The 70636-nt window shown below is 41.9% G+C and overlaps 5 protein-coding genes across 11 annotated transcripts; 3 read left to right on the plus strand and 2 right to left on the minus strand.

Annotated features, from left to right (window-relative positions):
- The first annotated feature begins 19196 nt into the window (after window positions 1-19196).
- On the plus strand, window positions 19197-21254 carry LOC110506373 (pleckstrin homology domain-containing family F member 2-like). The gene has a single exon (XM_021585944.3). The coding sequence runs from the start codon at window positions 19465-19467 to the stop codon at window positions 20344-20346; it is 882 nt and encodes a 293-aa protein (XP_021441619.3). The 5' UTR covers window positions 19197-19464; the 3' UTR covers window positions 20347-21254.
- Window positions 21255-21859: 605 nt separating this feature from the next.
- Window positions 21860-26012, minus strand: LOC110506374 (protein C19orf12 homolog). Of its 3 annotated transcripts, none has more exons than XM_021585947.3 (3): window positions 25935-26012; window positions 25079-25252; window positions 21860-23265 (listed from the first exon to the last, which is right to left on the minus strand). In XM_021585947.3, the coding sequence occupies exons 2-3, from the start codon at window positions 25236-25238 to the stop codon at window positions 23000-23002; spliced, it is 426 nt and encodes a 141-aa protein (XP_021441622.1). In that variant the 5' UTR covers window positions 25239-25252; window positions 25935-26012; the 3' UTR covers window positions 21860-22999. The 3 variants fall into 3 exon arrangements, with proteins under 3 accessions (XP_021441622.1, XP_021441621.3, XP_021441625.1); XM_021585946.3 differs by having other exon boundaries at window positions 25836-26005; XM_021585950.3 differs by having other exon boundaries at window positions 25079-25243; window positions 25935-25992.
- Window positions 26013-26014: 2 nt separating this feature from the next.
- On the plus strand, window positions 26015-29549 carry LOC110506375 (tumor protein p53-inducible nuclear protein 2). Of its 2 annotated transcripts, none has more exons than XM_036963524.2 (4): window positions 26015-26257; window positions 27915-28081; window positions 28284-28404; window positions 28524-29549. In XM_036963524.2, the coding sequence occupies exons 2-4, from the start codon at window positions 27955-27957 to the stop codon at window positions 28750-28752; spliced, it is 477 nt and encodes a 158-aa protein (XP_036819419.2). In that variant the 5' UTR covers window positions 26015-26257; window positions 27915-27954; the 3' UTR covers window positions 28753-29549. The 2 variants fall into 2 exon arrangements, with proteins under 2 accessions (XP_036819419.2, XP_036819418.2); XM_036963523.2 differs by having other exon boundaries at window positions 26031-26720.
- zgc:162297 (uncharacterized protein F13E9.13, mitochondrial) lies at window positions 29435-32748 on the minus strand. Of its 3 annotated transcripts, none has more exons than XM_021585943.3 (6): window positions 32571-32748; window positions 31839-31921; window positions 31519-31699; window positions 31207-31357; window positions 30871-30998; window positions 29435-29750 (listed from the first exon to the last, which is right to left on the minus strand). In XM_021585943.3, the coding sequence occupies exons 2-6, from the start codon at window positions 31902-31904 to the stop codon at window positions 29560-29562; spliced, it is 717 nt and encodes a 238-aa protein (XP_021441618.1). In that variant the 5' UTR covers window positions 31905-31921; window positions 32571-32748; the 3' UTR covers window positions 29435-29559. The 3 variants fall into 3 exon arrangements, with proteins under 3 accessions (XP_021441618.1, XP_036819417.2, XP_090078250.1); XM_036963522.2 differs by having other exon boundaries at window positions 31995-32691; XM_090222124.1 differs by lacking the exon at window positions 31519-31699 and having other exon boundaries at window positions 32571-32747.
- Window positions 32749-32773: 25 nt separating this feature from the next.
- Window positions 32774-37742, plus strand: LOC110506376 (cyclin E1). 2 transcript variants are annotated; one of them, XM_021585952.3, is made up of 12 exons: window positions 32774-33195; window positions 33695-33742; window positions 33925-34012; window positions 34115-34174; window positions 34408-34574; window positions 34975-35110; window positions 35569-35715; window positions 35820-35915; window positions 36190-36324; window positions 36539-36650; window positions 36790-36947; window positions 37060-37742. In XM_021585952.3, the coding sequence occupies exons 2-12, from the start codon at window positions 33729-33731 to the stop codon at window positions 37174-37176; spliced, it is 1230 nt and encodes a 409-aa protein (XP_021441627.3). In that variant the 5' UTR covers window positions 32774-33195; window positions 33695-33728; the 3' UTR covers window positions 37177-37742. The 2 variants fall into 2 exon arrangements, with proteins under 2 accessions (XP_021441627.3, XP_021441628.3); XM_021585953.3 differs by having other exon boundaries at window positions 33925-34009.
- The last annotated feature ends 32894 nt before the right edge of the window (window positions 37743-70636 follow it).

Raw genomic sequence — 70636 nt, forward strand, 5'->3', positions numbered from 1 at the left:
AGGCCAGAGAGGGCCCATCTACAGGTGGTTCATCGCCCCTTGATTCATCATCTCCCCAACACCCAACCCAGCGTCCAGGCGCACCCTTGCTCATTGCCCTACAACTCCGTCAACCTCCACCCCATCTTCTCGACCCAGCTCCAATGGCCGGAAGAGGAAGACAGCTGAGGATCCTTTGGACACTGACATTATGGATGACTTAAAGAAATGGGAGGCACAGGAACAGAATCAGTGGCAAGCAAAGGCTGTCTACGACATCATGGTACCATGGATGGTGTCTATTCCTGCTGATCAAAGTCTCCCGTTTGTCTCACACCAAAAACTGTTGTATGAATAAGAAAACAAAGCACACAACATTAGGGTGGTGGGTAATTTAGTCATATTTTTTGGCATGTTTTTTATATTTATTTCCTCATTCACGTTACCGATGTTTTACTTAGATTTTTCTCTTATTTCCACTTTTAACACACTTCACCTGTGATTAGTAAATATCTAAAAGGTCTGCAAGTCTATTTGTTTGGTTATTTGTACTTGTGGCAGAAAATATTACTGTTTTGAATCAGTCACTCAGTAAAGTTGTACTGCTGTGTGCATGAGCTATGTAGATGAGGTTAATGTCTTGGGGGGGGGGGGGGGTCTGTCCGTCCGTCCGTCCGTCCTTATTGTCTACAGCTGGACACTCGCCCATGTACCAAAGCAGGAAGGTTTCCAATGAAATACCATTACACATTACCATGTACAACCTTGTGTTAAGTAGATGAGGTTAATGTCTCGAGGGTCTAGCCTTATTGTGTACAGCTGGAAGAGCCGTTCTCACCCATTTACCATAGGAGGAAATGTTTTATTGAAAGGACACTACACATACCACAATGTTCTTTAAATGTTGAGGGTCTAGCCTCCAGAAAAGAAAAAGAAAACAAGGATGAAATTGTCAGAGACTCCAGTCAGCCAAGTCATAGACCGTTTTCTCTGCTACCACATGGCAAGTGGTACCGGAGCGTCAAGTCTAGGACCAAAAGGCTCCTTAACAGCTTCTACCCCCAAGTCATAAAACTGCTGAACAATTTATCAAATGGCCACCGGACTATTTACCTAATTTAGTGTTTTGTACACTGCTGCTACTCGCTGTTTATCATCTATGCATAGTCACTTCACCCCTACCTACATGTAAAAATTACCTCTAACCTGTAACCCTGCACACTGACTCAGTACCGATGGTCTCCGCTTTCTCTGGGGCAACCCAAAGGGCTCAACCCATGATCCTCCATCTTGCAGCAACGATACCAAAGCAGTTCTCTGAAACTCTTCTGGCTCTTGAGTGGAAGCAGTTGTAGATCTTCTTGGCTTCTTCAAGGCCAGACAAACCATTGACTAAAATAAGTGTTTCAATTACTATTGAACAGGAACATATAGGCTATCAAATATGAGAAAATCTGCAAGGAAGAATGTGAGAAAATCCCCAAATCCAGATATGCAAAGCTGGATTTGGGGATTTTCTCACATTCTTGACCCAAGATGACTCAAATCTGTCATCACCGCCAAAGAAGACTTGAGATGTTTCTGAATTTAATTTTCAATGAATTTGCACAAATTGTGAGTTAAAACATTTTTTTAATCCATTTTGAATTCAGACTGTAACAACAAAAATACGTTTTTTTTGCCCCCTTTTTCTCCCCAATTTCATGGTATCCAATTGTTGTCTCATCGCTACACGTACGGGCTTGGGAGAGGCGAAGGTTGAAAGTCATGCGTCCTCCGATACACAACCCAACCAACCACTGCTTCTTAACACTGCACACTTTTTGAAGGCACTGTATGTTGCATCACTTCTTCATTGGTATTGCTGTCACAGAAATGCAGTGCTCTGAAATGAACCGATGGGAATTTTTATGTGAGCAGATAGTTAACAGAACACCCTCTACTTGGTGCTACATTTGAATAATTGCTCAAAGACAAAACCACTGACTTTTATAGCCAGACACATGGTTATAAGCTTTTATTTTGCTTGTCAGGGAGATTTATTTTGGTCATTCATTGTGACAGACATTTTGAGTCCTCCTAAATCATTGAGGACCTTAGATATCAAGCTTTAAATGATTTATACATTTTTATATGTGATTAATGGTGTCAATTACGGCACTATTCAGTATACAGAGATTCGATTTTTTTTTTAGCATCCAATTACATTCTGCTCTTAGTTCTAGTTCTAGTTCTATGGCTATGGCTAGGGTTCCAAAATTGTTATTCGGCTGTCCCAAAAGGAGAACCCTTTTTGGTTCCAGGTAGAAAGAACCCATTTAGGTTCGAGATGCACACACGTTCCTTTTTAATTTAATAGACAATTATTCCTACAGATTTGCAGTCCCTACAGTTGTGTATTGCTCATTCAATGATCAAACCCCAACTGTGGTATTATTAGCTGTCTGTTCTAACCAACTGAGCTAACTCGCCCCCAAGCAAGTGTAAAAACCTGGAGGACAGAACAACTAAGTCTAAAGAAGAGCAAAGGTCAGTGAAGCCCAGCAGAGCTGCAGAGGCCGAGGGCCAGTACATATCAAGTGAATTAAAACTGATGTGTGACCTTCACAAAAACACATCAGAGCACAACAGTAAAGGAGAGCTCTAATCCCCCAGGTATCCCCTGGGTAGCCTAGCTACTGTGGCAGCAGGCAAAAAGGGCCAATGTGAATTTTAAGAACAGTCAAATCAATAGTCAAATCATGACTTAATTCTCACTTCCGAGGGCATAAACCAGAGTACAATAATGTAGTATTTAAGGTAAAAAAAAGAAACAGGCACAAGAACACAAGTCAGTCAGCTAGATAAGCAAAACGGGTTGAGTGAAGACGCTGAACATCTTTTGAGGGCCTCCTTAATAATATTTGCTAGAGTACATTGAGACTTCCTAAACTAGAAGTAACACACACGTGCATTTAACAAAGGAGAACAGGTATCAGGGGAGCAGAAAGCAGGTGGGCATAACATAGGCTTAGTGTACTTTATTGCCCAACAACAACCTTTCGAAAATTCACTGAAAACAAGTTTTTAAAATAAAAAAGTTATGTAAAGTTATGTAAAATGACATTTATGTGCATTTCCTATTAGGTGTAGTAACGTAACACTGCCGTAATACATTACTGCTTAGTAACAGCATAGTAACTAATATAAACAGATGTAGATCCCAGATACTACACTCCTCCCCCATAGTGTTTAACTTCCAGAGAACAAGGTAAATATGTTGGGAACTGCTAATGCAATATCTGAACAATGCATTTTTTTTTACAATTTTCAACTACTGGGTTGAAGCAGACTTTTCAGAGTCCAGCACAAATCCAGGGGATTTTTCTGCCCCGAAGATGGAGTTTGTGTCCTAATAACTAACCCAGGTAATGTCCTTTTTCTTTCCTTTTAGCTAGGACATATTAAAGTGTTTGTTTGTTTTACTCTTTTTTACCTCCTTAACCAGCTCAACTCACAGGTCAAGCTTTTGAGGGGCCAGGTTCGGGTGGAAGGTCAGGCTCTGTCTCTCCCGTACGTCCACAATCAGGAGAATAGTCCTGGGGGTCGTTATTGTTCTTCTTCTCTCGGCATGTCTCTGCTGGGGCGTTAGACTTTAGCAGATGATCCACATGAACGTTGACCTGTCGATGACCAATTTGGACTTGGTAAGTCAAAGGTCCTCTGCGTTGCAAGATCACACCTGAGTTACACAGGCGCTTGGGGTGTCTGAAATCACGTACCATCACCCTCACTTCCTCTTTAAATTCTCTGACAGTCTTTGAGTGTCTGTCATGAGCCCTCTTCTGCTGTAGCTGGTGCTTTGCCACAGTGCTCGACAAGTCTGGTTTCAACAACGAGGTTGGCGTTTCAGAAACAGTTAAGCTGGTGTACATTCCGTTACTGTGTGTGGTGTGTTACGGTAAGTAAACAGGAACCGGGGAAGTCTTTGGTGGTGGATGGGCACAGACTGAACCTCGTGTCTAGTCTAGTCCTTCTTAAAGGTTTGCACGGCTCTCTCCGCTGCTCCGTTTGATGCCGGATGGTAAGGTGGTGACAGGATGTGCCTTACTCCGTTGTTCTTGAGAAATATTTAAAAATCATTTGTCGTGAAAGGAGGGCCATTGTCCGATACGAGCTCCTTGACTAGTCCAAAGGATGCAAACAGGTGTCTGAGAAGATTGATGGTCTTCTCAGCTGTGATCAGTTGAGTAGGGAACACTTCCATCCACTTGGAATGGACATCGACAACAACAAGGAAATGTTGCTTGTCAATCTCGATGTAATCCACATGGATGCATTCCCAAGGTGTAGCAGCCCAGGACCATGGATGAAGAGGTGCAGCAGCAGGCTTGTTGCGAACAGCTTCACAAGGTGAGCAGTGGCCTACATGCTGTTGAATGTCCTGATCCAGTCCAGGCCACCACAGATAACTGCGAGCGAGTGCTTTCATTCGAGTGATCCCTGGATGTCCCTCATGCAGGTCAGATAGCAGTCTCCTCTGGAATTTGTGAGGTACCACCACCCTTGAGCCCCACAGAACACATCCTTGATCAGTGGACAACTGGTCTTTCTTGTCGATGAATGGACGAAGGTTATTGTCATTTACGAAGGTTGGCCAACCGCCTAATGTTAAGTCCAAGACTTAGCACTGGGTCTTTCCTTATTTCCTCTGCTATGTCTGAAGCAGATATGGGCAGTTCGTCAATGAGAGAGATCTGGAAGAATGCTCGATCATCTTCACTGTCTGAGTCACTATTGCATGGTAGTCTTGATAGTGCATTGGCATTTGGGTGATCACTGGACCGTCTGTACTCAATCTCGTAGTCGTAGGCTAACAAAATCAGAGCCCAACGTTGCATTCAAAGTGCAGCAAGGGTTGGTATAGCTGATCCAAGGATGGCCAACAGAGGCTTGTGATCTGTCAGCAGTTGGAACTTCCTTCCGTAGAGGTATTTGTGAAACTTCTTTACTCCGAATATTATGCTCAGGGCTTCCTTCTCAATTTGAGCATAATTTTTCTCACTTGGTGACAGAGTCTGTGATGCAAATGCAATAGGGTGTTCTTCACCTGACGGTAGAACATGTGAGATGACGGCTCCCACTCCGTATGGAGATGCATCACACGCGAGTATCAGCTTCATCTCTGTGTTGTAGTGGGCAAGCCACTTGCTCTTTAGCAGACGCTGTTTGCAAGTCTTGAATGCTTCTTCGCATTGTGGGGACCAATTCCACTTTGTATCGGCCTGCATCAGTTTGAGTTTGAGTTTTATTTTTTACAGGGACAGTGCACATTAATCAACGTTTCAGTAAAAGTGCCGGTTTTAGCCAGCCGGCTAATTTTCAACCGCAGTCCCTGGGCAGGTTATTAAAAACAATTACAATATAGACAATAGCAACATAGAACAAGCAAGACATAGCAACATAGGACAAGCAAGACATAGCATACAGACAGAGCAACATAGGACAAGCAAGACGTAGCATACAGACAGAGCAACATAAAACAAAAAGCAGCAAGACAAAATTCATAAAAGTAACAAGTGTTTCCACACCTCACAAGCTACAGACAACAGACAACATGGAAAGCGGCAACACACAGCTAGGGACCATGTTCACAAATCTGATTGACCTTTAGCCATGTCTTCAAGCATTTTGTGAAAGTGTGATATGTGGTGCAGTTATGTGTGTCTGATGGCTGTGTATTCCAGACATGGGAAGCTCTCACAGAGAATGCAGATTTACTAAAGGTGCTTTTCCTTAGGGGAACTATACAGTCACCTCTCATGGCAGACCTTGTGGATCTGCTGCCATATGTCTGGGTTTTCTGTTTAACAAAAATATTGAGTGGAGGGGGAGCCAGGCCATTAAGGATCTTGAATACAAGACATGCGTCGGTGTATTGCACAAGATTTTCCCAACTCAAGAGCTCATGCTTTCTAAGGATGTGACAATGATGATGGCTATTGGGCTTCCTATCAAGCACTTTGAGAGCCTGTTTGTAGACAGACTGAATAGGTTTTAATGTTGTACAGCAAGCTTGGGTCCAACTAGTCAAGCAGTATGTTAAGTGGGGGAGTATCATAGATTTGATGTACAGTTTTGCTACCTCTGTAGTCAAACAATTTCGTATAAATCGGAAATTAGCTAGGTTGAATTTGGTTATTTGATTTACCTTTTTCACATGCTTTTTAAAAGAGAGGTTGGAATCAAGTATGATGCCAAGGTACTTAAAATCGGATACCACCTGGAGCTTCTCCCCTGACACATAGACATCTGGCTCAGTAGCATCTGTTGCCCTCTTTGTGAAGAACATGCAAACAGTTTTTTTCACATTGAGATGCAAACACGAGTCACTGAGCCACTTTGTAACCTGGACCATTACAGTAGTGAGTTCTTGTGCAGCTTGTTGTTTGCTCTTTGCATGCACATATATCACTGTATCATCTGCATACATTTGAACTTCAGACCCAGAACAGACAGAAGGCAGATCATTAATGTACAGGCTGAACAGGAGGGGCCCCAGTATTGACCCTTGGGGCACGCCCACATCATAGCTACGAGTGGGCGACAGCTCATTGCTCACTCTGACACACTGAGTTCTGCCTTCAAGGTATGATTTCATCCATCTCAAGGCATCAGGGGAAAAGTTGAACTTGGACAATTTTGTGATGAGAATCTCATGGTTAACAGTATCAAAAGCCTTCCTTAGGTCCAGAAACACAGCCCCAACAGCACCCCCTTTGTCCATCTTGGACTTCACATTTTCCAGAAAAAAGCAGTTGGCCGTTTCTGTGGAGTGTTTCGCTCTGAAGCCAAACTGCATGGAGTGTAATGTGAAGGGGCTGTTGTTGAGGTGGGCAATCAGTTGTTCTGCTACACACTTTTCAACAACCTTTGACACCACAGGTGGTATACTAATGGGCCTGTAGTTACTCATGTCAGCAGGGTCGCCTGATTTAAAGATGGCCGTTATTATGGCCGACTTCCATACCCTTGGAAACACACCGAGACCAATAGATGTGTTGGTGACCTTAGTTGGTGAAGCGGATGCAACAATGTGGACAAGTTTGCCACAAACTTTCCGTTCAGGAGCCCCAAAAATTACCTCAGCTCTGAGATATTTGTGGGTGCTGGTGCCTTTACGATTGCTTCCGCCTTGCTGTTGATTGGGTGCAGGCCTTGTGCATCAATCTTGTATCCGAGATACTCCACTGAGTCCTGGAGGAACTCACACTTGCTACGTTTCATTCTCACTCCGTATTTCCCCAGTCTTGACATCACTTTGTCCAGCACTACAAGGTGCTCTCCAATGGTTGGTGCTGACACGAGGATGTCGTCCATGAAGCACACAACATTGTCTATACCGTCCAAGATCTAATCCATTGTTTGTTGGAAAATCGCTGGAGCTGTCGAGATTCCATAGGCCAAGCGATTGAATCTGAATAGCCCCTTGTGTGTATTGATGGTTAGATACTGTTCTGACTCCAGATCCAGCTTCAGTTGCTGATAAGCGAATGCCAGGTCCAGCCTACTGAAAACCTTCCCACCAGCTAGAGTGGCAAACAGATCTTCAGCGTTTGGCAATGGATATTCCTCTGGTAGTATGCAGCGATTTACTGTGACCTTGTAGTCACCGCACATTCTGACGGTCTTGTCTTTCTTTGGGACTACAACAATTGGAGCGGCCCAGTCGCTCCTTGCTACTTTCGTGATTATGTTATTCTTCTGTAGGCGGTCCAGTTCCTTCTCTACTGCTTCCTTAAGAGCATAGGGAACTGGACGTGGTTTGTGAAAGATAGGCTTGGTTCCTTCTTGCACTCTGACTTTTGCTGTGAAGTCTTGTATTTCACTGTAGCCATCTTTGAAAAGTTCTTTGTGCGTCTCCAGCATGTTAGTGAGTGTAGCCTGACTCACTGGTTTGTCATTTCTCAGACTGAAGATTTCTCCCCAGTTCAACTTGTTCTTTTGTAGCCAGTTTCTGCCTAGCAAGGCTGATTTTTCTCCTTTAACAATGACAAGCGGTAGCGTCCACTCCTTCCCCTCATACCGGACTGGTACCTGGATCTGCCCTAACACAGGAATAGTGTCACCAGTGTATGAAGAAAGGCGGATGGACGCTGGCTGAAGAGGGCACTCTTTCAGTTTTTCTTTGTAGAGTCTCTCTGAAACCAGAGATACAGACGCTCCGGTGTCCAGCTGCATTTTTACTGGTTTTCCCGCTAACTCCATGTTGAGATAGATTCCATCTTTTTGTTGTTGAGCTGTGTACATTGTGAACAGTTCCACTACTGTTTGTTGTACCTTCCTCTTCTTGTGCTGCGTCTGACACTTTGTGCGCTCTTGCTGTGCGTTTCGAGGCTTTACACACTCTCTGTAAATGTCCAACCTTTCCACAATTGTGGCACTTTTCATTTTGGAATCGACATTCACTGTGCTGATGATTATCTCCCCCACATCTGTAGCAACTTGGCTTAGACCTTTGAGATGTGGGCTGCTTTGTTCTTGTGTAACCTTGAGGACGGGACTGAGAAAAGTGTGACTTTTGTGAGCCTTTTTCACCACGTGCATCACTGACCTTGTGAACACCTTTCTGACGTTCTTTCTGACTATTGCATGCAATAGTATCCCTGTGGGCAAGCTCGAGTCCAAGTGCTATATCACAGGCTTTCTTAAAGGTCAGGTCCTTCTCTGACAGAAGCCATCTGTAATATGCTTCACCTGTGAGACCACATACAAACTTGTCTCGGAGAGCATTATCAAGAAATCGTGCAAACTCACATGTACTTGCGAGCCTTTTCAAAGCAAGGATGTAGTCAGCCACGGTTTCACCTTGACTCTGGTGACGTTGGTAAAATCTGAAACGTTCTTCAATGAGAATTGGCTTAGGCTTGAAATACCTTGAAAGAGTTTCAGTCAGTTCTGCATAGTTCAACTTCTGCATAGTTCAACCCAAAACACTGAGAAACACGTCTGCTTTCTTTTCATCTTTGATTTCATTTGCAGCCAGTCAACGATCAAAACGCTCCAAATAGGAATCAAAATCCTCTTTTGTAGCCTCAAACTCTGGTACTCGACCAATGGTTTCCATTTTCACAGTTAATTGTTCAGTTTCCTTATTCCTTGTATTCCTTAATTTTCTGAATTTTCATCTAATTCTTCACTTCAGACGTTTCTGCAATTACTTCATTCACTGCACTCATTTGTAATAATGTTCACACCATGTTACGTTCCTGCTTCCTTTTTTTTCTTGACAATATTTCTCCACTGAGATCGCCTAGTTTCAATGGGTTCAATGACAGTTTTTTTTATTATTTAACCAGAGGGCAGTGTCGCTATTCTGGACTCCAATAGTCTTGCTACTTGGCAGCTCCTGTATACTGTACCGACTAGCAGTGCTTAGCCTTCTCTACTGGCGAAAGAAAATAAAAAATAACTGAGGAATTACATAATTATTTTGAGTTTCATTACTCACGCAACATTCTTCCCTTCAAGCAATGTCCGTTTATGTAGTTTAATCCCATCCTCGTCGCCACTGTAATATTTGTGTTGTGGAGAAATGACCAGGCAGGAGACGGAAGTACAGTTAGTTTTTGTTTAGTCAAAACCCCTCGTACTCTACAGTTCGCGGCACCCCAGTGCGCATGTGCATTTCCTATTAGGTGTAGTAATGTAACACTGACGTAATACATTACTGCTTAGTAACAGTATAGTAACTAATATAAACAGATGTAGATCCCAGATACTACAAGGATCAGCGTGGCAGATGTGTTGTTACCGACCCTTACCACCTGGGGGCGGCCCATCAGGAAGTCCATGATCCAGTTGCAGAGGGAGGTGTACAGTCCCAGGGTCCTTAGCTTATTGATGAGCTTTGAGGGTACTATGGTGTTGAACGCTGAGCTGTAGTCAATGAATAGCATTCTCACATAGGTGTTCCTTTTGTCCAGGTGGGAAAGGGCAGTGTGGAGTGCAAGAGAGATTGCATCATCTGTGGATCTGTTAGGGCGGTAGAAGGCCAGCATCCCGGAGTTGCCTCTTCACTGTTGACGTTGAGACTGGTGTTTTGCAGGTACTATTTAATGAAGCTGCCAGTTAGGTACTTGAGAGGCGTCTGTTTCTCAAACTAGACACTCTAGTTTACTTGTCCTCTTGCTCAGTTGTGCACTGGGGCCTCCCACACCTCTTTCTATTCTGGTTAGAGACTGTTTGTGCTGTTCTGAGAGGGAGTAGTACACAATGTTTTACGAGATCTTCAGTTTCTTGCCAATTTCTCGCATGGAATAGCCTTAATTTCTCAGAACAAGAATAGACTGCTGAGTTTCAGAAGAAAGTTTTGTTTCTAACCATTTTGAGCCTGTAATCAAACCTACAAATGCTGATGCTCCAGATACTCAACTAGTCTAAAGAAGGCCAGTCGTATTGCTTCTTTAATCAGCACAACAGTTTTCAGCTGTGCTAACATAATTGCAAAAGTGTTTTCTAATGATCAATTAGCCTTTTAAAATGATAAACTTGGATTAGCTAACAACACAATCCCCATTCATGCTAATCTATTTTTCTACAAACAGCAGTGCAACAACACTAAATCAATGATGAAATCATTTTTGCTTGTCTTTTTTGTGCATTTGTGAACATCTGCATTCAAAGGACCGGAGCATACATAAACACATACCTCTCCTCATCACGCTCTGAGCAAACTGAGGAGTAGAAGCATGGCTCCCGTTGATGACATCACAACATTAACACAATTTCGAAAATAAATACACTAAAATAGTGGACTCTTGAAAGTAGTGTAATACATCTCAAAATAACCTTAAAATAATACATAAAAATAAACATGAGGGCTTTTCGCTGAAATACATAAAGTATATTTTACACCTGTTACACATGTTTTATTCTGATTTTTCAGTCACCGATCCCATAAAACGCCCCCATACAGAAGACGCCTTCCTCCAATGACTCTTATATGTAATGTAATAAATAGTAATGATCAAGGGCTAGGTTTAGGGTAGAGATGTCTCAAGGATCCCAGATAGCACGAACCATAGCCTCTCTCTGGGCTACGTCAGTGTTGCAGCCCTTAGCCGTGGTATACTGATCATATACCACACCCCCTTGGGCCTTATTGATTAAGGTATAGGGGACAGCATTTTCCCTTTTGGATAAATAGCGTGCCCAATTTCAACTTCCTGCTATTCATGCCAAGAATATAAGATATGCATATTAAAATACTTATTTTCCTCCATAATTTGCTATTAAATTAATTAAAAATCCTACAATGTGATTTTCTGTATTTTTTTCCCTCGTTTTGTCTGTCATAGTTGAAGTGTACCTATGATGAAAATTACAGGCCTGTCATCTTTTAAAGTGGGAGAACTTGCACAATTGGTGGCTGACTAAATACTTTTTTGCCCCACTGTATATGGACGGAATTAATCGAACAAAAGGACCAATTGTGATGTTTATGGGACATATTGGAGTGCCAATAAAAGAAGCTTGTCAAAGGTAATGCATGTTTTATATTTTATTTCTGCGTTTTGTGTAGCACCTGCAGGGTTGAAATATGCTACCCTCTGTTTACTGTTGTGCTATCATCAGATAATAGCGTCTTATGCTTTCGCCGAAAAGCCTTTTAAAAATCTGACATGTTGGCTGGATTCACAATGAGTGTAGCTTTAATTGAGTATCTTACATGTGTGATTTAATGAAAGTTAGATTTTGATATCATTTTTAAGAAATTTGCCGTGCTGCATTTTCCCTGGCTTTTGCCCAAGTGGGACGCAACCGTCCCCTATACCATAAGAAGTTAATGCAACCGCTGTGTCAGATTTCATTTTTTATTTACGGTAACAGCACACCATTCAATTATGTTAAGTCAGCGCCTAGCCACAGAAAAACAAACAGCCATTTTCCAACCAAGGAGAGGTGTCACAAAACTCAGAAATAGCGTTATGAATATTCACTTACCTTTGATGATCTTCATCGGAAAGCACTCCCAGGAATCCCAGGTCCCGAATAAATGTTTGTTTTGTTCGATAAAGTCCATAATTTATGTCCATATACCTTTTTTTGTTCTTGTGTTTAGTTCACAAATCCAAATTCACAAGGCGCAGGCACTTAGTTCAGATGGGTCCATTACAGTTTGTAGAAACATGTCAAACAATGTATATAATCAAACTTTAGGATGTTTTTATCATAAATCTTCAATAATATTCCAACCGGACAATTCCTTTTTCTTTAGAAATGAAAAGGAATGGAGCTCGCTCTCATGGACGTGCGCGTGACTTAGCTCATGGCATTCTGCCAGGTCCCTGAGTCAAACAGCTCTTAATCGCTCCCCCTTCATAGTAGAAGCCCGAAACAAGGTTCTAAAGACTGTTGACATCTAGTGGAAGCCTTAGGAAGTGCAATATGACCCCATAGACACTGTATATTGGACTGCCAGAGGTCCGGACAACAGGCCCTCCGATTTGACACACTGAACTCTATCTGATAAGTAGTTGATGAAACAGGCAAGGCAGTCATTTGAGAAACCAATGCTGTGGAGTATGCCGATGAGAATATGGTGATTGACAGAGTCCAAAGCCTTGGCCAGGTCGATGAAGACGGCTGCACAGTACTGTCTTTTATCAATGGCGGTTATGATATCGTTTAGTACCTTAGGCATGGCTGAGGTGCACCCGTGACCAGCTCGGAAACCGGATTACACAGCGGAGAAGGTACGGTGGGATTCTAAATGGTCAGTGATCTGTTTATTGACTTGGCTTTCGAAGACTTTAGAAAGGCAGGGCAGGATGGATATAGGTCTGTGACAGTTTGGGTCTAGAGTGTCGCCCCCTTTGAAGAGGGGGATGACCGTGGCAGATTTCCAATCTTTAGGGATCTCGGACGATACGAAAGAGAGGTTGAACAGACTAGTAATAGGGGTTGCAACAACGGCGGCAGATAATTTTAGAAAGAGAGGGTCCAGATTGTCTAGCCCAGCTGATTTGTATGGGTCCAGGTTTTGCAGCTCTTTCAGAACATCTGCTATCTGGATTTGGGTGAACGGGGTAAGTTGCTGCAGGGGGATGCGTAGCCAGGAGGAAAGCATGGTCAGCTGTAGAAAAATGCTTATTGAAATTCTCGATTATCGGTGGTGACAGTGTTACCTAGCCTCAGTGCAGTTGGCAGCTGGGAGGAGGTGCTCTTATTCTCCATGGACTTTACAGTGTCCCAAAACATTTTGTAGTTAGAGCTACAGGATGCAAATTTCTGTTTGATAAAGCTATCCTTTGCTTTCCTGACTGACTGCGTGTATTGGTTCCTGACTTCCCTGAAAAGTTGCATATCGTGGGGACTATTCGATGCTAGTGCAGTCCGCCACAGGATGTTTTTGTGCTGGTCGAGGGCAGTCAGGTCTGGAGTGAACCAAGGGCTATATCTGTTCTTAGTTCTACATTTTTTGAAAGGGGCGTGCTTATTTAAGATGGTGAGCAAATTACTTTTAAGGAACGACCAGGCATCCTCGACTGACGGGATGAGGTCAATATCCTTCCAGGATACCAGGGCCAGGTCGATTAGAAAGGCCTGCTCGCAGAAGTGTTTTAGGGAGTGTTTGACACTGATGAGGGGTGGTCGTTTGACCGCGGACCCATAGTGGATGCAGGCAATGAGGCAGTGATCGCTGAGATCCTGATTGAAAACAGCAGTGGTGTATTTGGATGGCAAGTTGGTCAGGATAATATCTATGAGGGTGCCCATGTTTACGGATTTAGGGTTGTACCTAGTGGGTGAGAGCTTGTTTATTTGGTCAAAACACTTTTGCTTTTAATGTCACTAATCGATGCCAATCTTCAGGATCTTCATTAGCACATCTATGGCACAATATACATAATCCTGTTGATGTAATCATCACTAATGTTTTTGCGTGTGTGAAACAGTGGCCAGGTCAAAATGCCCCTTGTATGTAGGCACCACAGGAATCCTAGTGCAGGAGATGAAATGTCTTCAAAATCATCACAAAGGAGGACAAACTGAAATGTTTGTACACCACATTTCGGTAACTTTGTTTAGGTACCTGTTCAGTCTGCTATTATTGAACTGTTTTTCAACTGCCAAACTGACATTCAATTTACTGCCTTATCTCTCCTTCTTCTGCAGTCATACCAAGCGAAACAGCGTGTTTGCCGTGAAGATTGATGTCTTTGTCTCCCATATCTACTGCATCAAGTTTAAACTCAGCTCAAGCGAACAATCGGCAAAGGTTTTTAAAGTCAAAGGAATTATAGACCTGTGATGGTGTTGATGGAGTACAGTACCACCTGTGCAAATGACAATGATGAGTGACGACCTGACCTGCAACTGCAGGTGGAGAAATAAGACTGAGCTCAGACACTCAAAGTACAGAGAAGTAAACAGGTCCTGTCAGGATCTATAATAAGGACTCTCACCATCTTCAATTCTTATTTTCAAGTCATATGGGAACCTCAGCATCTATTTTGGATGCAAGACCTGTTCTATAGCATTTCGTACTGTGGCAAAGACAGGAGACCTGACAGACTCAAAGCAATCAAAACATAGTTGTGATTAGAGAGCATTTGTGTTGGTATTCTCCTTTTTTGTAACATATTCATTGATGGGTCAATGATTTTACACAATTGTAAATACATTATGATCGGTTTTCAGTTTTGAGCAACACTACCTATATCCACAAGGTGGCACTAAATCATTTTTGCTTCCTCAATGTATGTACAATAAACATATCTATCTCCTTGCATTTTTGTCAAATTACAGGTTACATTTACTTGATTACATAGTTTGAAGTAACACAATGAGTTACAATATAATGATACTACTATGTGGAAACTGAAGATGCTTAATTTCCTAGTCATTTGGGAAGTTCCTAGTTGGCCAACATTTTCTGAGGTACCTGTTGTATATTGTTGGTTTGTCAATTGAAGTGACATAGGTACTGGTAACATCGCTGGCCTGAATTGTTCAATTGGTAGTTGGGTTGCATTGACAAGTAGGTCTCTTTTATTGTTGGAGTTTGGATAGCTCATATTCATTTCTTTTATTAACCATGAGTGATTTTGTGAATAAGAACTTTTTATGCTATAACAATAATGAAAACTGAGTGATTGGATAAAAAAAAAAAATGTAAAAGACAGCATTTGCTGTCTGTTTTGGAAAATATTGTCACATTTTATTTCCCTATACATTTTCCCAGTAAAAAGCCTATCCCTGTTCTACGTAGTGTGTGGATGCATGAGATTTCATTGAATGGGGGGGTGAGACAGACTGGAAGCGAAAAACTAAACGTCATCACAATATGCTTTCTGTTCTTTCTTTTCACAAGGTGTAAGTTCTTGGTCAAAAGAGCTGGTGTATCAGTCCATACAATGCAACCATGTTTGATGCTGCAAAAAGCATACATATAATTAAACCCCCGTATATTTCATATTCAAGTCCAATGTTTCTTGCATGCAAAAGTGCTGTCGATTTGTACTGCCCTGGTGACTTGGCATTCTATGCTAAAAAATACCCATACTGCGACATTGTTCTCCCTCATAAAAACCACAGGGTGCACAGTAACCAGATTTCACAATAAAAAAAAATCCACATCTGTATTCTTCTAAAGCGCAATGCTTGTTGGAAATCTGTCGTCTTTGTCATGGTATAATGGTCAGTAATAGTATTCCTTGAAACAAACTGTACATTCATCTAGTGTTTTTTTCTACTGAAAAAAAGTCAACCTTATCAGCTGTAATAACTCTTAGCACCTAGTTCAATGATACACATCATGTTTGAGCTAACACCACACAATTACATTGTTTACGCATTCTTTTGGTGAGATGGAGATGGTAGTGTTTTAAATGGCAAATTTGTGCGTTGGCTTTTTTAATCTGCTTGTTCCATCATAATGTGGCCTGAGAAGACACCCCTACTGAAGGAAATCCCTTATGATTGTTTAAATTGTGATTACATTTTTCAGGCATTATTGCTTCCGCATCAGAAGTTGGTCTTCGTGTAGGCCAATATTTAAGTGTAAAGCCCGAGATGTTTCTACATTGGCATGTGCGGTTAGGCCTGAGACAAAGTCGAGGCAAGCCTTGCCAACATATCCTCCAAAGACACCGGCTTTGACGGCTTTATTACCTTCATACAACAGGTTACCAACATATTCAAATAATGATTTACATATTTTCATTAAAAACATTATTTTTATGAATTTATTAATAGTATTTATTTCTTCCACAATAAATAGTCCCAACACACATCTAGGGTTGCTACCCAAGCTGGCTGGTCATTTGTTCTATCGGTTCGGTTGCCAGAGAAGCGACCGTTCAGTCTTTTTGTTCTGTATCTATGGACGCGACCCAGTCCTTCGTTATAAATGTTCCATTGCCATACTGGCTGACAATGTTCTTATCCCTTGCTTGCTGCTAGCCAACTACGGCTAACTTACAGTGACATCACACATTGCAGACATAATAACAGCAAAGTAGCTGCATTTGCATTTGTTAAAGCTGTTTTCTAGTGACATTTATTTGGATACATCCATAACAATGAGCTACAGAGGCGCAATTTCACCTGGCATAGAAAATGTACTCAGGATACTGTTGTTCAGAGGAGCTAGACAACAACACAGCTACAGTAACACAATCACTTCAAACGGAAGCTGGAAAGACTGCAAACTTGCTGCACTTCATTTCGTTTGACATTGTTTTGTATATATCCATAAAAATGATGCCATGATTTCGACTGGCTGAGAAACGCTGCCTGCCTGTCTGTCTCGTCCCGGCTCCCGACATGTTCCTTACTATGGGACAGCAGGATATCGAATTTGAATATTGAAACAATGTTGCGAATGTCAGAGAGACAGACAGAAAGGTTTATACAAAAAAAAAAAAACTAAGTGTTACTCTAAAACAAATGTGAGATAATGTTTAGATGCTTTTTAGAGTGGAGATCAAGTTTATAAATTGACTGGCTGGGAGGACGAGACAGTGGATTGTGCAGTCAGATGGAACAGAGTAATAAACAGGCATAGATTTAGCGGTGGTAAATGGTGAAATAGGCACCGGCTGGAATGTGGTTTTAACCAATCAGCATTCAGGATTAGACCCACCCATTGTATAACCTAGTTTAAACAACATTCCATAAGAGTGATCAATCAAGAGAATACTTTCTCATACTACCCGAAACCTGATACTCTCTAATATTTGTGGTTTTCCCTGGAGCGAAAATCTGATCAACATACCAGCAACTATGATTTCTGTTTTTCCATTCAATGCTTCGTCAATTATAGCAAATAAATTTTTTCGTTTTTCAGTTGCAACCATTATCTAGTATCACTAACCATCACAATTATATTCCTCTAATTTATAGCCATGTGGTTTATTTCCTATCGTTACATTGTTATTAATATTTCTGCCTAAAGATGGAATCCTAACCTGCTACATAAATGTTTGGACCTATAAATTAATGATATACTTTGAACGGGGTATGGTAGTAGGCAGTGGTGTAAAGTATTTAAGGAAAACTACTTTAAAGTACTCTTTAAATATTTTTTGGGGGTATCTGTACTGTACTATTTATATTTTTACCAACTTTTACTCTTACTTCACTACATTTCTAAAGAAAATAATATACTTTTACTCCATACATTTTCCCTGACACCCAAAAGTGCTCGTTACATTTTGACAGGAAAATGGTCCAATTCACACACTTATCTAGAAAACATCACTGGTCATCCCTACAGCTTCTGATCTGTTAAACTCATTATACACAAATGCTTGTTTGTAAATTATGTCTGAGTGTTAGTGTGCTCCTGGCTATCCATCAATAAAAATTTTAATACAATTTTGCCATCTGGTTTGTTTAATATAAGGAATTTAAAATGATTTATACTTGTACTTTTGATACATAAGTTAATTTTTAGCAATTACATTTACTTTTGATACATAAGTATATTTAAAAACAAATACTTTTAGACTTTTCCTCAAGTAGAATTTTACAGGGTGACTTTCACTTTTACTTGAGTAATTTTTTATTATGTTATCTTTACTTTTACTCAAGTATGACAATTGAGTACTTTTTACACCACTGGTAGTAGGTGCCAGGTGCACCGGTTTAAGTGTGTCAAGAACTGCAATGCTGCTGGGTTTTTCACTCAATAGTTTCCCATCTATATAAAAAAAAATGGTCCATTAAAAGGGGGTGCAACTCCATTTCGGATGGTGTTAATGTTTTGTATACTCGGCCTCAATTCGTCAGGGCATGGACTCGACGAGGTGTCAAGCGTTCCACAAGGCCCATGTTGACTCCAATAGTTCCCACAGTTGTGTAACGTTGGCTGGATGTCCTTTGGGTGGTGGAACATTCTTGATAGACACGGAAAACTTTTGAGTCTGAAAAACCCAGCAGCGTTCAAAGGCACTTAAATCTTTTGACTTTCCCATTCACCCTTTGAATCGCACACATACACAATCCATGTCTCAATGCTTAAAACCCTTTCTTTAATCTGTCTCCTCCCCTACATCAACACTGATTGAAGTGGATTTAACAAGTGAGATCAATAAAGGATCATAGCTTTCACCTGGATTCACCCGGTCAGTCTATATAATGGAAAGAGCAGGTGTTAATGTTTTGTACACTCATACCCATTGATTATTGAATAATATAACTTAGAAATTCCACATGAGCTTAGTTCAACTGTTTTGTTTTCCAATGTTTGTAAACAATGTAAATGTAAACAAACACTGTGTAGCCTCAAAACATGGTTAAAACTATAATTTTGATAGCATGGATGGTCAGTCCTTGCATCAATAACTCTGTCTATGAATTTGAGAGTATTTACATTTCTCCAAGGCCCGTCCCTCAGCTTTTTACCAAAACACAGGCGAGATGACAGCTTTGTTATTGTTTCAAATAAGGATGCTAGCTTTAATGCTGTACAACAGTTTTTTTCTGTGATGTATTAATAGTCATAGAATTAGCAATACTGTTGTTCACTGTAATTTAATAGGATCTCTACGCTCCAAGTCACATCCCATCATCTTTGGGAAACTGGTATTGCCTGTTTTCCCTCTTTCTAGTTGCTTTCTCTCTCTCTCTTTCCCCATCAAGTTGTTTTGGAACTCCCCATGCAATGCGGCTCAACAGGAAATGTGATTTGCACATATAAAAGGGACCTCTCGTGGCAACTCACTCTTCAATACAGAAACGACTATTTGACACTGACAAAACATACTGTATGGTGGTCAGACGGGAACTAAGCGACTTACTACCGAGACACAGACTGTTGCAGCGTAAACAAGACAGAAATCACAAAACAGAGTAAAAGGACAAATTAACTATTTTTCACCAGCCATTTATTTGATCATTACTGACATAGGCCTACCATTTTGTCTCATTTGTAAATAGATTTTTTTGTTTGTTTTTATTTTGTTAGTTTCCTGTAGTGTTGTAATCTTGCTCATCATGGTGGACCAGCTGGCTTTCACGCAAGAGAACAGAGAGCGGATACAGGCAGTGGAGAACTCCTTCGGCCCCTCTGGGATGTCCCTGATCAGACCTGACCGGGTCTTGATAGGCGAGGGGCGGCTGATGAAGCTGTGTCGACGCCGCCCCCAGCCTAAAGTATTTTTCTTGTTTAATGACATTTTGGTGTACGGTAGCATCATCCTTCATGGACGCTGGCACAAGAACCAGCATGTTATCTCCCTGGAGGATATCCAGCTAGAGGACCTGGAGGACGGGGTCATCATGGAGAACCAGTGGCTGATCCGCACACCACAGAAGTCCTTCTATGTGGCAGCTGCCTCCGCTGAGGAGAAGCGTGCTTGGATGGAGCACATTGAGGACTGCAGGTGTAAGCAGCTGCAGCATGCCGGCTGCCAGCCCGGGTGCACCTTCGCCACCACCTGGATCCCTGACCGGGCGTCTGCCATCTGCATGCGCTGCTCTAAAACATTTACAGTCAACAAACGTCGCCACCACTGTCGTCGCTGCGGCTTTGTCGTCTGCAACGCCTGCTCCAAGAACCGGGCCGTGATCTGCCACATCTCTACTAAGCCCGTGAGGGTGTGTCGACTGTGTCACCTCAGTCTCCAGGACCATGGGGAGCTGACTCAGGATGAGGTGCATCTACGGGGGGACAGTGATGGGAGGAACTGCTCTGATGAATCTGACCTGGTCATGCCCGAGTACGAGGCGACTAGCGACGATGAGGCGAATGAGCGGGTAGAACACCACGCACCAAGCAATTGGGTTGAGTGTCACAACTCTTGGTCCCCATTTAACTATTTAAAACCGGACCATCAAAGTCTCAATCGCACTGGATTGTCAAGTCACTTGACTTGACTTGGTTGACAATTGGACAATGTGAGAGGACCCTGAAAAGTATTTACTGAATGAGTAATTGGTGAAGAGTGCCAAATCAAGACGATACATGATCACATGTAATCAAAAATATTGCACAAATATGAACACTAATCCTACCCATATAATGTATGCATTACATAGATGTTTTCCTGTTAATAATATAATATTCCTTTGAGTGTTTTGGGGGGCTTATTTTTGTCATCCTTTTGATATAAGGTTAACCTGTAGTATTCATTGTTGACTGGCCATTATGCACACACGGAGCATCTTATTTTACATGAAACACATTTCGCACTGAATACTTTTATATTTGTCCTATACTTATCGTGTTTTTAAAAAAAAGGCACATTGACAACGTGCCTATTTTAAGTGTACCTGTAATTACAACTCTAAATGGCAGCAATAACTATACCTCTTTATATCACATTCACATCAACCATTTATCTTGAAATGAAATATTTTGATAGCAACCTTTGGTCATCCTTGTCCTGAACACCTGGTAAGACTACTTATTGACCCCCCAAAACAGCTGTAATCGTAATTACAGCTTAGGTGTTACAAGCCTCCTGCAGACACATGAACCAGTCCTGAGGCAACAGGTGCAGTAGATGAGCCTTTCGAGAAAGTTCTTGCGTCATTTCATTTTCCCAACTCTAGTGTTGTCAATGGCAATACTCTGGCCAACTGCCAATTATTTTTTATTTTTTTTAAGAACTTATTCAAATGCAACATGTCAATCATTAACATTTAATAGGCATTTCAAACCAAAAACCAGTTTAAATCATGCTCTCTGGTTTCTGAAAAAAACTGTCTAAAAAAGGTTTTTCTATGAAGATAAGACTGCTCTCACATCCCCAGACTACAAATAAAGTGGTGATGGAATATGATATCTTGTGACTCCAATCCATTTGAATTTGGAAAAAAGCTGCTAAGACACTGTTTCTTAGTAAGTCATAGGTACAAGACTGACAAGCATCTCTCAGAAACGAATGACATAACTTCTAATGAAATTTCCCCTCGAGATTAATGACCAATGTTTCGCTGTATGATGTTATGAGAACCGGCAGGTCCAAGCTTGCTTGCAAAGAATGAACAGGGAAACGTCTAGAACAGCGAATGTGGGGGGAAAAAATTATAATAATCGCAGTGGTGTCATTACAAACAACCTTTGCACATACTTCAAAAAGTGCTTTGATATCTTAATAAGATGCTAGTATTATTCAAAAGTCTACATTTGAAACATTGACAAAGAGGAACTAGATTACATTGCGTATAATCTCGGAAACCCAGAAGAAAAAAATATTGCGAAATTGCGACAGATGAGATACCATTCTATGTTACATGCACGCATCTGACCAAGAGTGATTACATTGCGTAGCATTGTCTTCCTTCTCTTACAAAGAATGTGTTAAGCGGTTGAATTTCCCTCACGAAACTGTCAAGTTGATTCACTGAAATGTTTTCTGGCTTAATGATGTCATACTAAAAGCTCGTGGTGATCATACACGTCCCCGTTGTCCTTTATTTCATTTATCATGATTTTCATACAAACACTTTAGTACAAGAGCACTACAAGATTTTCCCAATTAGTTCATTCTAGGACTAGGTGGCACTTATCACCATTTTATGCGCCAGAAGTATCAAGGCCGGTTTCTCCGAAGTACTCATCTCTTACAATATTCACATTGCATGAATCACTTGAGATCCCAGGCACACTTACAAGAGGAGTGATCAGGGTCCTTTTTTCATTGTCTTGCATTTGTTGCAAATCATGTCAATTATAAATGACCAACAATATTCAATGTGTACATTTCAACGCAAAATTTCAGCAACCAATTATGCACTACAATATAAATAAAGTACACCTTTCTGGTTAATTGCTGGACTGTTCGTATAAGATACGTTTCAATCATACCGCGACATTCAGAGATAACAATTTCGCAACTAAAACAAAACAAATGTGTACATTAAAGTGCAATTCAGCCACTCTTCCACCTCATATTCATTATCTCCGAAACCATAACAGTGTCTACACACAGTATGTGAAAACAGCAAGTTTCTATGATCTGTGGTTAAAAAGATAAGGTGCAAAAAAAAAAAAAAAAAATGCTTCTCTGTAACATCACATGGTAGCATTAAAAGTAACAAAACAGTGATTTTCAAAACAGTGGTTTTCAAAACAGTGGTTTTCAACAAGTTTCTAGCCAGAGGGAGGGTGTTTTCTTGCTCCTCACATCACTGGGAATCTCCTAGTGCCTGAAAAGCACGGTTTTTAAATATGTTTTACTTTTGATGGCGTCATTGGGTAGAACTTTTAACTTTATATTTGTTTTGTAGAAATGTGCCGTTTTCACATATGCAGACACTGGTATCGGGCTGGGGATAACGAAAATGACGTTTAAAAAAAGTGGCGTAAATGTCATTTCAGCGCTTTATCAAAGGATATTAAATGGACATGATCAGATATTAGGCAACATGACAGGTCTGACATGAGTCTCAGTGTAACTCTCACAAGGCCTCTTTCAGTGAACCGACAGTATAAAAAGGTTCTTTCAGTCTCCAGGAATAAGCTTGAGTTGAATCTGAGTACAAATGTTCTACGGTGTTCCTCCAGATATTCAGTCTGTGTAGATCAGTCCCCATATCTCACCTCTGCTCTCAGTTCCTTTGTGATATAACGGAGTAGGGCAGCAGTGACCTGCTGCTGGAGAGTAGCATTCCCCACGACCAGGGCGGTCAGCTGGGCCAGGTCTGTCCAGTCCAGTGAGCCCAAAACGGCCATGATATCAGCATAGAGTCTCTGCTGCTGGTGGGGAGGCAGCTCCATGATGATCTGAGGGAGAGGTCTGAACTGTCCACTGGTCATCCACCATCCCAACAGGCCACCTAATGCACCACCTAAAGAGCAGCACAAACAAGATCTGTGTCAGAAGATCAAGAGGCGAGAAGAGCTCACAGATTTAAAACACTTGTGGTTATAAGATCTACAGAGAAGACAGAAATGCCAAACGTGGAGGTGTGGCTGTTTATATTCAGAACCACATTCCTGTAAAGCTGTTGAAGTAATATGGCTACAGGTTCATCTGCTTCACCTGAAGCCCATTCTAGTGGGAAGCTGCTATAGACCACCAAGTGCTAACAGTCAGTATCTGGATAACATGTGTGAAATGCTTGATACTGTATGTGATATCAATAGAGAGGTATACTTTCTGGGTGATTTAAATATTGACTGGCTTTCATCAAGCTGCCCACTCAAGAGAAAGCGCAAAAACTGTAACCAGTGCCTGCAACCTGGTTCAGGTTATCAATCAACCTACCAGGGAGTTACAAACAGTACAGGAATGAAATCATCAACATGTATTGATCATTTCTTTACTAATGCTGCAGAAATGTTCCTCAAAGCAGTATCCAAATACATTGGATGTAGTGATCATAATATAGTAGCCATATCTAGGAAAACCAAAGTTCCAAATGCTGGGCCTAATATAGTGTATAAGAGGTAATACAATAAGTTTTGTAGTGATTCCTATGTTCTTGATGTATAGAATATTTGTTGGTACGCGGTGTGTAATGACGAGCAACCAGACGCTGCACTTGACACATTTATGAAATTGCTTATCTTAGTTACTAATAAGTGTGGATTGATGAGGAATTGAAAAAGTGTATGGTTGAGAGGGAAGAGGCAAAAGAGATGGCAAATAGGTCTGGCTGTATAACCGATTGGCAAATGTACTGCAAATTGAGAGATGGTCACTAAACTGAATAAAACAAAGACGAAACTACACTATGAAACAAAAATAAATGACAAAGAATGATATTAAAAAGCTTTGGAGCACCTTAAATGAAATTTTGGGCAAAAAGGCAAACTCCGCTCCATCATTCATTGAATCAGATGGCTCATTCATCACAAAACCAACTGATATTGCCATCTACTTTAATCATTTTTTTCATTGGCAATATTAGCAAATGTAGGCATGACATACCAGCAAAAAACACTGACACTACACATCCAAGTACATCTGACCAAATTATGAAAAACAAACATTGTAATTCTGAATTCCGTAAAGTGAGTGTGGAAGAGTTGAATAAATGATTGTCATCTATCAACAATGACAAGCCACTGGGGTCTGACAACTTGGATGGAAAATGACTGAGGATAATAACTCTATTCCACATCAAGTAACTCATGCCAGCAGTAAAGTTAGATTAAAAAAAACAGATAGAAATACACTTTATGGAACCGCGGGACTGTGAAGCAAAACAAACATAGACACATGCATACAAACACGGACAACATACGCACTATACAGATGTACCCATGGATTTTGTGTTGTAGATATGTGGTAGTAGAGTAGAGGCCCGAGAGCAAACACTTAATATGTTGTGAAGTCTGTTTAGAATGTATTGTAATGTTTTTAAAATGAATAATAAAATGTATGCCTTAGCAGCAGCTAATGGGGATCCATAATAAATACAAATAGAAATAAACACCCGTATTTATCAAAATCGACCTCCCCACTCATAAGACAACATTGGCTGAGAATTATTCTACCCTAACGCCATACTTTATAGACCTACCACATATACACTGAAAATCTCATAGCTGCAATCAATACAATAGGTTTGAGAAAGGATATGGCTCTACCTTGTGGTTGAAGTAGGGAAAAGCAGATTATCATAATTTCGCTTTCTAAATTGAAAGGATACTTACCAACAGCAATCCCTGGGGGACCACCTAGAAGACCTCCTAAAAATGCAGTCCCTCCTGCCACTGCTGATCCTTTCCCAGAATTCTTCACTGCTGCTTTTATCTGCTGATTTGCAGACAGGTCACAGCATAGTTGCATGACATCATCCATACGTGGAGCCATGGTAGCTGCTCTCCCTGGTGGGATGATAAGAGACACACCGAAGATCAGTTTGCAACCAACCCAACGGATCTCTAGTATAAATTGCAAGTACAAATAGCCACTACCAATTTAATACTAGAAGAGATGTAGGACTTGACTTCTGTCAGATATCCTGAAGACTAGGAGTAAGCCATCTTCTGGTAATGAACTGCATTACACTGCTGAGAGTAGCCTCTACCAAAAGTTAAATAAACGATTGTTCAAATAATGTTATAGGCCTTTTTTTACTCCAAATGTTGACAAAACCAGGAAACTATATTATTGTAATCAATTCAGTTATCATATTTAGCAGACAGAGAGACTGGTTAAATAACTGATGACTTAATGCAGACCATTGTCATTAGTCAAAAACTTCTCACACAAGAGATTCGAAATGCTTCCCTCGGATTTATGTTATGACCACAATAATAACGAACGCAGCTAATAATAATTATACATCCCTTCTGATATATAGGCCTTTTTAAATGGCGTAAAACGACATCTAAAAATAGGAGATAGTGTTAGTGTGTCATCATGTGGCCATCAGCATTTTCTCTCCATTTAAAGTGTGGCAATCACCTTTACATAACGACATAGTTGTCCCCATCACACAGGACGTACTCTGACGTTGGCCTACATGAAAATGATCTAAAGTACACATTGGTGGCGAATCCCTACCGTCAGATCTCGCACTTCGATGATGTGTTAATGTTTGTGTATCATGAGTGTTGGTAAAAACTATGACCGCGGTGAATGACGGGACATTTGTTTAGGACAAGCCCACATCCTGTTAAAACGATTCGCGGTTGTATACCATGCACAATAAAACCATGCACAATAAAACAAACATAGCCTAATACATAGATCTCAGTGGCGCAACCTGGCATAATTGTCATTTACTCGGCAAATATTTGCAACAATGTTTCAAGAAAAGCCATTGATACAATTCCCTCCTTTTCATTAAATTGGTGGGGTTCGTTTTGCAGGGCCCGGTGCCCGGGGTGAGTAGAGATTTATCTTATGAATCAATAGAATTATCTACAAATAACAAACTCCGCTCACACGGGCCACCGGGCCATGCAAAACGAAGTCGACCACTGTTGTGAAATGCAAACCGTTGTACATTGAAAAAATATATATCTTCCACTCTAATGTATTTTGTCTTGTTGTTATAGACTACACGCCTAGACTATTAGAAAGATTGGACGTCGGTTAAAAACAGGTATTTAGGTATGTTTCAAGTAAGGACACATTTATTCACTTGACAGCTAGTTATGAGGACAAAGGTTAGTTGTGCGCAACCTTCTGAAGCCCCGCCTTCGAGTTGGGATTTTCGCTTACGTTCACCACCCACCAAAGCAAAAGAGTTGGTGTTCAAAAACAAGTCTGTATCAAAACAATTGCAGACCGGTTATAGTTTCAAGCTAACCGTCGGCCACCACTTGTTAAATATACATTTGTGAGGTAAGGAAAAAATACATTGTAGCCTTCAGCATTGTGCGACATGTTGTATCCTAAGCCTTAGTTCGTGTGTAGCATAGACACTTTTCTTTAGCCTACTAACCTACTTGCATGTTTTTATTGATTTCTACATCCCAAAAGTGTCCTATTAGGACAACGTTTTAGTTGTGTAGACTACCATGTAATTGTAACCATGTCATGTGTCATTTTGTATGTAGGTTGGGTTATTTGTTTGATTGTCAGTGAATTACACAAATGCAGTGCTTAATTATTAACTTATTTATTGAAGAAGTTTAAACCCAATTAATGCCATATCAAGTTCACCCAAACGACCCTCCTATGTTTTTAATGATTTGATTGTTTCTATCACACATTTATTATATATTAAATAAGGCTAATGTAAGGATTGTCTGACACGTCTTTAAACTTCCAACATATGGACTTTTTGATGGTACACCAGAAAAGATATGCAAGTGTACATGTAATCTATACATTTTGCACCTTATGAGCTAATTCTGTCTGGGCACTAATTGGATCTTCCCTTGCTGGCAGGCTGGGGTGTAGCTGTATATTGAAAGTATAGGTTTACAAGTACACCAAGGCATTCAAAGACCGTGGCTGTCTGGACAGCCCCCGGTCTAAAAGTGGATGTAGTGGTATTCTGTCTAGTTTATGACACCTGAAAGACATACCAATACTGTTTATACCTGATTCTATTTGTAATATATATATATATTTTTACAAACCCTTTGTTTTCACCATAGTTTGGCCGATTGGCTTCATATTCACCATATTAGTTTATTCATAACATGTCTTAAGATTCAGATACAGGCTTGAAATGAGTTGCCGGTCAGAAAGGATGCCATGACCTTCCGTCTACAAATAGCTTCCAAGGGGCATGCTGTTCCTGATTCTGCTGTGCTGGCAGGGTCATTAAGCCAGGACACAATGTTAAAAACTAAAGGTCATAATGTAAGGTGTTGTTCAGATTCTGCTTTCTGGAAATCATTTCAGATCTATCTTCTGTCAATGTGGATATTAAACTACACATACCTTTTCAGGTTGTGCTGTTTTCTTATATTTGATGCAATGTTTTACCATGATCAGTTTAACAGTAATTGTATCCGGTCTGCAATTTTTTTTCCCTTATGGGTGCAACATACTATATAACACTATGTTAACTCATTTTCTTTGCAGACTGCAATAAGAGGGCCAAGGGAGGCAAAACATATACACAATGATTGGAAAGATACTTGCCCATTTCCTTGGTAGCACAGATGACGATTTTCCCACAGATGACAATGAAACCTATGAGGAGCTCATTGAGTTTGAGGCGGGAGGATGGGTGGTTATCAACATTCAAGGTAAGCCGATAATTTTGTTCACCGAAAGTTGAGTTAGTTAGTTGTTAAACTGGTATGGGCATTGTTGTCTGCAGTTACTTGCTCTGTAAATGGTAGTATTGTAGTTATTTGGATAGTATATCTAATGGACACTATTAGAGGTCTCACTGGTGTTTTTCCTCTTTGGTCTCGGTTTAGTAAATTTGTGGTCTGATGTTTCCAGAGAACAACTCCCTGACCCCCCCTGAGGAAGACCCTTTGGAGAACCTGCTGATTGAGCATCCCAGTATGTATGTAGACCAGATCAGACACCAGCTCAGCGATGAAGAGGATACTTCTCCCAGGTCAGTGTTCATCCAGGGGATCCATCTACTTTAGTCAGTGTGATAACACAACCATTATCCTAGAGAAAGGAGTGTCGCATTACAGTTATTCTGTCCCCCCCCCCCCCCCCCCCCTGTAGGCCTGTGCCAGTCAAACAGCATGTGTCCTGGAGGCTAGCTGCCTGGGACAGCCCGCTTCCATGCAATGTCCAACTGCTTGCCATACAGCGAGCCAGGACTCACTTGGAGTGCAAGAAGCTGACCAGGAGTGCTCTCCAGAGACAGAGCCGTGCCAAGGTGCGCTTCTCCCCCTCTGACAGACGCTTTGGTCACTTCAAACAACCCTGCCAGCGTCTGTACAACTACTGAGTGTCTACTGAGTAGCTACGCCACTGTCTGAACCCACTTAACACACAGACCTTAGACCTATGACCTACCTTAGACCTATCTCTTTACCCTGATCAAGGGAACCACATTCGCTGAGTATGTTATTAACATACTGAGCCCAGTTTGAGAGTGAAATAGCCTTGAGTAGATGTGTGTGTGCATGTGAAAAGTATTATAACTGGCTTGTTACGGTTAAGTCTTATGGCTCTGATGAAAACTTTTATGTATTGTATAAAATGCAAAAGGTTTTAGCACTTTGCAAATATTCATTCTATTGTATATAGAATACTTTTTTTGTATTACTTTGCGTGCCTTAGATTTAGATACGTTGTGAGTATATTGCTTTAAGGAAAGTTGTTTCATAGCTATGAAAATCTATTTTGTATATATGTGAAGATGACACAAAACATCACTCTTGAGTAATTGGACCTCTTTCGCTATATTTTTTAATAACAAATACAATGTATGTAAGGATTACCAAATAATGATGAAACACTGTTACTAATGTATGTTTTGTACTTAGTGATTCACTTTGTTTTCATACATTTATTCCCAGTGTGTTCTTATGTTTGCTGTACTACTACAAGCCCGGTTTGTAAATATATTCAGATTTATTTGGTATTTTGGTGTATATTTAAATGTTAAAAGATGTTAAATAAATCTGTTTTGTTTAGGTATTATTTGTGTTTTATTAAATAGCATGAGACATAACTTCAGTAATTACATGTATTATTACCACCAAATGTCATTGTTCTGCATTAAATTATTTTAGCAGCAAATTGGAGGATTTCATTTTCGAAGCAAATGCACCTTCCCCATAAATGTTTTAACGCTTTCTGGATCAACAGCATTTGTCCAAACTCCTCCCCTCTTGAAATGAGAGCCAATTATCATTGCACTAGCATCAAGGTAGTATTCCACGTTGTCATAGGTCACTCCTGAGCCAATAAGAACTGGGAGTCTTACAGACCCTGCAACATCTGCAAATAGAAAAGGTAGAATTGCTGAGTAAATATTTTGAGATGCTACATTACATTTACTGAGTTCATTATATTGGAAAGCTGTGCGTGAGCTTATATGAAACGAATACCTAAATGGTTGGATTTAGGAATGCATTGCAAGTGTCACGCATCATCTCTGATAAGTAAATAGTGAATGTAGGTTCAGAGATGATATGAGTAAAACACATGAAGAAAGAGATAAATCTAGACCCTGGCAGCTCCATTTACCCATCTGACAACAGAGCCAGCCCAATGGAATTGTACTGGGAGACTGTAGGAGCACCTCCAAACTAGGCAGCAGGGTTGTGTAGCAGTCTGGCCTGAGCCTGCCTGTGTTTACAGCCTTCTGTGTAAGTCAGCCATCTGTAGGCTGTGCTTAAAAATAGCAGACGATGTTGGTGTCTATATACGCCAAGCAGGACTGTGGCAGGCAAGGGCAGGACCGGGCTGTGTGCCCATGGTCAGCACGATCCAGACTCGGGGGACTATGAGGCTGCCATCCTCTCCCCAGACGAGACTGCTCTTTATAAGGCCAGCAGCGAGGCTCAGAGGCTCCATGGGCTTTAGCGAAGCTTAACCTCTGGGCTACATGAAAAACTAACGCCAGGAACTATCTGTCCTTGCAAATGTAGGAAGTATGCAATAGAGTGGTATGCAGTGGGAGTGGTATGAAATTGAGTGAAGTGACTGAACATACTTTTGTTAGGGTGTGTGTTATGGTTTATGAGAATGTATGAGATTTAGAAAAAAGGGCACTCCCCTATTAACCAAGACTACAAGAATGTTTGAGAGAAAATGAAAAGGGAGAGGAAAGTAAACTATATTTATACGAAGGTACACCCTGAGCATTCCTAAAATGATACACCGAGCATTATCCCTCAGATATGTAATGTAAGTGCTGAGCGTTGGCTGCCCTTTGATCCAAATGGTAAAATAGTGATTACACCTATGCATTATTTGTTTCTTAAGAATTAATTTAAACGAGTTCTGGGTCTTTTTCTATTACTGTATGTGTCAGTATGTTTGTGTGTCATACCATACATGTGCGTATGTGTCATACATGTGTGTATGTGCCAGAGCAGTCAGAGACAGGACACACCTCTGAGCTCCATTGGATCTGCCTGAACCCCTGTGGCTGTTCCAGTGATGATGAGACCATCAGAAAGGAAAAACTCAGCTGCTCTGGCCGTCTCCACTATGCTCACATCTGAAGTCAGGGCATGGGAGCTAGGAACACAAACACATACTCACAAATCTGAAAACATCCCATTACACTTACTACAACAGTCAGAAATGTTACTTTCATCTCCTTGCAGTACTGTTTATGGATAATATTTTCCGCATTACCTGCATGTTGAAAACCTTCTGAAGTACCATATCAGGACATCTAGGCTAGCCAGTGGGGTTGTCTGGAGTGTTTTGAAAGATTGCTCACCTGTGCTTCTTTTTTATATCAGTAAAGATCTGCACATGTTCAGCCTGCATTTGCTTGCGGTATCGCAAAAGGTCTCCGGCACATCCATTCAAAAGGCCTTCATCAGCAACATGTGAGAAGACATATCCCTCTGCCCTGATAAAATCCATACCTTGGAAAGAGACAACAATGGAATAGGTAGCTAAACATTTGCTTTTTCTAAACTCTTAATACGGATCTTTCTATTAAACTAAAATCCCAGGCTAACCTGAAGCACTCTTAACCATGCATGTATTAACCAGTAATAAGCAAAGCAAAGCCAGCTATATCAACCTGAAGCCAGTGCAACAGCAACAGCTGAGCTATTTGCTGCAGACAGGATCTGAACTCCAAGAGGCAGAGACGGACAGATCCCCCTCACCGCAGCACACACCGCTGTCATAGAGGCACACACCTCTGGTCCAATTGAGAATGTGTATGGAATGTCATGCATGTTCTCAATGATCAGACCATCCTGTTCAACAGATCAACAGACAACAAACAATCCATTTCCAGTCACCCTTGAGGATGAAAATTGTAGTTTACATTGTCAGAGGCTACAGTATTAGTAACATCAAAAAGTAAGGAGATCTTGTGTTTTTGCTTATACTTACAATTCCCGCATTGTGATAGATTTCTGCCTCGTGGCATGCCTCCTCGATAATTTGAGGAATGACCATGCTTCCTAAAGGTGTGCCTGAAAAACATAACATCAAAGTTAAAAACAAAAATAGAGTAAAAAACGACATATGAGTCCCAATAATCTTTACCTGGCAAGGCTTGAACATGAATCATTCCAATAACCACAGATTTAGCACGTCCAAAGAGTTTCAGAAACTTCATTTTTTGTTGTTGTTTCAAACCAGTTGCAATGTGGATGCAAAGGTGGCTTTGGAATGAGACTCGTTCCCGTGCAGCTGCTAGCTTGATCACGTGCCTGGTCAAAGTGTACGTTAATACAGGTTTCAAGATCTCTGAGTGGTCACCCAATCCAGTGTTTTTTTCTTTCGTGTGGCGCATGAAACATATTAAAACACAATTTTAACAGTTATGACTGAGACAAGACACATAGGTTGCAGATTAGCCTCCACATTTCCTTTATCTTCTGATAAGAAAACGTAAAAGTATGAATTACATATGAAAGCATAAGATAGTGCCTGAAATGTATTTTACTAAACCAGCACTGTTTTTATCTCCAACAAATAATTTGTGTAGACGAGAGGAAGGAGACGAGGAGGAAGCCACTAAACGTAACTAATGCACTATAGCGCAGAGTCGCGCGCCATCACCATTCTCGTTGACCAAATTGCCGGGCATTCATTTGATTTAAAAAAATAATGACATACCTCTTGAATTGTGGACATTGAAAGTCCATTATGTCGGCTTGATAGAGAAACATTTAAAATATATATATATGTCTGTCAAAATCGGCATAACGTCCGGATTTGCAGGTTTTTTGAGGGACACAGTCTTTGTTTACATCCGTCTTCCCTAGCCACGCGGTACTTCGTGGTTCCGGATTCTAAGCACCCCCCCCCCCCCCCCCACCAGCCACGCCTCCCCTTTTGCCGGCAAAGTGCAATATTTCTCACAGTATTATACTGTATATTTCGCACACAACATAATACTTCAGATGATTTGACTCTTCACGTCTGAACAATTAATGACGAATAATAATGTTCTTTGAAATGTAACTGCGAAGGATTACTGAACAGCGCCAAGTATTTAAATCACCCGCTCGGACCGCCCCATATATGTAGACTGCAAGCAGTTTATAAGCCAAGGCGCAAAACTCACTGCGCCAGCAAAGAACAAGTAGCTAACACAACTGGCAGTTCATTGTTTTTAATGACCAACAGAGGCCACGAATCGAATAACAATTGAATAGCTAGCTAGTGACTTTAGTCATATTTTCTCTGATCCTTTCAAATCCTTTCAAGTGTGGACTTCTTCGCGGGAGAATATTTTTAGGTAAGCTGGCAAAAGAATTGAAACATCTCTTGCTAACTAGCAGTCTTGCAACTTTTCAATCGAACTCCCTCAACGTGATTCGAAATGAACGTGTTAGTGAGAAGATTGTAAATATTCTGAATTTGAAAGACGATGGACAACATTGTCTGATTAGTTTTTTTTTGTGAGAAAGCTTATTTAGAGCGGGTGAATGGAAAATGGCATACTTGATGGCTCGGCCATTTTCTGGCCAGTGTCTCTCTAATTTAGTAGAAATTAACTAGTTTCCATCGACTGTATGTCAAACTGTTAGAGTTGGGTGATAGTATGGAATCCGGTGTCACTGTATGCGTGGTTTTGTGACAATTATTGCATTATTTCAAATTGTTTGTCGTCCTTTAACATTGTGCCACTTCCATTTGCCCGCGCCCAGATCTTTTGACGAGTTGGCTTTGTAGGACTTACGTGGGGGGTTGGTTGTTAGCTAAATACATTAAATGCATATATTTCATGTTTCCAGGGTCTATATATTGGAGGGATACGCGTGGGATATAATGCCAAGCAAAGGGTAAGTTTCAGTTTTGCAGTTTGACCTAGTCTTGTCAATGTCGCTAGCTAGGTGACGGAAAAAAGTTGTCACGTTAGGTAGCTGGCTTGCTAACTAGCCGCTAGTTAGCTAGCACTAACTAACGTGTCTTACCACTTCAGTAGGACGCATATCATAATTCAATTTTTACTGTGCAATTTCAGGGAAAATGTGGAATCCAGGACAATTGATCATGAGATGCCCAAAGAAACTGCAGTGAGGTCCAAGAAAAGAAAATCAGACGTTGCCGTTGTAAGTTCTTGCGATCTGCGTTTTGCTACTGTAACGAGCTGGTTGCCTGGCTGTGTTTTACATGGTTTGTCATAATAAACATTCTCATGATTAAATCCTCAGTATTTACAAGACCCAGATGAAGTGGCAGAGATGACGAAAAATAACCAGTGTGGAGCTTTGGTAACTACATGCATTTCACAATTCCATGGCATTCCCTTGCAGACCATGCATTTGTTGGATTTAGCCACACACCAGGCAGTGACCTACACAGGTTAATCAGGACTGGTCAATAACTGACACTTGTGTTTAATCAGTTGCTATTGGTGGCACTGTCTCAGAATCCTCATGCTGTTTATTTTTATCAGTCGGTAAACTTTCTTATCCTCCCCTCTTCTTATCCCTCTCCTGTGCAGGTTTGCTGGAATCCTGAGTCGGTTCACACCATCCCGCACAGCCGGATCCCCACACCTGACAAAGTCGATCAACCAGTTGCTTTGAATGCCACTGGGTTTTCTACTCAGTACACCTTCAAAAACATATTTGTCACCCCCACCAGGTCTTCCCCTCTTCCTGTGCTATGGTGAGTCACTTTTGCTCTCTGGGACAACGTGGGCAAGATTCAGCGACACTGCTGGAGTGAGTGGTTACCTGCCACGTTTGATGTATGATTTTCATTGGGAGGTTACTTGAACTCATACCTTGAGCTCTGCACTTGCGCTGTCTAGGGTCAAGCATTATGATGACCAATGTGTTCATCGGTTTCATTTGAATGTAACACACACAATGTAGTCCTTACCTCTATCGTCTAATCTGCTGTTATAACGGCTATATATCCGTGCCACTCTTATGTGTACCTGTATACTATATCATCTTAAAGTTCTGTGTTTGCACTCTCTAGTTGCGGGGTTCTTTGTTTATCCCGTTGATTTGATAAATACAAGTGAACTAGACGCCAACCCTCTGGATATGTTTCTCTGTAGCTGGGCAAGCAGAGACGACGTATGGAACAACCTGTTGAAGAAAGACGACACGTATTCTCGAGACATCCACGTCATGAAGAAACACCCACACCTCCAACCCAAGATGAGGGCTATTCTTCTGGACTGGCTAATGGAGGTTTGTAGCTCCCTCTGTCAAACTCCTAGGCTAAATTCCTTTCCCACAGTATCTGCTACTTTGATCAAATCCCTCACGTCACTTGATCAGTGTCGTCCATGTTTATCTTAAGGTGGTGATTGGATTAGCTTTAACAGTAGACGTATGGCCCCAGTTAACTGTAGTTAGGTTATGCTAATATTGTACAGACTATTTGAGAAATGGCTGTCAGGTGATGCGTATTAGCTGAGCTCTAACAGATTCTAAGGGGAAGCATAGTCTGCTGCACAATGCATTCAACCAAAATGTCTTCAGCATTTAACCCAACTCCTCTGACTCAGCATTGTTCTTAGTTGGGATCGTTTCAAACCTATTGTGTATAGAGAACTATGATCAATGTTCTTACATGGTGAAATCTTCCTTAGCTACTCTGTGATATTGCCTTGGAATTGTGTTCTCAACCTTGTTTTCTCTCTCAGGTGTGCGAGGTGTACAAGCTTCACAGAGAAACCTTCTACCTGGCTCAGGATTACTTTGATCGGTTCATGGCCACACAGAGCAATGTTTTCAAGTGCACACTACAACTCATCGGCATCTCTTCTCTGTTTATAGCTGCCAAGATGGAGGTAGGAAGAAGCCTCTTCTACAACCTACGTAAAGTGTTCATTCTCTATTTTGTATATTCCAGCGGGAGTTTAAAAAAACATGTTTACAACTGCTTTTTTTTCAGGAAATCTACCCTCCAAAAGTGCATCAATTTGCCTATGTTACTGATGGTGCCTGCACTGAGGATGATATCCTATGTATGGAGCTAATCATTATGAAGGTATGCCTCTAAAACACTTTACATCCCAGTGGTTTTCACTACGGCTGGGTCACAAATCCTTACTGTTGTCTGAAGCTTGTTGAGCCATGAGCTACATTTAGCCGTTACTAGTAAAAAATTACATGTATTCCAAATGATGCTCTTCCTAATGGTAGTTTCTGCCTAACTTGATAGTACACGTTTCTTTGGGTCTCTTGATATCTGTTCTGGGGAACACTACACTGTGGAATGAAATCATGTGGCTCTTGTTTCTACCGTGTGACCCTTTGCTCAGGAGCTGAAGTGGCGTTTGAGTCCCCTGACACCTGTGTCCTGGCTAAACATCTACATGCAGGTTGCCTACCTGAAAGAGTCCGAAGAGGTTCTCATCCCACAGTACCCGCAAACTACATTTGTGCAGATTGTCGAGGTAAGTTTACGACTGAGGTTTCCTGCCACTCGCATGTGATTCAGTGTCTTAAAACAAAATGCACTTAAGATCAACAAGGCAAAATATCATGTTAATTCTCAGACTGTTATTGCTTATACAAGTTGGATTTGTAAGACGATGGTTTCCCATTTCCTCCCCTTAGACTGGCTCATTGCCTCTGAAGTAAATATGTGGTGTTGTGCTCTCTCTATAGCTCCTGGACCTCTGTGTGTTGGATGTGAAATGTCTGGAGTTCTCCTACGGGGTGCTGGCTGCCTCTGCCTTGTTCCATTTCTCCTCGCTGGAGCTGGTGGAGAAAGTCTCAGGTAGGGCGTGTTCATTCGGCGGCTGTTCAGGTCAATCATCTTCAATCCAACTGAGTTATCGTGGTTTGGTAGACTTCCTGGTTTTAATTTTTTTTTTTTTTATAGCCCTAACCAGATCTTTCTGTCTTGATCTGTGCAGCTCTGAAGTGGTCTGATGTTGAGGAGTGTGTGAGGTGGATGGTCCCCTTTGCCATGTCCATCAGGGAAGTGGGCAGCTCAGCCCTGAGGACCTTCAAAGGAATCCCGGCAGACGACATGCACAACATCCAGACCCATGCTGCCTATCTGGACTGGATGGTGAGGGCATTTGTTTCTATGGCTTTCAATCAATGTCCTATACCAATGTGTGGCATTGTTTCTTGTGTGCAATTGCAGCCTGTATTGAGAGCTTTGTTGGTTTCTTCTTTAGGCGAAGGCATGCGCCTACCCACAAGTGGATGTAGATCGCAGCCAGAGTTCACCTATACCATCCGGAGTGCTCACTCCGCCCCCTAGCAGCGAGAAGCCAGAGGGCACAGTCTCTTGATTTCCATTGGGTTAGTATGGGCACGGGCTGAGGACGTCTCAAGACAGGACCAAGATATTGCAGGACTGGGAGAAATCCATGGCCTTACACACACATGTGCTCGCATGATTTTGTTACATGTGTGCACGTGTTTTATTCCATGAGTTTTGGTGCAAAGGTGACTGGCTGTTTTTGGATGTCTCTGCCTTTTTTGAATGAGTGATGGTTTTTAATTGGAGTGATGCCAAGCTGGACCACCTGCCAAAAACTCCAGAGTTGTCACTGGCTCTGAGTGCTGCTAAAAAGGTGGACTTAGCTTGATGGAACAGTGGATGGGTGTGTGTGTGCAGCTAATGCTTGCCATTGTGGTTTGCTTGTGGGACCAGTAGCTCTGCTGCCAAATTGGACAAGTGGAACAGCCTGCATCAGAAGCAGAAATATGGATTGTATTTAAGATTTTATCTCCAGTTCTTTTCTCACATTTGAGTTTTTACCAAAATGTATGATTTTGTTTTGAAATGAGATGCTGCTACTTTATATCTTATTTTTTAAATAAAGTCACTGTCACAGACAGCTTTTATGTTTTACAATGTTGTGGGTCTTTGCTTTGGCCAGGGACTGGGATTGTAGCCTGGTTGAACAAGCCTGACCATTGTGCTCACTTTTGTTTTAATGCAAGTGAAATGGATTGGTGACCTCCATGATCAGGTTGGTTCCACCAAGCTACAGGGATGGGTCAACATGCATGTCGGCCGTGCGCAAGTAGGTCATCGGCTGGTTGACTGTTTCGGGTGTGGCCTCGTTTTGCGATTTGTCTTGAGTTCTGGATGGAGCCAATGGTTTTTCAATAAGGCATCGTGCTAGAGGCCAATGAAAGCAGCTGGCAAGCCAACAGCATAACCATCTGACTCTGTTTAGGAGCCTGAGATTGCAGATCTACTGTGGAAGTCCTGCATGCCGTCTAAGTCATATTATTTTTGTCCTGTGTTATCAGTGGCCTAAGTGTAAGTCTACCGTCTCAATTTTATTTTTCATTTTTAAGAGGACCACAATGGAAATTAAGTAAACTTTTGTCGTCAACTTTAAATGCGTTATCCATGTGTGGTTGTATTTTGAAATTGTCAAATCTCTTTGCTGGATTAGAGACGCATGCACAGTGACTTTCGCAGGTATGTAACGCATGCAAAATGTTTAGAGAGGAGTTGGCCGTTTCGTGGGCAATGATGTGCGTCTACGTCTTCATTAGTGTTCATGCTTCTCAATGTGTCCGTACCCTTAGGTGCTCCTTTTAAAGCCTTAAAAAAATATGCCGCCCCCTGTTTTTGAGCTTGTCTCATCGGTGCCCCTCCCCCAACTGGCTTGGGTGGTGAAGGTCGTGCCCTAAGCCTTATCAGTTTTATACTTGCCTCTTGCAAAACTAAAGTTTATGCTGAAAGTTCAAGTGCATAACATAAGACTTCATGTATTAAGTAATTTATAAGCACATGTTTCTATAAAATATAAATCACTAGAAACAGCTGCTTTTCTTTAAACTCACTATTGTAGAAAGGTAATGTATTGGTCAAAGGGGACATCTGAAGTGTTGCATTGGGCTAATGTAAAGTACAGAACAGGAGCAACGTGAAAGGTGTCGATGTAAACATCTTCAGTGTCATGTTTGTGCTCACTGTAACTTGCCATAATGGGGAGTCAAAGGGGACAAAAATGAATGTCATCTGAATGAAAACAAAATGGAGCATAGGGATGGTCTCTATAATGGCTGTCTCTTTCATGCATTCACTGACAGACAGTGCCCTCTGCTTGCAGTCAAGGAGTGTGTGCTTAAAGATACACAGGACTAATCCACTAGATGTCAGTATGACGCTTCCACTGTCAAAGCTGCTCCTAAGACTTGTCGGGGACTATTCGACAGATGCTGGGAGTAAATCTTGGACTTGTCTAATTCTCTTGTCCTTCACTTTGTCACAAACCAGATTGGATCAACTAAGGGTTGTTTGTTTTTCATCGGCCAGCTGAATTTATCAGATGCCTATTTCAAATGGATTGATAGTATTGTCTTACTAAATCATTTGGGTATTGTCTACATCAGTTCTTCCAGAAAATGAATGAACCATGCCGTCTTAAATTATGCCCTATATTCCTTCTCAACCATTTCAAACCATTGTTTCAAAAAATATGGACTGTTCCTTTTCTGCTCTGGTACTCTACACACCCATCGACTGTTCTGCATCAATGTTCAGTAATTAACGCTGCATTAAAGCAGCAGGGGCCCTTGCTGTCTCTTTAAAGAGAGGGGGGCTTCACCCATCAGACAGGCTCTTGGGGCATGGGGCCCTCAGGCAGCCAGGCAGGCAACAGCACAACAGCTGTTATGCACTCAATGGCCCCTTTGTTCTCGCAGCTCAGACGCTTGTGGCAGCAGCAGGTGCCCATTGGCTGAACCACCAGCCACCAGAGTTCACACCTAGATAGGGGGTACAGGAGACGCCAATCATTGACCATGCTAAAGGGGTTTCCACCTACAGAGGAACAGTCATAGGCCAGCGTTTGTGTTTTATGTCAATTCAAAATTGCAATTAAAAATGGCAGAATGGGTCAACATCGGAATTACTAAATTGATGTAAGGCTTCTGCTTTGAACAAGAAAAAGGTGCATGTATAATACAAATTTGGTCAAAGGTGCAAGGGGAAAAAAGGGGTTACGTATTTTTCAATTGGGAGTCTGCCTGTGACACTTTAGGGTCGATGGAAACATGTTTTGTCATGTCAAGTAGGCCACTTGGTGACACATTTTATCCCTGGGGCAAGGCAGGGGGCAGCAGAGGGACGGTAGCAGTAAAATAGCACTGATATCACGTTTTCAGGTTTCCCATAGTCCCACATGCAGTATTTTAATTTTTAAATGATTAATATCAATCAACATATTCAATACAATGAATATGAGTTAAGCTCATATTGGTTTGCAATACATACCTATACGAATAATCCACAGTGCCTTGCGAAAGTATTCGGCCCCCTTGAACTTTGCGACCTTATGCCACATTTCAGGCTTCAAACATAAAGATATAAAACTATTTTTTTGTGAAGAATCAACAAGTGGGACACAATCATGAAGTGGAACGGCATTTATTGGATATTTAAAACTTTCTTTAACAAATCAAAAACTGAAAAATTGGGCGTGCAAAATTATTCAGCCCCTTTACTTTCAGTGCAGCAAACTCTCTCCAGAAGTTCAGTGAGGATCTCTGAATGATCCAATGTTGACCTAAATGACTAATGATGATAAATACAATCCACCTGTGTGTAATCAAGTCTCTGTATAAATGCACCTGCACTGTGATTGTCTCAGAGGTCCGTTAAAAGCGCAGAGAGCATCATGAAGAACAAGGAACACACCAGGCAGGTCCGAGATACTGTTGTGAAGAAGTTTAAAGCCGGATTTGGATACAAAAAGATTTCCCAAGCTTTAAACATCCCAAGGAGCACTGTGCAAGCGATAATATTGAAATGGAAGGAGTATCAGACCACTGCAAATCTACCAAGACCTGGCCATCCCTCTAAACTTTCAGCTCATACAAGGAGAAGACTGATCAGAGATGCAGCCAAGAGGCCCATGATCACTCTGTATGAACTGCAGAGATCTACAGCTGAGGTGGGAGACTCTGTCCATAGGACAACAATCAGTCGTATATTGCACAAATCTGGCCTTTATGGAAGAGTGGCAAGAAGAAAGTCATTTCTTAAAGATATCCATAAAAAGTGTTTAAAGTTTGCCACAAGCCACCTGGGAGACACACCAAACATGTGGAAGAAGGTGCTCTGGTCAGATGAAACCAAAATTGAACTTTTTGGCAACAATGCAAAACGTTATGTTTGGCGTAAAAGCAACACAGCTGAACACACCATCCCCACTGTCAAACATGGTGGTGGCAGCATCATGGTTTGGGCCTGCTTTTCTTCAGCAGGGACAGGGAAGATGGTTAAAATTGATGGGAAGATGGATGGAGCCAAATACAGGACCATTCTGGAAGAAAACCTGATGGAGTCTGCAAAAGACCTGAGACTGGGACGGAGATTTGTCTTCCAACAAGACAATGATCCAAAACATAAAGCAAAATCTACAATGGAATGGTTCAAAAATAAACATATCCAGGTGTTAGAATGGCCAAGTCAAAGTCCAGACCTGAATCCAATCGAGAATCTGTGGAAAGAACTGAAAACTGCTGTTCACAAATGCTCTCCATCCAACCTCACTGAGCTCGAGCTGTTTTGCAAGGAGGAATGGGAAAAAATTTTAGTCTCTCGATGTGCAAAACTGATAGAGACATACCCCAAGCGACTTACAGCTGTAATCGCAGCAAAAGGTGGCGCTACAAAGTATTAACTTAAGGGGGCTGAATAATTTTGCACGCCCAATTTTTCCGTTTTTGATTTGTTAAAAAAGTTTGAAATATCCAATAAATGTCGTTCCACTTCATGATTGTGTCCCACTTGTTGTTGATTCTTCACAAAAAAATACAGTTTTATATCTTTATGTTTGAAGCCTGAAATGTGGCAAAAGGTCGCAAAGTTCAAGGGGGCCGAATACTTTCACAAGGCACTGTATATCTACCTAGGTTATTTAGTCAGTTTTGGCCCTTAACCCCACCCTCTTGATCTGTGCAGCTCTGAAGTGGTCTGATGTTGAAGGTTGTGTGTGGGGTGGATGTTTGCCCTTGCTATGTTCATCAGAGAAGTGGGCAGTTCAGCCCTGAAGACCTTCTTGGGACTCACAGAGATGACATACACAACAGCCATACCCATGTCACCTATCTGGACTGGATGGTGAGTTTCTGTTCTTCAAGGAGCTAGAGAGAATGGAGGGAATGAACAAAACTACGTGACCTACAGTACCAGTCAAAAGTTTAGGGTTTTTCTTTATTTGTACTATTTTCTACATTGTAGAATAATAGTGAAGACATCAAAACTATGAAATCAAACATATGGAATAATGTAGTAACCAAAAAAAAGAAAACAAATCAAAATATATTTTAGATTCTTCGAAGTAGCCACCCTTTACCTTAATGACAGCTTTGCACACTCTTGGCATTCTCTCAACCAGCTTCACCTGGAATGCTTTTCCAACAGTCTTGAAGGAGTTCCCACATATGCAGAGCACTTGTTGGCTGCTTTTCCTTCACTCTGCGGTCCAACTCATCCCTAACCATCTCAATTGGGTTGAGGTTGGGAGATTGTGGAGGCCAGGTGATCTGATGCAGCACTCCATCACTCTCCCTCTTGAAAACAAATTATAGTCCCACTAAGTGCAAACAAGACAGGATGGAGTATCGCTGCGGAATGCTGTGGTAGCCATGCTGGTTAAGTGTGCCTTGAATACTAAATAAATCACTGACGGTGTCACCAGCAAAACACCCCCACACCATCACATCTTTCCTTCATGATTCACGGTGGGAACCACACATGCGGAGATCACAAAGACACTGCGGTTGAAACCAGAAATCTCAAATTTGGACTCATCAGACCAAAGGAAAGATTTCCTCAGGTCTAATGTCCATTGCTCGTGATTCTTGGCCCAAGCAAGTCTCTTCTTATTATTGGTGTCCTTTTAGTAGTGGTTTCTTTGCAGCAATTCGACCATGAAGGCCTGATTCAAACAGTCTCCTCTGAACAGTTGATGTTGAAATGTGTCTATTACTTAAACTCTGTGAAGCATTTATTTGGACTGCAATACTGAGGTGAAGTTAACTCGAATGAACGTATCCTCTGCAGCAGAGGTAACTCTGGGTCTTTCTTTCATGTGGCCGCCCTCATGAGAGCCAGTTTCATCATAGCGCTTGATGGTTTTTGCGACTGCACTTGAAGAAACATTCAAAGTTCTTAAAATTTTCCGAATTGACTGACCTTCATGTCTTAAAGTAATGATGGACTGTCGTTTCTCTTTGCTTATTTGAGCTGTTCTTCCCATTATATGAACTTGGTCTTTTACCAAATAGGGCTATCTTCTGTATACCACCCCTACCTTGTCACAACACAACTGATTGGCTCAAATGCATTAAGAAAGAACAAAATTATACAAATTAAGATTTAGCAAGGCATACCTGTTAATTGAAATGCATTCCAGGTGACTACCTCATGAAGCTGGTTGGGAGAATGCCAAGAGTGTGCTAAGCTCTCATCTACGGCAAAAGGTGGCTACTTTGAAATATCTCAAATATAAAATATATGAGTAGCTGTGTCCAAACTTTTGACTGGTACTGTAAGTCTACATAGTTGTACTATGCGGTTGAGAGAGAGGGAGACATGAAAAGAAAGATGTGAAAGTATTCTATCTATGTGCACTCAATTCATTTTGCAATTGTTTTTAGAACGTTAACAGCACAGAGGGGTGAGGGGAAGGTTGATTTATACTGTAGGCCCACTTCGTTGTACCCTATAGGGTAGGCCCTCAGATCAGGCTGTTGTTAGCAGGCCAACCTCACCAAAGCCCCATTGCTGTCTTTTTAGGAGGGGGTGCTAATGAACCACATCCCACAGGAACTTTGATTCAGTCAGAGCACCTTTAGTGAACAGGATAAAGTGAGAGGTCTCTGGGGGTGACCTGTCAGCTGTTCACATAGGCCTATACAGTACATGTTGTCCTACTCTCATGCAAATGAAACAAAAATGATATCGTTATTACAGTAATGCAGTACAATGTTATACTAATTTGGGACAGGCTATAGAAGGGCTTAGATGCTATTTTGCATGATATATTCAAATCCAGGCGTCAAGGTTCGTAGCACTGCTGGTTTTCATCCTTCCCCTCTCGGACTGATTGGGTCCTGGGACCTGATTGGCTACTCAGTAATATTAGTCAATCAATTAACTACAAAGACAAGAGCTACAGTTCTGACCTCAAGCCCAGTATTTACATTTCAGCCTGTAACAGTATACTAGTTCACTCGATAAGCTATGATACCACAGTTTAAAGCAAGAATCCTTAGTTGCTACATAAATTATTTGACTTATTAAACGATTTGACTTTGAAGAATATAACTTAGAAATAGCTGATGAGTTTAGTTCAACTGTCGTACCCCATCAGAACCCAAAATATAAGCTCCAATGTTAGTAAACAACATACAAGGAAACAAACACTGTATAGCCTCAAAGCATACATTTGATATCATGGATGGTCAGCCCTTGCATCCATAGACATGTCTATACATTTGAGAGTGGTTACATTTCTCCAGCCCCATCCCGTAGCTTTTTAGCGAAAAGGGGCAGGTAGAAAGCTTTGTTATTGTTTCAATGAAGGATTATAGCTTTAAATCATCAACTCCCACAAAAATATGAAAATAGTAGAACGGATGGAAACGAGATAATGCCAAAAAGAAAAATCCTGATAATCAAGAAAAACAAATAGATGAGCGAGAGAGAGCTGCAGTATCTGTCACTGTCACAGAAGCTGTCAATAAGGGACCACGTGGCTTTCAGACGGCATGCCAGTGTTTACATATGCGACAAGACGAAACACGCCCCATAGTTCTTCTCACGCCCACAAAGGGAGGGGCGGGGAAACTGTATTTAAATAAACCACACCCCAACTTTGAATGAGCAGAACGTCCCTGAGCGGAACGAAATCTTGGGCTGACGCTGTCCTTGTCCATTTAATTTAGGAAATGTGTTGTGTCCAGAAGTCGATTACAATTGAAGATGGAGTTGTGTCACGCGTTAAATGTAAAGTGAATGCATTTGCAAACTTTTATTATACTGAACGGCAAATTTTCCCGACCGGTAGTAGTTGAGAGAGGGAAGTGGATACTTTTTTGAGACAGCATAGCAAGAAGGAAGTCATTCGCCAAGGTAGTGCCGCCGAATCAAAAAAAAAAAAAAAAAAAAAAAAAAAAAATTTCAAGTCAAACATATGTTGTTGGTTGAACTTGCAAGTGACATAAATACAGTCCAAGAGCCTATGTAGGCCTACAAATATTATACCGGTAGACTGCTGACAAACACAACATTTCAATCTTGAGACATCTTATTTAAGATACTCTTTGAAGAGGTGTTTATTTGAAACATATGAAACATAAAAAAATGCTTGTTTCTTTGCCAAATTAAAAGGTTTAGATTCATTGTCCAATAGGGAAGTGTATTTTTACCTACGTATAGATGTGCAAACTATTTATTTATAAACCACTTTATAATTCAAATTAGCCTATATTCCTACAGACTGGTTTTTGTTAACTTACAATATGTTGTGGAATATTAAAAGTATATACTTTAAATTGTCTATTTGTAGACCCATAGGCCTATGACGAATAGTGTCAACTAAAGTGTTTGTTGTGTTCTAGCCCATGCAAAGACAGTAAGCTAGATTTGTGTTTTGTGTGTGATTACAGGCGATCTTGAAGCACTCATCAAAGACACCTGATGAAGCCCTACCCATCGGATAAGAGGTTCGTGATATACTCTACTGTGAAAATAGGAGTATTTGAAGATATTCTACTTTACATTTACATACTATGAGGTGATTTTTATACTGACCTCAGCCACAATGGAGCCACAGGAAGTTAGGATGGAAATACTGGTCAAATTGATCATGGAAAACCAACAGATTTTAGATGCAGTATTATTGTAACTGTGCCACAGATATCACCTCAAAATGTTCTAAGCATAATCTTTATTCACTTATTTATCTAAATTGGTTTCAGTATCCCTCATAACTCAATGCATGTTTACTGTATGGTCTTTATCCATCTTCCACCATCTGCATGGAAACTGCAAGTGTCTACAACTTTTTACTGCTACATGTTACATGTTGCCCAGAACTGTCAGAAGTAGGTTGAGGGTGGAGGTGGGTATGATACGTCCTAGAAAACACTGCCGTTCTCTCTGCTGATATTTCATACTTCCCACAGCGAGAGGCTGTTCACAGCACTTGTTTTTGGTTGCTAATAACCAGGCTATTCCCTTCAGGGACACATTAGCTCTTGTAAACAAGTTGCTACAGTGTGTATATATGCTTTGATGTCACTGATTTAGTATCTATCTCTTCCGCGTCAATATTTTATTAACTATATTCATCATTACGATATAAAGCAATGCTCATGAAGATATTAAATAAATGTAACGCCTCAGCTAGCCAAGAGTTCAGCTTTTTTTTAGGTTACGGAAGTGGAACCATGCTCTTAGCCAAGCATGGTTTCTACTACTTGAATACTTGAATACTAGCTTTTTCTACACTTTCCCTGTGTGCTATTTTCATCAAAGCCATGGTTGCTTGTTGCAACTAAATTACAGTACAATACACTTCATTGTTGCTAATTTGTTCATTTGGTTCATTATAATCAGTTTACTTCACTTCTCCCTCAAATAATGTAGTCAGACCGAGATAGCGTTTGCCCGTCACCATCATTTTTGTCAGGACACAAATCTTGATTTGGTTATGATGTTGCTATACATCTTGTGAAGGCTTATCTCACGGATATATTGAGGGAAACATTAAGGAGCGTGGCATGGCAAAATGAACCTTATCATAGTGGTAATTGTTATTAATGACAATAACGACTGTGTTGATAAAGGAGATTAACGCAAAGTAAAATGTCAGGGAGGGTTCAGTATTATAATGCAATCGTAGAATTGCCCTGCTGCAATTGCCCTGCTGCCCTGCTAGATGAATATGGACTCTATTCAGGAACGAATCCTGATGTTTTTTGCATTTGGTACATGTAGTTCTGAATATCCTTATGGCTCTACTGTTAAGCTCTCATGGTGGTGATCAACAGTTGTGAGCACTAGAGATCTGATCTAGTTCATCTAGTGCTCTTCCTTTATGTGAAATCTCGGTTGAACAGACACTGGAGCAGAGAGATTGAACATCGCTCAGGTTTTGTCATGCTGTTTAAGTGTGCATCTGCCACCCCCTTGTGGCCTCTCATATTAGCTACAGGGTCAGTGAAACCATGGCTTTCTACAAAAAGCAGTTTGGGAGGGAAATTGTGACTATTTCCCCTATTCTTTGCTACATCTGCACATTTGGAGTTAAATATTCTCCTTTCTTGTGATTATATATTTAATGAAAGTCTAATATGATCCATATTTTTTTAGTAGGCCCATATTCTGCCTCCATAGTGTTTGGATGACAATAGCTCTCACAACTGCCAGTAGTGTAATTTGTGATTTGAAATCTTGCTATGATGTGTAACCTAACGAAGTGTTGATTCAATGTCAGAAGAAGAAAAAAAATCTCCTACGACCCTCTTATTGTTATTTGCTGTCATTTCACAAACAAACCAGCAGGGTTATCAATTGCGTCATCCTTGTTAATAATGAAAAACAAACATTTAATTTGTCTTATTTTAACATGATATCTGTAGTTGCCATAGTACCAGTCTTCGGCCTAGTGTTTTAAATTGAAGAGGACAGATATGATCAAATCTCAAACCAGACTGTACAGTGCTGTGTATAATAAAGCATGAGGGAATTATAGGCTTATTTGAAAAGGGCAACACAAAGACCCTCTTGTTCCTTTAAGTCTTTATGTTTTTGGAGGGAGTGTGTGTCGAACACGAGGGCCGCTTCCTGTCAATTCTGTTCCACATATTCCCGGTTCCTTTCCATTGTAATTCCTTTAATTAAAGTGATTTTATTCACAGGCACACAGCTGGCGTCGGCTACTTTCCATTAGGCATCTGAGTGGCCGCCTCGTTGGTTGGAGGACCCGCATTGGGGCTGCTTCCTAGGGAGCACAATACTATTTTCATCTCCCCTCTGAGTTTGTTGTGTGTTTTGAATTTATTAATCATTGATTTTAATGCGCGCCTCTTGACAGTGGCAGCTACCCGCACATTAATTAATTCCAGTGTCCCTGTTTAACAAAATGGCATTTAGAAACAATGTGAGGTCGGCTGGTGTTCCCTCTGACCTATAAATGAAGGCGTTGAATGCAAAATGTCAAAATTTGCTTTTATTTGTTCTTCACTATTTGTACTTGCTTCTATTTATTTGATGGCGTGGATATAAATAAGGCTATTTCTGCTCTATTGAAATATCTGTAAACACAGTTCATTTTTTAATATTCAGCAGTATTTTTGGTAGATCATAATAATATCTCTTTTGTTCAGCATCCTTCTTCAATACTCCTGCTTTGCATGCGGCTTCTGTCGGTCGCTGAATGGCATATTCTCAAAGGAATTGTCGGTCTTAAAATGAGCATAAAGGTGCTGTGCCGTCAACAATAGGTGGGCTATGTTTATCCTTTGAGGTCTTAAATAAGTATGTTAAAAGATTGCCTTCAGTGAATTACCGAGGAATAAAAAGAAAGATTTGATCTCACCATAGGCATATGGTGTTGGAATTTGAATTGGGTTAGGATTTGAATGTATTTATGTGAGTTTTTTTTAACATTTTATAACTAAACTATTCATCCATTTAAGTGAGTGGCTGGTATGTGTGGTTGAATAGATAAAAGTGTGCTCATAATCCTTATTGACAAGAGGGATGCGTAAAGACAGCTATTCCTAAATCCCTGCCGTGCCCTGCCCTGTGGATGGGCCTTATCCTTATGCAAGGAGGGTTTCTTAATGCTAAAGATTTCCTGACAGATTGCTTTCACCAGATTGATTAGCACATGGTGTTAGTAAGTGAACTAACTGTGTGTGTGTGTGTGTGTGTGTGTGCCTGTGTGCGTGCACGAGCGCCTTTGAGAGAGGGGGGGGGGGGGGGACATGGGGTGCTTATCATTCTGAAAATTAAAAGAAGCAAACAACCACAGCCGTAACATGATGGCATTTAGCTGGCATCCTGCTGGGGTTTAGCACAACACTCTAACTGTGCTGACATCTGCAAAAGATAATGCAGAAAAGAGACTCAAGGCTCACCTCACTCAAACTCAAAGTGCAGTAACTACACAGAAGTATACAGTATGTATGCATAATATAATTTTTTCCTGTAGTCAAAGCGGGCAGGATGATTGCAGAATGTAAAATAGCTGGAAGCCTCCTCACAGGTCGTTCAGTCCAGTTTTGTTGACATGATGTTCCCTAGCCTTTGTATGAAGTAATGGTGTGAAATTGCTTGTATGCAAATACACTGTATAGCATGTTCAATTAGACCCTTGTGATGAAACAATTAGGGCTTTGAAGAAGGTTCTCACTATTCCTGCTGTACCTATGAAGCCTAAAGCAGGTTGGCCTTTCCCTCCCTCCCTCCCTCCCTCCCTCCCTCCCTCCCTCCCTCCCTCCCTCCCTCCCTCCCTCCCTCCCTCCCTCCTCTCTGAAGGGGGGTAACAGAGAGGAGAGGATCCATCGATCAGTGCCGATCGTTCAGCGCCCTGCCTGCACCCTGCCTCATTGTTTTTATCTTGTCTCTCAAGCAGGGCGAACCCTGTTGCCATGGCATCCCCCACACATTGGAGATGGCACTTCAACCCTTTTGCTTAATGATCTCTTGGATGATAGCATACTTGTCAGGCATTCATGTTCTGTTGAGACGCGAGGGTTTCTGAACGTTCTATCATAACCTTACTGTACCGAACACGGGGGTCCATTCTCTTCTTTTGCAAATCAAAGTGAGCTTCTTTTCCTTTGAATTATTTCAAGTGCTATGATTTGTTTCCACTGGGTATGTTCTCAAAGACGGACGTTCTAAATGGAGAGAAACCAATTTGCATTCATTTACTGCCTTTTTTTTTGTTTTTAGGCATTACTTTAAAACCGTCACTCTTTTGGCAGTTCAGTGCTGGGCGAGGGATTATTGCTCACATAAATAGCTGCCATTGATTTGACAAAAAAAAGAGACTACTCTATGTCATTATGGAGGCAGAAAATCCTAATTTAGAAATGTGAACAAAAAAGCGGAGCGTTCAATTCAATTCCATAATCCTCCATATTGCATGAAATCATGGGTGTCATGTTACAATACACCGTTTCAGTCAATGCTGGGATGGAGACAAAGGTGGCGCCTGCAGCCATCATAATGTACTGAGCAAGGAAATGTGTTCAGAATCTGTTTTATTTTATTATTCTATATCTGTCAACTCCCATGCAGTGTCTTTTCCAGTTCTATATGTATCTGGTGTGCCTGCATGTGTTATGTGCTTTAAACGTTTCATAGGACATGCAGTGCAATGGTTAGAGCCCCTGTTAATTAGTTGAATGTACCCCCCCCCCCCCACCCCCCCACCCCCTCTGCTCGGCAGTGGATGAAACAGTCGTGTCTAATCGTATATGACTTTGGGGACATGATACGTGCCACAGTGCCATCACGTTTCCTGTTATTTAAATATGGAATCAAGCGTCTCAGACATTAGTGACCAGTATTGATTGTGAATCCGGGAAGAGCTGTCTGGTGTAGTTCGATCACATCTGACCTATTATTCATGTGGTAAAATGAAACAAAAAGGGGGGGGTGGGGGGGGAGATGGAGGGGAGAGAAGTTTAAACATAATTGGGAGAAGGACAGAGTTGTTGCTTTGGCCTCGTTAAGATTCGCCTCGCGTCTCATGGATCACCCATCAACAGTCTCCAAATAACACCATGGGAAGCGTGTGAATGATTTTTCAAGACTTGCATTTTGTGTTCTTAGAATGGAGAGAAGGCTGCTGGTTTTATTGGTCGAGGAACTTCCTTTTGGAACGTTTAGCCGAGCGTTTCTTCCGTTCGTTGTTTTCTTCTCTGTTAAAGGGCCTGTTGAGCTAAAACAAGCACCTGTGTCTGTCGGCAAGGAGCACAGTTGATGTCAGAGACAGTGGTCCTTGCATGGCTAACATATAAAGCATAAGATTTGAGGGAATTAGAGAATGGGTATTTTAGCACTATGCAGGATGACTCTGATTCATAGCTCCATATGCTCCACCAAACACTACCAGTGGGTGGCCATGTCTCTTTGTTTTATTGCTCTGTCTCAAAGGCAGGAGAAATATGTTACCCGTGTCTGTTCCAAAATGATTTCTCTCCCTTTATTAGTCTTTTGTTTAACCTGTTGTTACCCATCATGTGTTGCATTTCTTGCGAGCCAGACACACCCCCGATCTAAGAAATGGCTTTGGTAAATTTGTTTTATCACCAATGACCAACGTTTTCTGGCCCATGGTATTTACTTCTAAGTCAATGTCGTAATTTCCCCTATGTCTCCACAGACATGTTTTGCTATCATTCCAAAGGCTTCTGTGGACTTACGGACTTGTAGATAATGTAGTCTCTCAATATTTGCGGTGGCTTTTCTCCGTAAATGAGAACGCAAAACTCTCCTACTAGGTTAAGTTCAGTTCTGTCTGGAGTCGCTTGCAAATCTTTTTTTTCTATAAGATTGTGTCCAAGACGCACACGGCTGGCGAGCAAGACTGAGTAACATCTGTCTGGTGTATTCTATAGCTGGGAGTGACGTCTCAGACAGTGTTGAGAGTTGTTTGAATCACTCAGAAATGATCTTCTTCACTACTCCACACTTAAAGAAAAAGGTGAAAAATGAACCTTCTTTTTTTACATGCATAAAAGCATACTAGAGCCTACAGAATCAGCTTGATGTCTTTTCACTCTCATAATGCGATATGGGGAAGACTTCCTGCATGTCATAAGGTATTGGAAGGTAAAATTGAATTAAACTAAAGAGCTCTGAAGAATGGGACTGGGAAGTACTCACTTTCCCTCTATTTGACAATGAGGATTGCTGTAAATTGACACTGAAATGGTTCGTCTCGCACCCTCTCAAATGACCTCTCAAACGGGTAACATGCATATTAACTGTCTCATCGCAAATTGTGTTGAAATGGGACAGAATGCAGTAAATGAGATATCCATCGTCTCCGTGATGAGCACTTCCCCTCATCAGTGTTGCTTTATTTCCCCACTATCGATGATGGGTTATGGCGTCGGCCAGTTAGCTGACCTTGTTGCACTGTCCTCTCGGACTAGCCTACGTTGTGTTGTTGGACAAAACTATGGGTTTAATGTGGGTTTGTTGTAAGTAGGTACGTGTTCTAGAGGGTACTATCAGTACTTAGTTAACATCCTTCCTTGGATTTAGTGTCATGGGGATTCTTTTTCCTCCTCGAGTGGCAACTGTCTGGGAATATTTTTGTGCATCTGAAAAAAAGAGATGCCTTGAATATACATATGATTAATAATTAACTCCATACTTTATTCCCCTTTGAAAGTTATTATGCAGAATTAATATTTCATACGGGTACAAGCCTTACATGACAACTGTACTAAGACAAAGGATAGTAATGGCACAAAGTTTGGCAAGTCTGTGTAGGCCTGTTCTAAAATCATTGGCCTTCATCCTAGGTTTATCATTCAAGAGATGTCAATGGCGAATCTCTGTTTCTGTTCATGTTCTGTTTCTGTATTCTGTTTTTCTGACTTTCATGCAAACATATACAAGTCCTTACATTCTGAATTATAGCCTAGTCTTTCCCGTGCTCGGCTGCTCGCTCCTACATTTGGAGTTGGATAGCAGTTTGTGGCCTATTTAGATCTGATTTTGTTTCTGTTTTGACTGGGTCTAAACTGAGCCCATCTGCATGGGGAAGTAACAGGCCAGATAACTCAGTCCTCTTCTCAGTAAAAGGTTTCTGGATCCCTGACTTGGTGTGCTTTTGGCCGACGACATCACTGTCCCCCTCTCGCGTTGTCTCTCTTCGGTCTGTGTCTCTTTCTCCCACTTTCTCTTGTCTCCCATTATGCCGCAGAGAGACACAATTATCCACTTCATTTGAGTCGTCGTGGTAATGGTTCGCCCACCCCTCTCGGGGAAATAGGTAGCAGTAATTGTAAATTGTGTAATGAATGTGGAATCGCGACCATGCAGGGCGACGCCATTATAACCGACCCACTCATGAGCTCCGCCCCAACAACAAGTGAGACCCCTGGCCTTTAGTGTTCATGAGCCACAGTGGAAATATTTAGGCTCTGAGACAATTCATCCCAAGTGATGTGCTTTTTTACCTCTTTCATTTCTTTCCCTCCATCTTTATTTCCTCGATTCTCTCCTCCTCTGACACCTTTTAGCGTGTCATTATGATGGTATATAACACTGTTATACTGTTTGAGGAACTTCTTCGTCTTCCTCCTCTTCTTTCTGGCCCTGCAGCAGCTGTTCTTTGCTCAGAGGGTAGGAGTGAAAGACTAGATATCCTGCTCCTCCAGCGATGACACCTCTGCACCTGTGCAGAGACAGGTGAGCGAGCTCAGTGACGCGCCCCAATTATCAGAAGTGACATTGTGTCAGTGAATTATCTTGGTTAAGAAGTCTGGAGTGCTGGGGAGCAACGGGAGGCCACAGGACCTGAGGCACTATTAATCTGAGAGTGTTGCCGTTGAAACACCTTCTCCTTGTGTGTGTGATGAGCCGCTTATCATGGATACCTGCTGTTTCCGAGTGGGGAAGCGGTGGGTTTGCTTTAAAATGCTTTGTATTAATTAACCCCCCCCCACCCCCACTAGCTCCCTGTTGTACACCGTGTCATTTTACTTTGTTGTTCTTGAATCATGGATCCTTAGTCCTGTAATGTTCCAGTTCAGCAGTTTTAGTTCTTACAGACGCTTGACTTTATTATGGCTGCCCCAAGGGCACTGCTCATGGCTTTGCACAATGTTACAAGGGCCAAAAGGCTGGTGATTTTAAGAAGTCATTTTCCCTCTTACTCCATGAAGGTAGATGGTGTTAGATCCAGGGGTTGGGCCACAGACAGGAGAGGAAAACAGGAGGTCAGAGGAGCAGGAGGCACTCATAGAGGGAGACTGTTACCGAGGGCCCACATTTCTGTTTGATGTATAGCACATCATAAGTCCTTCACTTACTAAGTTAAGAATCCGGCCTTCAAAGATTGGGTCAGTGAGAGAGACTTTGACTGTGTCATTAACAGAGACTTAGGGGGAAGATCACTGAGGCAGTCTGAGATGGGGAGGGTATAGGAGACTAGAAGGTAGGCGTCTGCTGTCCAGCTGAGCCTTGTCTACTCCCCTTCAGCCTCCAGCACACCCCCTCATTGTCATAGAGTAACTCCCAAGAGGCATTGCGTCCTCAGTGTCTCTCTGCTGAAGGGGAGAAGCAGGATGTGGACCGACAGAAAGCCTGTCTATCACACTCTCTGTCATACTCTCACATGCTCCCACGGGGCTACATTACTGATAATGTCTCATATGGCAGAGAGGACCTGTCAGTGTCCCTCCTATCAGAGTGATTCCTGTTTTGTCCAGCAGGGGGTGGTGTTGCAATTGGTTTACCAAGCACCTGTGGGATAGAGAGTTGAAATGCCACTACAGTCTACAGAATGGGTAAAGAAGGCACACACAAAAAACACATCAGACATTTGGAATTAATGGAGTAAAGAAAGCTTATTGTTATTCAATGTTGTGACGTCAAGGTCATTAGTGAGTCAAACGGTGAGATGTGATTGTGTTGCCATTGTAACTAAAAGACATGATGAGACATTCATCTCAATTCCCTGAACATATGTGTTTGATCAGGGGGTAAGGCATCATCTAAATAAATCATGATGAATCATTGTGGTCTCAAAACACTGCCATTCCTTTCAGTCTTTTCTATTGTGTAATGAGTATACATTTTAGCATGTGTGTATTGAATTACCCATCCTTAAAAACATTATATAGGCTAATCCAGATTTGTTCAACCAAAAGACCCACCCCCCATTGATCTGAGTAAAAAATATGCCCTTAAAAATGCTATTCCACCAGATTTAAACTCAGTCAGGCACATTATCAGGCTGGGCTCAGTGAAGCAAAAACATTCCATAACCTCAACCTTCTTCCTGACCCCTCCCTGCTTTTAACAACTGCCGACATAGTTTTGCACTGTTATGTGATCATGCTTGGATGAAATCTGTCAAACAGCTCCCTGAGTTATTAGGCTGTCTGCGTCTGACCTTTCCGCAATCAAAGATATATGACTTAAGGGCTCAGATTTGCCATGGCAACGGGTCCAATTTGCCGCCGTGAGAAAAGGTCTAATTGTTGCAGAAATTTAATGATCTAGCGCGACATCAGGGGCTGTGAGATTTTATGAACTGTTTACGCCATAATTTTCTTTTGTTAATGCATTCCAGTTTAACCCTTTCCCTGCTGGATGCCTGAAGGGGGGAGAGGGGGCTCTCTGCTGCTGCTGCTGTCTGTGTGAGCAATCTGCCTCAACCTGTTTGCATGTCTTGCGCCTTTATAAAAGGGCACTTCTGTCTTTAAGAAAAACCAGCAACATTATCGCCTCAACGATGTAGACATCAGTAATATATTCTACAAGGTCAAAGACAACTGAGATTAAAATGTCTAATCAGTTAATTTGTTTTATTGAGAAGGACTGGTGTGTGATTGGACAGAGCGGGAGAGAGAGAGAGAGAGAGAGGGGGATAGTGATGGAGGGGGTGTTGGAGATGCTTAGATTTGTACATTGGTATTTTGACTGTGCGTGATGCTAGAGAATATGGCTGTGGCGTTCTGTTATAGAATGTTGATGAACCTCAGACACCCTGTTTTTTTCCGTCTTCCCTCCCCCACCCTTCGTCTCTCTTCCGCTCACCATTCATTTTCAATCTATGGCACATTCATACGAGACTGATTGTATTATTTGCCTAAATAGACTTATATTTTATATCTCATTAAATATTCAAAATAAATTCAGCATATTTGAGATGTTCATACATATTCAGTTTTGGGAACAAGGATCAGAATATTTTGATTGAGCCCATACAGCGAAGACATTTTGAATTTTCTTTCTGTGTGCAGATAATTCCATTCAGAGGAATGAGTTGAATCACAATTGATCTCATTGTTTTCTTTTTTCTCTCACAATCAAATGTGAAAGAACATATTTTGTATTGCCAGGCTATTATAGGTTTATACAGTATGTAGATATTTAATAACTGTTTGATTCACTTGAAAATGTAATCACTCTCGAGTTTTTGTTTATGCACACATCACATCCTCATATACATCAATCAGAATTGTCCAAATATAGTCCTAAAACATATTATGTTCTCTCCCTATCCGTATCTGTCTTTGAACTAAAAAAATAAGGGTTTTGTCCCTTTTCCTGCCTGAGAATATTCAATCATGTGTGTGTTGGGTAAATGAGTCTCTCTGAATGTGACCCCCATTAGGTCCAGGGAAAGTAGAGCCGTCCAGCTCTGTTTGTTTTGCGTTAAGTTGCTGGAGTGGCGGCCAGGCCTTGATTTATTAGCACCGTGTGCCAAATGACCATGATGAAGTACATTTCCATTTTAAAGGACTTTACAGCTCAATCTGGAAAAGTTAAGAAGCAGAAACAACTCAGCCAGAGGAGGGGAGGGGGCGCAACCAAAGCTAGAGCAAAGGAGACTCAGGCTGACATAGATGAGTTGTGAAATAGGCCAGGTGTAGAGAAGAGGGAGAGATGGAGAGAGAGACTGTGTTTGTAGAAGGGACATTGATGTTTAATATTTAATCCTGGGTGCAGTTCTAAACATACAGTATGTAAGATGGCAGATTTAAGGAGAAAAACATTTGGAGCACTCAAGGCCAAACTTTGCAATCATGCGAGGGTTTTATGAGGAAAATGTTGTTTTGCTAGAGTACAATACTACCTCCCTTTGACATGGTCATGTGGCCACATTTCTCCACCAAGAAGTTCACACAAGTGATTTGGTAACAAAGTATTATTTTCTGGGTGACCCAAGGTTACTGTAAGGTTTGACATTGAATGTAGACCCACCAAAATGCACCTGCGTGCATCTGTAGAGTGTGCAACAAACAAGGCTTACATCCAGAAAAGTGATGAAGTGATTGTTAAATGAAAATACACCCGTCTTTAGGACAAATATGTGGCACTAATTACTTGTCTAACCTAAATCTCCCTGCACCAGATGTTGCTAAAATATAGTGAGACAGAGACAAATTGCACAATGTTGTTTTAGCCCTCACATAAAGATAGATGTTTAAATCATCTTTTCCTTGACCCTGTTAGGGAGTTGTTCAATGTGAATGTGAAGTTCGCTGGCAAAAGCTAATTGTAAAGATATGGTAGGTATCGCCTAATCTTGCCTTCTAAAGCATGTCCCTAAGAAGGATTACGTTTGGATCTTCTCCTCTTTTAATTCAGATCTCTATTTCAGTTACAGTATGTTGACTTCACCCCCACCTCCCTCTTTATCCTTCTGCTCCCTCCTCTCTACTCGTCTCCTCTCTACAAAAAAAAACAACGTACTTGATGACTTGTACAAAGTGGTGAAGAATTTCGAAGCCAGAGTCGGATTCGCAGAAGACCTTGAAAAACTTTCAGGTGTAAGTTACAGTAACTCAATAATAACCCTTTCATAAGAAGCCCTAGCCCCACCCCCGTTTGACTGCCTGCTATAGCAACCGATAGAGCAATCAACTCTATCCCCTACCCTGCTTCTCTCTGTCTCTCTATTGCCTGACTGTCCATATTTGAATTACAAGTGAAGGGGAAATTATGCGCGGGCACCACGAGCACCTTGCCTATTCCTTTCTTTAAAAGACAGGATAATGAGACGGAATATCTATTTGCACAGCGTAATGTGTGTGTTCCAGCCAGCGCTAAGAGACTCAAACGTCTTCTAGTAGACGTTCTCCTCCGGCAGGATAAAGTCTGAACAGGAGAGAAGGGGAAAGACTGGATTTGCATTACAGTGCTCAGAGGTAGATGAGAGAGCAGTGCAGGTATATCAGCCTTAATGTACTGTATCTATCTTCAGCTTGTTATATCGGTCTTTTACAAACAAATGCATAGCCTTCCCTCAGTCCTGTCTAGTTATTCATCAGATGAAGGTAGACGTCAGGGAGTGTTGGTATACGGGTAATAGGTGCACTGTGATTGGTCCGTCGGCCTGTCAGTCTTAATCAGGGCTAACTGGAATGGAACAGAGGTAAATATGTCCATTAGTGGCCTCAGAGGGAGGGATTAAACCAGCGAACGGCTTCTTAAATGCAGATTGTCCTATTCGGAATGCCGTACACAGTGTCCTGTGCGATATCAGTCATGAGCATTCATTCTAATTATTTGGGCAAATGTACCAATTAGATATCAGGTGCCCCCCTTATCATCCTCCCCAACATCTTTTGTATTCAAAATAGGTTCCGCAGCATGGGAATTTTTCAGGCCATCAGCAAATATTTACCAGTTCCATCTCATTACTTTTTGAGCACCGGTTTGTGGTTAAAAGCTGGCCGTGAATAACTTATGGCCCTGCACATGTGCTCTAAACTTTGCCTTGACCTTTTCCCACTGGCCGGCTCTACTAGCATGGTGCTGTGTGTTCATTTGTAGATACACACTGTGTTCCTCACGCCTGTCTGACTGCTCGGCTCTGGAGTTAACACTTAAACAAACTGAGGATTAGGCATAGAGAAACCCACCCCTCCCCTCCCCCATAACTTGTCAGTTAATGTCCCCATCACTGGGCCTGGGTTTGATCTATCCATTAACAGACATCCCATATATTTCAGCTTTAGTACGATCAGGGGAAATGCTGACCCTTTTCATTCCTTTGGCTTAGTGATTAGCAAGTTGGGAGTTGTCAATACAATAGTAATGAATGATTCAGATAAACATGAATTGGGGCCATAATCTTTTTTTTCTGTGATAGTTTGATATTGCTGGTCTGCATTTTTGCTTAAAAAGAAAGTGATTAATCAATAGTTAATTTGAAGCCAGCACATTGATAGAGGCGAAGCGATGTGAACATTCCCCATAAATCTGTGCTTTATTACCAGCGCAATTGAAAGATGCGTAACAGAGGCTCATGTGTCATGTTAAGTATGTTGTGAACATTCTGTATGGTTAGCGAGAGCCCACGCCTTTTCAAAAGCTCAATGTGTCTTGTTTTGCTGCTGAGAGACTCTTTGTACATCTCTTTGTGCTCATTAATTGCATTTGGAACTTGGAAGTTCATCTCTTCAATTGACAAATCTCAAGAATGGTGACACTTAACTTTTGAAGAGTCTTTGTTGCAGAGACTGTGAGCTTCTCTGGCGTTGTTCCCTCAGTAGAGCCCCATCATCACGACTGGTGGATATGCTGATGGATTGATCTACAGCAGGGGCTTGACCATTCCCCTTGAGATGATCCTGAATCTAGCTGTTTACCAGTCAGCAGTAAAACGTTACTATACACAGAGAGTAAGTCAACTTTACTAGGATGATGTTTGCTGCAATCATTACATTTCATCCTATTTGGCCCTGTATCATAATGGCTTCTGTTCAATGGCTACTCATTCATCCTCCAGTCAGACTAGAAGGACTGATTACATTTCAGCAGACATTAATAGGAAACTCAAATTCACTTTTGACATTTTACCCAATATCTAGATGAAGCAGATCGACAGGGCTGTCTGCGTCAATGCTTCACCAGCAGTGTCTGAAGCCTGAGTGATAAAAACAAAAAGTTTTCGCCCCAAAATATCCAGCTTCATCATCTCCTCCGACGTGTTGAGGCGTATGTGTTGTGTTTAAAGACAATACTGTGAATTTAAAGACAATGCTGTGTACGTGCCAGAGCTTTGATGATGAAGCCATGTTTCTCTCTCCCAGGCAGTATTTACCCGAAGCTCTTCCTACAGCATTGTTAAAGCCTACCACTGTACATTTTTATAGCCACATTGTTGAGCTGAATGGCTTTTTTATTTTCATTTACTTTCGACTATGTGGTGTTTGCTCTGTGCTTTCACCTGGAAATGCCTAGGTCATTTTTTTTTTTTTGCAGTTCAGAGTGCAGACATGACTGTAAAGACACAACATCCTCTTCCTCCGACGAAGAGAAAGATCATGGTGACCGCATGGATGTCTTGCTGCATGGCCCCCTGTCCAACTACGGACTGCCAGGACGTGTGTGTTTGTGTGTTTTGAGGTGTTGTCTGAAGTCTCAGTGTGACCATGATAGAGACCCAGAGGAGGAGTAGAGGAGAAAGGCAGTTGTGCTCCTGCCATCTGCTTGCCTCACACTGTGAAGCAGAATAAGGTGAGGTCTGTCCACATCCCCTCTGGCCCCACATCAGAAAGCCTCCGTTGGCCCTGCTGCGTCCAGCCCGACCCGAGCTGCTCCGTTTGATTTAATGAGTAGAGCTGGGGTGCCAATGGCCAGAGACGGCAGAGAGTCCCTCACACGCCCAGCCTATTCAGCGCTGCCATCACACCCATCCAAACCCAGCCAACCTTACAAGTATGTGTGGAAAGTCACATGACTCTGGAAAAGTCGCAGCTGAAAAATGAAAATGGAAAAGAGTATACCCTTGTGGTTTTCTCACCTTTTTGGATTTTCATATATTTGTAGAATTTGTAACTGTTTATAGGGGGGGGGGGGGGGGGGGGGGGTGGAAATGCAAATAGCCAGGAGTGTGAAAGCCTGCCTCGTCTCTCGCCCAGCCAGCAAGTGTGGCAGTGTTTTAATGATGCATCTGCTCATGTCAAATGATTCTGGACACATGGCAAACTCTGGGCTGCCGGGCTCTTTGATGTCATGGAACACACACAAACACACGCACACAGACACACACTCATATGCAGCTATGTACCAGGCACGGGTTGACTTGGGCCCCCTCTGGTGCTGTGGTGGCTGGTTTTAATGTCCCTGCCTAATGATCTGGCACGCCTCGAAAGGTAAATGATAATTTGCTTTAAGTGGAGCCTTTAGGCGGAAAAGCCTTGTAGGGCTTAACTCTTTTTCAAAATGACAGTGTTTACGACAAGCAACCGACAGATTTTGATTTCAAATGGGATTTTTTTGGTATGAAAATGCGTCACATCGCAACACCACACTGCTGACTGTCATTTGAACAAACCGATGGTCTGTATGACGATTCTGTGAGATCCTCCATGAAGGCCGCTAGGCTGTGATTGAACAGGCTTTCAGTTGGAGCCTAACTGGTGGACACAGCAGTAAGAATTACAGAGAAGAAAGGACTAATTCTGGGAATGATGGAGAGGATACTGGGAAAGCACATTCTGCAGAGACTGTGTGGACATGCAGCCTAGTGTCGTCTTTGTAGAGGAAATCTGGGCGATTTCAAATGAGTTCTCATCACTGAAAAGGACTCATTATCACTTTTGTATACTCTCTCCATTTCATTCTTCATCAGGCCTTTGTAAGCATAAAAAGTGCTAATACAGTTTTTGCCAAATTCTTACTACTTGCAAATCATTTGAAATTCAGCACACGTGATGAGTTAAGGACTTCATAATGGATGTATTATAAACACTTTAGTGACCGCATTCTTTCTCTGGCATTAGGCCCATAATCAATATGCAATGCCCAGATCCCCCTGCCCCTACCTGTCCATTCCCTATCCCCCTTTCATTACAGCATCTTCCTCTCCTCTTTAGTTAGGAAGTGTTTAATTAATACACCTTTCCCCCCCAAACTGTGCTGGATGCTGCTGCAAGTGTATATTTAGCATGAACTTGAGTCTCCAAAGAGCTGTACTTGTGCAGTCATAGTCGTACCTCTCTTTCTAAGTTGAACAGGTGTCAGATGAGTGAGCAGTTTGTCTGTCACCAGTCAAAACCCTGGACTGTACTGAACCTCCTGTGTGAGAGCTGTGATATCATGAGATCTCAGCATCCTTTGTTGGGTTGAGCCAACAGGGTTAGATGGCAGCCGTGGCAGTACTGGCAATACTAGCAGCAGTACCCAAAATACCAGACCAGTACCAGCAGTACCAGATGCGTACAAAGCAGTACTAGCAGTACCAGTCAGTAGTACCAGCAGTACTATCAGTAAAAGCAGTACCAGTATTAAAAGTAGTACCAGTAGTAAAAGCTGTGTCAGTAGTAAAAGCAGTAGTAACAGTGAACCGCAGTATCAGTAGTAGAAGCAGTACTAGTAGTAAAATCAGTAAAAGTAGTAGTAAAAGCATTACCAGAAGCAAAAGCCATAGTAGAAGTAAAAGCATTACCAGTAGTGAAACCAGTGCCAGCAGTAATAGTAGTAGTAAAAGTAGTACCAGCAGTAGTAGCAGGACCAGTAGTAAAAGCAGTACTAGTAGTAAAATCAGGACCAGTAGTAAAAGTAGGACCATTAAAAGCAGTACCAGTAGTAAAAGTAGTACCAGCAGTGAAAGCAGTACCAGCAGTGAAAGCAGTACCAGCAGTAAAATCAGTACCAGTAGTAAAATCAGTACCAGTAGTAAAATCAGTACCAGTAGTAAAATCAGTACCAGCGGTAAAATCAGCACCAGTAGTAAAGGCAGTACCAGTAGTAGCTGTAGTAGAAGTAAAAGCAGTAGTAGTAGTAAAAGCAGTAGTAGTAGTAAAAGCAGTAGTAGTAGTAAAAGTATTACCAGTAGTAAAAGCAGTACCAGTAGTCAAAGCAGTACTTGTTGTAAATGCAGTAGTAGTAGTGAAAGCAGTACCAGTAGTAAAACCACTACTAGTAGTACAAGTATTACCAGTAGTAAAAGCAGTACCAGTAGTAAAAGCAGTACCAGTAAAAGCAGTAGTAGAAGTGAAATCAGGACCAGTATTAAAAGCAGTATTAGTAGTAAAAGCAGTACCAGTAGTAAAAACAGTACCAGCAGTACCAGTAGTACCAGCCATAAAAGTAGTACCATCAGTATCAGTAGTAAACGCAGTGCCAGTAATAAAAGCAGTGCCAGTAATAAAAGCAGTAGTAGCAGTAAAAGCAGTACTAGTAGTATAATCAGTATTAGCAGTAAAAGCATTACTAGTAGTATAATCAGTATTAGCAGTAAAATCAGTACTAGTAGTATAATCAGTATTAGCTGTAAAATCAGTACCAGTAGTAAAAACAGTACCAGTAGTACCAGTCATAAAAGTAGTACCATCAGTATCAGTAGTAAAAGCAGTGCCAGTAATAAAAGCAGTAGTAGCAGTAAAAGCAGTACTAGTAGTATAATCAGTATTAGCAGTAAAAGCAGTACTAGTAGTATAATCAGTATTAGCTGTAAAAGCATTACTAGTAGTATAATCAGTATTAGCAGTAAAAGCAGTACTAGTAGTATAATCAGTATTAGCAGTAAAAGCAGTACTAGTAGTATAATCAGTATTAGCAGTAAAAGCAGTACTAGTAGTATAATCAGTATTAGCAGTAAAAGCAGTACTAGTAGTATAATCAGTATTAGCAGTAAAAGCAGTACTAGTAGTATAATCAGTAGTAGCAGTAAAATCAGTACTAGTAGTATAATCAGTATTAGCAGTAAAAGCAGTACTAGTAGTATAATCAGTATTAGCTGTAAAAGCAGTACCAGTAGTAAAAACAGTACCAGTAGTACCAGTCATAAAAGTAGTACCATCAGTATCAGTAGTAAAAGCAGTGCCAGTAATAAAAGCAGTACCAACAGTAAAAGCAGTACCGGAGATAAGCAGAACCAGCAGTACCGGCAGTAAAAGCAGAACCGGCAGTAAAAGCAGAACCAGCAGTACCAACAGTAAAAACAGAACCAGCAGTACCAACAGTAAAGGCAGAACCAACAGTAAAAGCAGAACCAGCAGTAAAAGCAGAACCAGCAGTACCAACAGTAAAAGCAGAACCAGCAGTACCAACAGTAAAAGCAGAACCAGCAGTACCAACAGTAAAAGGAGTACCAGCAGTAGAAGCAGAACCACCAGTACCAGCAGTAAAAGCAGAACCACCAGTACCAGCAGTAAAAGCAGAACCAGCAGTACCGGCAGTTAAAGCAGAACCAGCAGTACCAACAGTAAAAGCAGAACCAGCAGTACCAGCAGTAAAAGCAGAACCAGCAGTACCAACAGTAAAAGCAGAACCAGCAGTACCGGCAGTAAAAGCAGAACCAGCAGTACCAACAGTAAAAGCAGTACCGGCAGTACCAACAGTAAAAGCAGAACCAGCAGTACCAACAGTAAAAGCAGAACCAGCAGTACCAACAGTAAAAGGAGTACCAGCAGTACCGGCAGTAAAAGGAGTACCAGCAGAACCAACAGTAAAAGGAGTACCAGCAGTAGAAGCAGAACCACCAGTACCAGCAGTAAAAGCAGAACCAGCAGTACCAACAGTAAAAGCAGAACCAGCAGTACCGGCAGTAAAAGCAGAACCAGCAGTACCAACAGTAAAAGCAGAACCAGCAGTACCAACAGTAAAAGCAGAACCAGCAGTACCAACAGTAAAAGCAGAACCAGCAGTACCGGCAGTAAAAGCAGTAAAAGCAGTACCAACAGTAAAAGCAGAACCAGCAGTACCAACAGTAAAAGGAGTACCGGCAGTAAAAGCAGTACCAACAGTAAAAGCAGAACCAGCAGTACCGGCAGTAAAAGCAGAACCAGCAGTACCAACAGTAAAAGCAGAACCAGCAGAACCAACAGTAAAAGCAGTACCAACAGTAAAAGCAGAACCAGCAGTACCGGCAGTAAAAGCAGAACCAGCAGTACCGGCAGTAAAAGCAGAACTGTCAGTTAAAGCAGAACCAGCAGTACCGGCAGTAAAAGCAGAACCAGCAGTACCGGCAGTAAAAGCAGAACCAGCAGTACCAACAGTAAAAGCAGAACCAGCAGTACCGGCAGTTAAAGCAGAACCAGCAGTACCAACAGTAAAAGCAGAACCAGCAGTACCAACAGTAAAAGCAGAACCAGCAGTACCGGCAGTAAAAGCAGAACCAGCAGTACCAACAGTAAAAGCAGAACCAGCAGTACCGGCAGTAAAAGCAGAACCAGCAGTACCAACAGTAAAAGCAGAACCAGCAGTACCGGCAGTAAAAGCAGAACCAGCAGTACCAACAGTAAAAGCAGAACCAGCAGTACCAACAGTAAAAGCAGAACCAGCAGTACCAACAGTAAAAGCAGAACCAGCAGCCAGTGGAAGTAGCAGCAGGAGTTTCCTCATTCGGCTCATTCTGCTCCTACACCGACCACGTCACAGAGGAGTGAGATAAAGCGAGTCAGAGTGTCGGGGACGACAGAGGGCAGATCCCCAGGGCCCAGTAATTGGTCGGGTGGAGGGGAGTTGAGGACTCCTTTTGTCCTGTGGTAACAGGAGATGAGAGTCGAGGTGCTGCCCTGGCCCCTGTGGCGACGGCCTGTTGCAGTCTGATCAGAGAGGGGTGCTGCTGCGTGGCATGGCGTGGGCGCCCTCTCCCCTCACCCTGTCCCCTCAGAGGGCTTCGGGAGCAGACAGATGCTCTGATAACTGCCATCCCTCCCTTCTCTCTACTGGTTTTGAAGGCCAAACTCTTCCCCAGTGTGTCAGACAGACACACTGAGGCATATACACACTAACTTGGTCTGCTTCAGTACCTATTTCTACCCCTTGCTACATACAGACATGGGCAAACAGAGGTAGAAGATTGCATTTCTTTTCCCAGGATGGCGCACTATAAGGAGTCTTGACTAAATGATTTTAGTATTTTCCCCCATTGTCTTTATCTTTTTATGTCTCTTAAAGTTGGTGAAAAAAATGCTTTTAACAATTGATGGTGTAAAGTGATGGAGGAAATGCGATTCCCAGGCAGTAGGCATGTATTGTCAGGGTAGCTGTGGGGAAAGAGAATGGTGATATCTTTGGTTGTTGATTCCTGCATGATAGGGAGAGGGAAGCCCTAGGGGTGAAGCCTCAGGAAATGTCTGGATTGCTCTTAAGCGGCCTCTCCCTCCTGCAGTAATGGAGTTGTAGAACACAGAAAACTGCATTGTTTGCTGCACTAAGTACTCTTTACTTTCAGTTTACTTTAGTGGATTGGTTCTGCAGTAGAGACAGAGATTGAGAGGCGATTGGATGAAGGCCCACAGCCATTTTCTCATGGCCACGGTAGAAACCAGCTCTTTCTCTGTTTAACCTAGGGACAAATCTGAAAGAGAGGTTTAACCTTCGAAAAAAGCTGCACCCCCCCCACTGCAATTCTGTATATATTTAGTACCCATTTCCTCCAGTAAAGTAAGAGAGTCAATGAACAGGAAAACACTACATTAGTCTAAAAGCTACAAGTCGTAGACACCATTTATTTATGTGCATTTGAAAATATTTGGACTGTACAGATTTTTTGGCCTTGAAATTAATGAGAAAACATTTAAGTCGTGGTTACATTGGCAAAAATGGTCATGTGTACACTATTCACGGCCTCCACCCAAGCTAATTTATTTAAAGACATAAAGACAAATTACGTAGGACCCTACTTTGATATGCTATTTTCCTTTCTTCGTCGGCCATCTTTGTTTCCTCGGGTGATCCGCCTCTCTTGCACACAGCTGCTTTCTTGCTTGTTGTTTTTGGCACCGCATTCAAACTCGCCCGCCCGCTCTCAGCTTTCTCTGGTGTACTCAAAAGACACGGGACATCAGAAAGCTTTGAGGCGCTGGCGACATTAACTTCGCCGAACTCTTTCTGAGAGGGGCTGCAAGCACAAGACCCTTGGCTCTTTGTGTGTAAATGTGTGAGAGTAGCTGAGTGCCCTCTCTCTCCAATACAAAGACCCCAAGGTTACCAGGAAGTCACTGATCCCCTTCCAGGAGCTGCATTCCTCTCGGTTCCGTCTCATTCCATGCCATGCCATTCCTCGCCTGCATGCCTGAAACAGGTGCTGTTTTTCTGACCTTGGCTGTTTGTGGAGATTATATATTTACCGGCTCCTCTGGATAAGCACTGTCTTGTCTCTCTCTTCCACTACAAAGCACCATTATTCAGTCTCTCTCTGTTCATCTCCTCTACTGGATTACACTGTGGATGGATGAGCCAGAGACAGAGGCTGTGAACGGCTTTGACTAACACACACCCATAGTTTTTGGTGTGTGCGTGTGACTGTGACTGTTTATACCATTGCAGGGTCAGTAGGTTTCAACCACTGGGCTTTGATGGGATGAACTTGCAGAGGGTTTGAATAAGTTCAGCATGATATGAATATGTTCAGTCTACTATTGACAGAGACATTTGGTGTTAAGTGTCACCGGCTTGACAGAGTATGAGTATGATGGAATTGAACATTCTATTTGATCTATATTTCCTAAGTCGAGTAAAGGTAGTTCCATATGGAACATTCCTAAGTTGTTACTAGATGTTATTACGTGTGGCCGGCTAGCTTGTATTAGCTATAGATGTATTACCTGTGAGCGTGGTGTGGTTAGATTTGTGCTGTTGTGGTACAGCCGCTGTAGGGTGATAATAAGGCTGGCAAATGGGCGAGGAGGAGGGGGGCAGTTTGGGGGTTAGATGGGATAGTGTGTGGGGGGCTACATGGTTACCACGGAAATGGATGTGTTGGCCTCATCAGCGGGCTCCCAGCTGGTGAGGGCTCGGAAGCGCGTCTTGGCAAGCGTTCGGTCAGGGGAGAGTTTGCATCTGTGCTGCCTTGGCTCTCAGCCGGAGGGGGTAGGAGCTGTTCACCCCCCTGCACCCCTCTCCAACACCCCTTCTCGTCAGGTCTTAAAGGGGACCCACCCACTGTCAAGGCACAGCCTCATCACACAGCTCACTGGGAAACTGCCTCCGAGTTGCTCTCTTTCTCTCTTCCCCTATCCTCAGTCCCTCTTCTCCACCTCTTTTCACCCCATTCTCTCCCTTTCACACCATGATTTACTCGTCTCCTCACCCTCATTTATCCACTGTCTTTCTCTCCTCTTTCTCCTCTATCAGTTTCCTTTCCCTTCTCTCTCCTTCGTCTTCCTCTCCCTGCACCACCCTCTTTTAAAATGTTCTACTCTCTATTTTTCTACTCTTTCTCTCTCTCCCCCTGAGACTAGCCGATTATATCAGTCCTGTACCGCCCACCCTGTAGAGACGTTTTGCTTGTCCTACAGATGCATCCTCTGTAGTGTCTTTATTTGATTTATTTCTCATTTACTTCACAGGATATTTGTTGAAGGGTAAGATTTGAACAGTTTTACAGGATGCCCCTTTCCACTAAATGTGCTAGGGATTAAAGTTCCTTCTCATTCCAGGGAAAGCTGTAAAACAGACTATTTAGCCTGTCCAAACCGCAGTGGTGTGGATGGGTGACATATCAAAGGAGAGGGTTAAACGCAAGCACTCAGGAAATGAGCTGGAACATGATTTGGTGACCTCTGAATCCTCTACCTCGTTCCCATGGAGTGTGTGTAGTTGGGGGGATTGTGGGTATGTGTAGGCTTTGATGTTCTGGGTCGTGGAGTTACAACCATGTGGCTACTGTACAGGGAGAGGAGTCTGCAGCACAGGGCAGCTCCTGACCAGGGAGGACTGGAGGAAAACCATGGCAGTGACATCATCGGTGACATGGGAGGTAGTCTGTCCTGGCTTTGCCTCCATGCACCTGCCCATCATCTGAAGGGCAAACGGCCTATCCCCCAAATCACTCGCATGCTCCAGATCTAAGATTATTTGTGTGTTCTTTGTGTTTTCATCTGTCCGGTTATGTTTCAAGCCTTAACTTGAGCTTAACGAGAGACAGACGGCCATAAAGTGATCAAAAAAACGCCCTAGAGTCCCGCTGATAACCATCAACGGAAAGAGTGAACGCATGGGGAGAGTGACTGGACCGAGTGCCAAGTGCGACGATACACTCTGTCCATCTGTATCAGGCTTTAGTCTGTAAAATGGCATGTGTAAAGCCCTCGTCATATCTGCCTGGGTGAAACATGGTTATTATGGAGGCAGGCGGCGCGGTGCTGTGGTGACGCTACCCCGTCAGGGACAAGGCCAGCTTTTGTTCATTTTCTGGTTCCCTGCATCTGCTTGTAATAGACAAGACCTCTACTGTGTCGTCATGTTTTGGCTTTGATATCCCTTTCAGATCCAGTTAGGCTGGGGGGGGAAATGGCGACATATGGAACATGCCAGAGATCACTTGCTTTGTCTAATTGTGCTGTACATTTGTCCCATAGGCCTATGTGATCAGAAAATGGCTACGTTGCACTGTCCATGTCCTAGTGTACTGCATTGTCCATGTCCTTCATGACGAGTGGTCACACCAGGGTGGCACATTAAAGGAAGGTGGACCTTGTTGGCATGAGAGCTGCACAGAGTAGTGATGGTGTCCGATACTGCTGGAGTAAAGGAACAAAGGAGAAGTGTTATCACTGACTGACCCCCTCACTGACTCTCTCTCTCTCTCTCTCTCTCTCTCTCTCTCTCTCTCTCTCTCTCTCTCTCACTCTCACTTTACAGTGTATCCCTCACATTGTCTCTCTGTTGGATGTAAGACAGTGGCTGTGTGTGAGATTCTGAAGTACACCCAGCCCACACACCCAGACCACACATATGTCTGTCCCCAATCTCTCAGTGGTGAGTGGACTGGGACCGGGACAGCCATCCTGGTGCTTTCTTCATGTTCAACAGCCATCACACCATCTCCTGTAGTAAGAGATAGACTCACTCACATGAAACACACACACACACATAAAGGTACCAGTCAAACGTTTGGACACACCATCTCATTGGGTTTTTCATAATTTTTTACTATTTTCTACAATGTGGAATAATAGTGAATACATCCAAACTATGAAGTAGCACATATAAATAATTCAGTAAACATAATTATTCAAAGTAGCCACCCTTTGCCTCGATGACAACTTTGCACACTCTTGGCTTTTTCTCAACCAGCTTCATGAAGGAGTGAAATGCATTTCAATTAACAGGTGTGCCTTGATAAAAGTTCATTTGTGGAATTTCTTTCCTTCTTAATGCGTTTGAGCAAATCAGTTGTGTTGTAACAAGGTAGGGGTGGTATACAGAAGATAGCCCTATTTGATAAAAGACCAAGTCCATATGATGGCAAGAACAGCTCAAATAAGAAAAGAGAAATGACAGTCCATCATTACTTTAAGACATGAAGGTCAGTCAATACGGAACATTTCAAGAAAGCTTTGAACGTTTCTTCAAGTGCAGTCGCAAAAACCATCAAGCACTATGATGAAACTGTCTCTCATGAGGGCTGCCACATGAAAGGAAGACCCAGAGTTACCTCTGCTGCAGAGGATACGTTCATTAGCGTTAACTGCACCTCAAATTGCAGCCCAATAACTGCTTCACAGAGTTCAAGTAACAGACACATCTCAACATCAACGGTTCAGAGGAGTCTACGTAAATCAGGCCTTCATGGTCATATTGCTGCAAAGAAACCACTACTAAAGGAATCCAATGAGAAGAAGAGACTTGCTTGGGCCAAGAAACACAAGCAATGGACATTACACCAGTGGAAATCTATCCTTTGGTCTGATGAGTCCAAGTTTAAGATTTTTGTCTCCAACCGCCGTGTCTTGATCTCTGCATGTGTGGTTGCCACTGTGAAGCATGGAGGTAATTTATTTAGAATTCAAGGCACATTTAACCAGAATGGCTACCACAGCATTCTGCAGCGATATGCCATCCCATCTGGGTTGCACTTAGTGGGACTATCATTTGTTTTTCAACAGGACAATGACCCAACACACCTCCAGGCTGTGTAAGGCCAAATTGACCAAGAAGGAGAGTAATGGAGGGCTGCATCAGATGACCTGGCCTCTGCAATCACCTGACCTCAACCCAATTAAGATGGTTTGGGATGAGTTGGACCGCAGAGTGAAGGAAAAGCAGCCAACAAGTGCTCTGCACTGTTGGAAAAGCATTCCAGGTGAAGCTGG

Source organism: Oncorhynchus mykiss, chromosome 26, assembly GCF_057628025.1.
Source record: "Oncorhynchus mykiss isolate SJ-2025 chromosome 26, ASM5762802v1, whole genome shotgun sequence".
Lineage (NCBI taxonomy): Eukaryota > Metazoa > Chordata > Actinopteri > Salmoniformes > Salmonidae > Oncorhynchus > Oncorhynchus mykiss.

Bases quoted from the DNA above. Each gene is read 5' to 3' on its own strand.
- LOC110506373 (XM_021585944.3), top strand. From the start codon at position 19,465: ATGGTGGACCAGCTGGCTTTCACGCAAGAGAACAGAGAGCGGATACAG.
- LOC110506374 (XM_021585946.3), bottom strand. From the start codon at position 25,917: ATGTGTACTTTAGATCATTTTCATGTAGGCCAACGTCAGAGTACGTCC. The intron at 25,253-25,835 runs GTGATTGCCACA...TCATCCCACCAG, and splicing joins AACTATGTCGTTATGTAAAG to GGAGAGCAGCTACCATGGCT. The intron at 23,266-25,078 runs GTAAGTATCCTT...GCTGCTCTTTAG, and splicing joins TCCCCCAGGGATTGCTGTTG to GTGGTGCATTAGGTGGCCTG.
- LOC110506375 (XM_036963524.2), top strand. From the start codon at position 27,955: ATGATTGGAAAGATACTTGCCCATTTCCTTGGTAGCACAGATGACGAT. The intron at 28,082-28,283 runs GTAAGCCGATAA...TGATGTTTCCAG, and splicing joins GGTGGTTATCAACATTCAAG to AGAACAACTCCCTGACCCCC. The intron at 28,405-28,523 runs GTCAGTGTTCAT...CCCCCCCTGTAG, and splicing joins GAAGAGGATACTTCTCCCAG to GCCTGTGCCAGTCAAACAGC.
- zgc:162297 (XM_036963522.2), bottom strand. From the start codon at position 32,244: ATGCGCCACACGAAAGAAAAAAACACTGGATTGGGTGACCACTCAGAG. The intron at 30,999-31,206 runs GTGAGCAATCTT...TTGTGTTCCTAG, and splicing joins GATATAAAAAAGAAGCACAG to CTCCCATGCCCTGACTTCAG. The intron at 29,751-30,870 runs GTGTGTCCTGTC...TTCTATTTGCAG, and splicing joins AGATCCAATGGAGCTCAGAG to ATGTTGCAGGGTCTGTAAGA.
- LOC110506376 (XM_021585952.3), top strand. The intron at 34,013-34,114 runs GTAAGTTCTTGC...TTAAATCCTCAG, and splicing joins GAAAATCAGACGTTGCCGTT to TATTTACAAGACCCAGATGA. The intron at 36,325-36,538 runs GTAAGTTTACGA...CTCTCTCTATAG, and splicing joins CATTTGTGCAGATTGTCGAG to CTCCTGGACCTCTGTGTGTT.